This window comes from Podarcis tiliguerta (genome assembly GCF_965153285.1).
Source record: "Podarcis tiliguerta genome assembly, chromosome: 8".
NCBI lineage: Eukaryota > Metazoa > Chordata > Lepidosauria > Squamata > Lacertidae > Podarcis > Podarcis tiliguerta.
This window is the reverse complement of record NC_139541.1, coordinates 19040349-19110305: the sequence shown is the minus strand read 5'-3', so window position 1 is coordinate 19110305 and position 69957 is coordinate 19040349. Positions and strand designations below refer to the sequence as shown.

The 69957-nt window shown below is 47.0% G+C and overlaps 3 protein-coding genes across 10 annotated transcripts in view; 2 read left to right on the top strand and 1 right to left on the bottom strand.

Annotated features, from left to right (window-relative positions):
- The window catches only part of LOC310683804 (uncharacterized protein), an 18338-nt gene extending 9024 nt beyond the window's left edge, over positions 1–9314 (bottom strand). The window contains exons 1-3 of the mRNA XM_083454193.1: positions 9184–9314; positions 7970–8090; positions 6476–6629 (exon numbers count right to left, since the gene is read on the bottom strand). Of these exons, the coding sequence (XP_083310319.1) occupies positions 6476–6629; positions 7970–8090; positions 9184–9203 (295 nt within the window). The 5' untranslated portion in view covers positions 9204–9314. The remainder of the gene's footprint in view (positions 1–6475; positions 6630–7969; positions 8091–9183) is intronic.
- On the top strand, positions 9153–35757 carry SLC35E2B (solute carrier family 35 member E2B). 3 transcript variants are annotated; one of them, XM_083454133.1, is made up of 9 exons: positions 9153–9289; positions 21280–21798; positions 23389–23524; positions 24467–24594; positions 25318–25438; positions 26749–26802; positions 28850–28922; positions 29767–29912; positions 31438–35757. In XM_083454133.1, the coding sequence occupies exons 2-9, from the start codon at positions 21459–21461 to the stop codon at positions 31685–31687; spliced, it is 1248 nt and encodes a 415-aa protein (XP_083310259.1). In that variant the 5' UTR covers positions 9153–9289; positions 21280–21458; the 3' UTR covers positions 31688–35757. The 3 variants fall into 3 exon arrangements, with proteins under 3 accessions (XP_083310259.1, XP_083310258.1, XP_083310260.1); XM_083454132.1 differs by lacking the exon at positions 9153–9289 and adding an exon at positions 12069–12192; XM_083454134.1 differs by lacking the exon at positions 9153–9289 and adding an exon at positions 18094–18188.
- Positions 35758–37181: 1424 nt separating this feature from the next.
- LOC310683646 (cyclin-dependent kinase 11B) lies at positions 37182–69322 on the top strand. 6 transcript variants are annotated; one of them, XM_083453881.1, is made up of 20 exons: positions 37182–37308; positions 41776–41903; positions 44140–44255; positions 45160–45284; positions 46525–46663; positions 49404–49540; positions 53373–53489; positions 54573–54668; positions 54785–54943; positions 56484–56549; positions 57761–57930; positions 59242–59332; positions 59457–59578; positions 61106–61211; positions 61339–61460; positions 62422–62529; positions 63485–63601; positions 64588–64736; positions 66277–66466; positions 68774–69322. In XM_083453881.1, exons 2-20 carry the CDS (start codon positions 41793–41795, stop codon positions 68864–68866), a joined length of 2334 nt encoding a protein of 777 aa, XP_083310007.1. In that variant the 5' UTR covers positions 37182–37308; positions 41776–41792; the 3' UTR covers positions 68867–69322. The 6 variants fall into 6 exon arrangements, with proteins under 6 accessions (XP_083310007.1, XP_083310006.1, XP_083310011.1 ...); XM_083453880.1 differs by having other exon boundaries at positions 57755–57930; XM_083453885.1 differs by lacking the exon at positions 46525–46663 and having other exon boundaries at positions 57755–57930.
- Positions 69323–69957: the final 635 nt, after the last annotated feature.

The following is a 69957-nucleotide window of genomic DNA, read 5'->3' as shown; positions in this document are numbered from 1 at the left end:
GTCGGGGAAAGAGACAAATCCCGCCATCAGCCGTCTGCGCAGGGGAGAAAAAGGAGCCTTCCAAGCTGAAAGGGGAAGCTGAAGGTTGACGTCAACCTAGAAGGCATTTCTTCATTTTTTAAAAATATATATATTTAGAGTTAGGTTAGATTGATGAGGCTTTTTTATCTCCAGGGTAGAGGAAACATCCATTAATTGGCTCACCTGTCCTCCCAACAACTATCTTGTGGAGTAAGGAGCTGTTCCCTGGCTCTGAAGGCAGGGAGTGGAGGCTGAGCAAAAGGGAGGTAATCTCAAAAGCCTGCAGTCCTCATGAGTGATTTACAACTTTTTAATGTGTTTTTAAAAGCTAGCACTATCTTGAAAGAGGCACTGGGTTGTATTCAACTAAGTTATACTGGCAGCAGACCCTCTCTGTCTTCCTCTTTCCAGGGTAGAAGTTTCCTTAGGAGCCACTGACTGCTGCAACCCCAAATATCTCCAGAGAACCCTAGAAAAATTAAAGGTGTGGTTTTTCTAGGTGGGGAGTGGGCAGGAACGAACAGGAGACAACAGTAATGGTTCTGGATCGTGTCATTCATGTCGAGACATTTCTGTGTCCAAATCTGATGACAAATGGGATCCTATCAATTGGGATTCTGTCGAGACGCATCTGCCCGGCAGTTGCAGACACAGAGGGAGGAAAGCGAGATGTTTTTGTGCAGGAATATTTCTGAGCAAGGCGAACCCTGGGCCCTCCAAATGCTAAAGGTGGAGTGAGGGGGATTGGCTGACTTATCTGTCTCTTTTTTTCTTTTCCACAATGAGTAGGGAGCAGTCGAGCTTGCTATGCGGCAAGGGATTTTGAGGGTGGCAGAGTAGGAGGCAAACATATCTGACTTGGCAAACTGGGAAAGGACCAGCCCAGTGGGGGACCTTAGGCTCAGGTCCCAGGTTCTGTAGGGATGGGTAGACTCCCTGCCTGGGACCCTGAACAGCCACTGCCAGCCAGTGTGGGCAATACTGAGATAGAAGGACCAAGTTGGTTATCACCCAATTCCATATAGCACAGCGCAGGGAAATGCTTGATTGGCTTAGCAGCAATTATTTTAATATATATAAACTGGGTGCAGTCCTCTCTCGCTTTAATTGTTGGCCACCCAGATTCTGTGCGAAGAAGAGTTGCTGATATTTCTGATGGTAGAGAGCATAGCTTTCGGAGGGGGTGAATATTTTGCAGTTTCCATAACTTTAATGAAGTTTGAATCAGAGCCCTAGACTCCATAGAGCATTTGAGTAACCAAATATCATTAGGGCAGGTTCAATCGGCAGCCCTCCCTTATTGTAACAGAACTTCATCAACGCCCTAGCCGTTTCTTGTGCTTTGACTTTCAATGCCTCCATATGACACTTCCAAGAGAGGGTTTCACTAAAGAGTAAATCCAGGTATCTAAATAAGAGGGCTTGTTCTATAGCTTGGTGATTTAAACACCATTTATACCTAGGACTGTGTTTGCAAAAAAATCATCATCTTGGTCTTATCCTGTTTACAGTATGTGCAGAAAACCTGCAAGAGATTTTTGAGGCCCATTCGGGAAAATGAGAAGAGCACTAACCAAGATTCCTTGTTCTTATTAACTGCAGATACCCTCTCTATATATCAAGCTCTTATCTCTCCATTTTTGGAGATAATTGTTCAAGGAGGGGGGTGGGGAATGAGACCTAGTTGGTTGATAAGAACAAGAAATGTTTACCTTCTATGGCCACAGCCAAAATTAAATCAGTCCTAATCTAATTATTGCTTATAACAAATCTCTTGAAATGTAATTAACATTCAGCCTGGGTAGCATCAAGAGCCAACATTATGGTTATTTATGATTTTACAGTACCTATGACGGCAATTGCCTGCTCTTAGGGTGGAGCTATACTCCGCCCATATTGTTAGCATTTTATTTTTTGAGGTGATCTATGCTATCTACTGTCCCAGTCAGACTTCTAGACGCATAGCAAATACACGGGGTCTTAGAAAAAGCTCAAAAAGGTCATCACTGAACTTAAGTTTACTCAGAATTTCAATGTCTTGGGTTTTTAAGAGGTTTTCTCTCTCTTTAGGACCACATTTCTGGTTCTCACGATTGCACAGTTGTGCTCCAAAACTGCTGCTGAACCACATTGCTTTTGCGATCCTCAGGATCAGCTAAACCAGAAATTAATTTTTATCCTTACTTTTGTCAGTCAAAAATTCACTGTGCAAGGTAGCGTGCCATGGAAACTGTACAAAATGGGAGGAAAATTGTGCCGATGTTACTTTACTGCCTTCACTGTTCTCGGTTCGGGAAGCCAGCATTTCTCGGCAGAGAACATGCAGAATTGTTGTTGGAGCACAAATGGCCTCGGCCGCCGGTCGTGCCTTATGTTTGTATCTTCCTTTCTCCAAGTTCTCAGGGTCCTCTTCATTACCTACTGCACAATCGTTGCAACTGGACTGAACCCAACGCCTTTTGCATTCAAAGCAGGTATTCCACTTTTGTGTTGCAACAGAGGTGTGAGGAACCTCAGGGCCTGGCAGCCAAATGTGGCCCCCGAGGACTCTTTGCCTGGCCCTTATAACTGTCCCCAGGCCACATCACTAACCAACCTGCTATGCACCCTGCCTGTGTGCTTTGGCCCCACTGGAAAGTGCGACTGAACTGTGATAAGGTACCCTGCATGCCTGGAGATGTGTGTGTAGCCCACTGCCCCAAGTCATACCCAATGCTCTGCCCACTTTTCGCTCTGGCCCCACCTGCCACTGGCATCTGGCCCCCGGGAGGCTCCCCATAAGGGAATGTGGCCCTTGGGCTGGAAGAAGTGTTCTAACCCTGTGCCACTGTCTCTCTTTTTTTAAAAGAAAAATGGGGGTAGTGGTGTCCTAGGCTGGGCCATCAATATTATATCCAATGGACATGTTTATATGGGGAATTCCACCACGAGCTATTGGAGGATACAAATATAACCATTTAAATTTGTAATAATAATAATTATTATTATTATTATCAATGGGCCCTGCCAGGCTCGTTCTTCTCTGCCCTGCTAAAATCTCTGCCAATACTAAACAGCACCTGATGTTTTTGACCAATCAGAACCTCAGAACCTGCCGGCATTCATATTCCAACTGCCAAACATCTCAGGAGGACAGCACCTATGAAATATGCACTTTGTCAAGGGCCCCGTGGCAGATTCATGGTTTGATTAGAGAACATGAGGCAAGTAGCAGGATGTTCACGAGGGAGGAAAGGGGAAAGGGAGGTAGCAGACCTGTTGGCAGGGGAAAGGGGGAGTGTCAGTAGTGTTGTGCAGCTCCCTGCTTGCATCACAAGGTGGTTCTTGGCTCAAAGGGGCCCATGAGGCGCAGTGGTACAAAGCACGGGCGGGCAGCTTTGGGCTCTCCTCATGTTGCTGAGCAACAGCTCCCTGCAGCCCCCAACTAGTGTGGCCAACAAGCAGAGATGGTGGGAGTTGTTGTTCAGCAACATCTAGAGAGCCAAAGGTTCCTCACATCTGGTACAGAGACAGGAAAAGGCCCTAGATCAGTGGTTACCAAACTTTTTGGACCAAGGGGCACATTTTGGATTTTGAGAGAGGGATGCCAGTCACAAAATGGCTGCCATGGGGGGTGGGGAGGTGGCATAACACAAAATTAGAAAGTCCACTATACAGTGGTACCTCAGGTTACATACGCTTCAGGTTACATACGCTTTGGGTTACATACGCTTCAGGTTACAGACTCCGCTAACCCAGAAATAGTGCTTCAGGTTAAGAACTTTGCTTCAGGATGAAGACAGAAATCGTGCTCTGGTGGCGCGGCAGCAGCAGGAGGCCCCATTAGCTAAAGTGGTGCTTCAGGTTAAGAACAATTTCAGGTTAAGAACGGACCTCCAGAATGAACTAAGTACTTAACCCGAGGTACCACTGTAATAACTCCCATGGGTTCCACCAACTGGGGGCCTGCGATAAAATGTTGCAGTGTGATGTGCTTCTGTCCCAGTGCTCCATTCCCCCTCCCAGTTTTCTTTTTACCCCTGCCCACTGAGCATACACAATCCACAGTGGGTTGTTTGGGGTTTCTTTCTCCTTTTTTAAAAAAAATAAATAAATGCCCAGCTACATAACAAACTTGAATGTCACCTTTTGATTTCTATGGGCAGGTTTCACCTCTGTCTGGGGTGGGGGTGGGGGTATTAAAAAGAGCTTCACGGTGCGAACCAGGAAGCGACCTTTTCAGATGCCGAGTTGGTTCTCTCTAGCCTTTTTATATCTATGCGTCTGCTTTTGCAGCCGCCATGCCCCATTCCGCTTGGTTGTCGGTTTTTCTCTTCTCTGTCGGTTGGCATTCTGTAGCCGTTCAATACTCACTGGACAATTATGGGGGGGTTTCTGTGCCTTGGGGCATTTTTTTATTTTTAAAAAAAGTAGTCCTGCAAACCACCAAGTTATCCTGAGCCTGCTGATATGTATGGTTTGTGTGGTTTGGGCTTTGTATGTGCAAGCATGCACAACCATGTCCAAACTCAAAATGGAATGGTTATCTACTAGGGTTTTAAAGTTTGACAGCTGGATTTGGACGTAGCAAGCGGGAGGGGGGCAGGAATCCTAACCAGATTCCTATCAAGGAAATGGCCGGGCTAGAGGCGCCACCTACAGTCTGTATGTAGTATTGCCCACAGTTCCAGGACAATGGAGGTCAGAAAACAGAAAAGGTCCAAAGTCCTGGGAGATTATGCTTGGGTGGAGACTCAAAGGGCACCAATGGTTATTTTCTTAGGCCTTAGTTTTTCACCTGCAGAAAGGGAATGATCTCTGCCATGGCACTGATGTGAAAAGGAAACGATATAACAGTTGCAGGAATGCAAAAGGAGCATAGAGAGCTGTCTTATACTGAATCAGACCCTTGGTCCATTTAGCTCATTATTGTCTACACTGACTGGCAGCAACTCTCCAGGGTTTCTGGCAGGGAGTTACCAGAGATTGAACCTAGGACCTCCTGCATGCAAAGCAGGTGTTCTACAGCTCTTTCCTGTGGGATTAACAGTTAATAAGGAGGATTAATAGCATCTGGGAGAGATTAAAGTAGCTTGTCGCATTCTGCTCCATGCACACCTGGAGTCTGCTTTGCTCTATAATGCCATTTGTTGAATAAATTATCTCCACAGTTGAAGGAGTCAGGAAGTTATTTATTTATTAGATTTATATGCCACTTTACCCACCAAGGAGCTCAAGGTGGTGCACATGGTTCTCCCCATTTTATCCTCACAACAACCCTGTGAGGTAGGTTAGGCTGAGAGGCACTGAGTGCGGAGTCGAACCCTGTTCTCCCAGGTCACAGTCCAACACTCTCAGTTGGTGGCTCAGGCAACAGCAGGAGGGAGCTACTTCCCTTCTGCCTTGTTTGCCAGCTTCTGGTATGTATCTGGTTAGCTATTGGATTTTCCTCTAGAGGGGTCTTTGCCCTGATCCAGCAGCTCTCTTTTTTAATAGATTATATTTATTGTATATGTTCCTATATAAGTTATTGGCTCCCATGCCTTATACAGGACAAAGCAACCAGCCTCCGTTTGTTGAGAGTGGGGCAAAGCCTCCCTCCCGCCCTCTCACTTGTCTAGGGGTCAGAACTGAGTGGGCTTAGCCCCCCACAAGCTAAGATTCTACCAAATGTACCTCTTGACCAATGGTGGCTGGTAGGGTGAAAAGCAGGGCTGGCCAACAGTAAGGTAAAGGGACCCTTGACCATTAGGCCCAGTCATGACCGACTCTGGGGTTGCGGCGCTCATCTCGCTTTATTGGCCGAGGGAGCCGGCATACAGCTTCCGGGTCATGTAGCCAGCGAGACTAAGCCGCTGCTGGTGAACCAGAGCAGCGCACGGTAACACCGTTTACCTTCCCGCCGGAGCGGTACCTATTTATCTACTTGCACATTAACATGCTTTCGAACTGCTAGGTTGGCAGGAGCAGGGATTTGAACCGCCGACCTTCTGATCGGCAAGTCCTAGGCTCTGTGGTTTAACCCACAGTGCCACCCACGCCAAAGCCAATGACAGGCAGAACTGGTTAATTCTAATTTGGCCCTAATCCACCTCCCTGCTCAGTTCCACAAGGTTAATACTAAGACTTAGGAGGAGGAAGCTGACAGCCCAAGCCACCAGCTGGAGTGGTTCTAAGAAGACAGGCAAATGGGGGCTGGCTGAAGGCAGCTCCATTCACCTCAATGGACCAGACCTCCACTACTCTTGACCTATAAACATGCTGCCATTTGTTATATGGTTAGATTGCAGAGGGTGTCAGGCAGGCACAACCTCCACTAAGAAGGATCATGTGTGTGTATGTGTTTGTGTGCTTCCATGTACAGACACATTTCCTCTCCTACCCCTCACCTGAGGCCTCTGCAAAATATAGCCCTTCTTCCCACCCATCAAAAACATAAAACGGGCATTTTGCTGTAGAGTCCCCTCTTCCTTACCGACGCCGATCAGCTGAATGAGAGAGACAGTGAAGTCTTCGTCCTTCTGCTGAACGAGGTTCTCTATGGTTAATCCGATGACGCTCAACAGGGAGAGGATGGTGACGCAGAAATAGATCTTGACCGGAGAGGACAACTCCGACCAAGGTTTGATCTGCAATCAGAAAGGCATGTAAATGTTCTCTAAGCAGCTTTGCAACTAGGTAAAAAAACCACATGGTTTCATAGCAGCTCTGCAAAATAATCCAGTGTTGTTTTGGCAGGGTGTGTTCTTTCAAACTCCCTGCTCACATGTAGCAGGCAGGGACCTTCCCTGTATTGTTTCCTGTGCCTGAGTAAAACTTATTTGTTTAGGCAAGGCTACCCAGGCAGGTAATTTTAACAGGTATATCTATTTTCAAACTGCTTGTTTTCTTTATAGCTTGTTAAATGTTATGTCAACTGGTTTTTAAGGGTTACTTTTATCAATATTTTTAAATGATCTATTATGCCAATTACAGTGGACACCCAGTTGCGAACGTGATCCATGTGGGAGGCACGTTTGCAACCCGCAGCGTTTGCAACCCGCAACGCTGCATCTGCGCACACGTGGGTCGCGATTCAACACTCCTGCGCATGCGCTGAAACCTGGAAGTAACCCGTTCCGGTGCTTCTGGGTTCAGTGCAGTGCACAATCCAAAAACGCGCAACCTGAAGCGTCTGTAACCCGAGGTATGACTGTAAGTGGTATATAATTTTTGTTAAATAAATAAAAGTTGGGAGTTGGGGAATGGGTGAGATGGTAGTTATTGACAAAGTGGTGCCCCTGTTTTTATTCATTCATTCATTTAATCTATCTATCTATCTATATCAGGGGTCAGCAACCTAAGGCCTATGGGCAACATAGCAGCCCATGGGAGTCGTTTTACTGACCCACAAGCCGCCAGTTCAGCAAGTTCCCACGTGCTGCACTAAACTGCAGCGCCGGAAATCGCGTCTGCACAGACGCAGGCACCGGAAATCATGGGAGCGCGCGCTCACACACACCCGCAATCCAGCCCACGAAGGGGGCTCAGCGGCAGTGAACTGGCCCAGGCAAGGTAAGCCTTGCTGACCCCTGATCTATATCATGCCCTTCCTCCTGAAGGAGCTCAGGGCAGCAAACCCATCAAGCAAACTTCATAGTGCTTTTCACCAATAGGCTCTGTTTTCAGGCTTTCAGAATAATCAAGGTTTCCTGAATGATGTACATTTATGTATGTCAGGTTTCCCACCTATGCATTAGTTATCTAAATGAAGCTTTTTTAGAGAAGAGGTTTGACAGGTCCTCACCCCCAAGTGACTTTTTAAAAAATAGCCACATGGAAAACAGAGAAAGGAGGTGGGGTAGAAGCAGGAGATAAAAACCAAAGAGGGATATGTCATTACTGAAACAAACGCAGAAGGCCAGGTGTAGCTCTAAGCATGTTAAATGCAACTGAAACTAACAAGAAATCAATTGGTTCAGATACTTACAGGGCCACATGGGGTAGGGATGAGGTCTTGATGTCTTGGAGTTAGATTTGGCACCACAGAGGTTAAAACTTCATTTGGCAGGGGAGGATCTTGTGTCTCCTCCGAAGGGAAAAGGAGGACCCTGGAGGGAGAGAACAACGAAAGGATGTCTGGAGGTGAAGCTAAGTGGAAGTGTTGTGTATAGATGTGAGAAGGTTTTTGGGTTCACTGGGTAGCCTCTGAAAAACCATGGCTCCTGCCCAGCCAGTCTTTTACTGAGCTGATTTCAGTTTGAACTTCCTGATCCAACTTTTTGAATTGGAGACCTCGTGGGCATGGGGGGGGGGGAATCCCCATCAAGATGCCCTTGCTGTTAGCTAGCATAACAAGCATACTTGTGGACACCACAGGCTGTTGTGCGAGAACAGAGGCAGCTCGTTTCGTGAGACATGGCTGCAAGAACATGCATGCTTTCCCACTGCATGGAAATCTGGACCACAATGACATGCTCAAGGATGTCACGATCTCTTCCCCTATCCTGTCCGCACTTCTAAATTTCAACTGAAAGCTAAGCTTCTTTTGCTGCTGAAGTAGAAGCAACCAGGGTGGAACCTTCCCCATGTCATAGTGTGGTGTAATGGTTAGAGTGTTGGATTAGGACCTGGGATAGCAGGGTTGAAAGTGAAGCCACAACATATGACTTTGACCGGTGACAATCTCTCTTGCCTAAGCTACCTCACTGGGTTGTTGTGAAGATAAAATGGAGGGAAGCATGCATGCCTCCATGAGCGCCTTCTAATACTAAATATAATTATTACTTTTATTGCCTTTATTCATTGCATCTATTTATTTATTTATACAATTGGTCATCTTTTTTAAAAAAAACCAAGGTAACTGAATGCATCTGTATAAATTTAATAAGAAATAAATACGCCTTCAAAACAAATTCAGAATATTTGAAGGGCTTTTTTCTTTTCTTTTTTAGAAAAAGCATCTCACAATTCAAAGTTTGGTGGTGGTGGTGTGAAATGTGACGTCAACGGTCGCGGTGAGGTCGCGACGTGACGCGGCGCCGACGTCACAGCGCCTGCAACACTTCAACCACTTTAATGCGGGCCAGAAGGAGAACTCTCAGGTCCAGACTGGTAGCTCCACCCTCGCACCCAACCGCCGCCCTTCCCCGCCCCCCTCGCGCTCGCTACGAGTCCCCGCGAGGCGCAGGCGGCGGCAACTACCTCGTGTCGGGAGGCTCCATGGCGACAGAGTCAGTTACATGGCCCGACGGGGAAGCGAGTGGGCGCCAGCTCCGCTTCCAGGCCTCAGGCGCCTTTTCGGGAGCGGGTAAGCCATAGAGACACTTGGCCGAAGTCCTAGACCGGCAAAACTTCCGGTAAAAACAGGAAGTGTATGCTCCCCTTCCGTAGCTCTTCGCTGTCGCTTCCTATGTAGAGACTTCGTGTTGAGAGTTCAAAGGAGGAGAGCCCGTAGAGATATAAAATTTTAGAGTGACGCATAACGAAAGCACAACTTGGACTTCTGGGGGTGGGGGAAGCAGAAACTTGTTTTTTTAAAAAAATAAAAAGCCCCCTTTCACTTTTAAAAAGTTTTATTGTAGTGGGGTTTAAAAAAAAGAAGAAGTTGCCGTTTTGATCATCGCTTCGTATGGATGAAGAGGTGCCTGGTGTGATGCAAACCCTCCACTTTTGACTGGAAAGTTGATTTGTTGTTGTTTAGTCGTGTCCAACTCTTCGTGACCCCATGGACCAGAGCACGCCAGGCACTCCTGTCTTCCACTGCCTCCCGCAGTTTGGTCAAACTCATGTTGATAGCTTCGAGAACACTATCCAACCATCTCGTGCTCTGTTGTCCTCTTCTCCTTGTGCCTTCCATCTTTCCCAACATCAGGGTCTTTTCCAGGGAGTCTTCTCTTCTCATAGAATCATAGAGTTGGAAGAGACCACGAGTCCAACCCCCTGCCAAGCAGGAAACACCATCAGAGCACTCCTGACATATGGTTGTCAAGCCTCTGCTTAAAGACCTCCAAAGAAGAAGACTCCACCACACTCCTTGGCAGCAAATTCCACTGTCGAACAGCTCTTACTGTCAGGAAGTTCTTCCTAACGTTTAGGTGGAATCTTCTTTCTTGTAGTTTGGATCCATTGCTCCGTGTCCGCTTCTCTGGAGCAGCAGAAAACAACCTTTCTCCCTCCTCCATATGACATCCCTTCATATATTTGAACATGGCTATCATATCACCCCTTAACCTCCTCTTCTCCAGGCTAAACATGCCCAGCTCCCTTAGCCGTTCCTCATAAGGCATCGTTTCCAGGCCTTTGACCATTTTGGTTGCCCTCCTCTGGACACGTTCCAGTTTGTCAGTGTCCTTCTTGAACTGTGGTGCCCAGAACTGGACACAGTACTCCAGGTGAGGTCTGACCCGAGCAGAATACAGTGGCACTATTACTTCCCTTGATCTAGATGCTATACTCCTATTGATGCAGCCCAGAATTGCATTGGCTTTTTTAGCTGCCGCGTCACACTGTTGGCTCATGTCAAGTTTGTGGTCAACCAAGACTCCTAGATCCTTTTCACATGTACTGCTCTCAAGCCAGGTGTCATGAGGTGGCCAAAGTACTGGAGCCTCAGCTTCAGAATCTGTCCTTCCAGTGAACACTCAGGGCTGATTTTCTTCAGAAGGGATAGGTTTGATCTTCTTGCAGTCCATGGGACTCTCAAGAGTTTCCTCCAGCACCATAATTCAAAAGCATCAGTTCTTCCGCGATCAACCTTCTTTATGGTCCAGCTCTCACTTCCATACATCGCTACTGGGAAAACCATAGTTTTAACAAAAAAAGTGGATTTACAGAGATACGAAGTTTACAGTGATGCACGCTGGGTTACAGCCAGTATTAACCCTACTCAGAGTAGAATAATAGAAGGCTCCTTTTGTTTTATTCCAGACCCATTGGAATAAATGGACATCAGCCCCATTCAACCCCTACTTCATTTGCCTGTAGCCCTCCAAATGTCATTGCACTACAACTCCTATCAATCCTGACCATTGACCATGTTGTCTAGAGCTGAACCATTCTGAGAGGCGAGCCAGTTTCCTCAGCCCTGGTTTGCAGAAAAAACAACAACTTTAGGCTGGAAGTGCACATAGGAACTGAGCGGGCGGGGGGGGGGGTGTCTGTGCAGACACTCATGCATTTAAGTTACACCTTCCTCCTGGAAACGAATTTGTTTAGGCTGCTCTGTGAGGGATAAACTACAGTTCCTAGCATTCTTGTGGAATGGGGGCATAGCTGTCAACTTTCAGATTTGAAAATAAGGGATCAGCAGCCTCAAAAATAAGGGATCAGAATCCTCACTTGTCCCGGGGACAGTCCACGGGATATCTAACAATCCAGGATAGCAGTGAGAAGCAGTGGGAAACGGCGCTGAAATAAGGGGATTTACCACAAAAAATGGGGAGTTGACAGCTATGGATGGGGGTCCTTTACATATATTGTGTATGCCACAACATTCACACATCTTCCCCCTCATTCCTGATTCCTGGGTTGGAGTAAAGAAAGTGGGGGACTTCCTCAAGTAGACTAGAAACTTGGATTTTCTCATAAACGGGGACATATTTTGTTTGCTTGCTTGTTGGAAATATTTCCGCTTCATGGCGGCGAAAGAAAGAAAGAAGGAGAAAAAAAACATTTCCTCCCTCCCCGAAGGTGAGGGTGTGTGACCTGAGTCGTCTCTAGAAACTTACAACTGTTATATCGCTAGCCCCTTCTTGTATTAACTAACGCTTGCTAGTTATCTTTGGCTGCAAAATCTCTCACGACAGCAACCTGGAAAAGAAATGCTGGGAAATTCGTCGCGCTCTGCACGTGCCTAGAGGCACAGTCACCTTGCGGTGTCAGGTTTGGGGCCGAGCAAAGGAGCCTGGTCCTAAGTGCCAGTCGCTCTCCGTCACCTTGAGAATTAAAGTATTCATCGCATTCATAGAATCTCAGAGTTGTTAAGGGATCGCGAGGGTCATCTAGTCCAACCCACTGCAATCCAGGAATCTTTTGCCCGACGTGGGGCTCGAACCCGGAAGCTTGATATCTTCCTCACTCCCCACAACACCTTGCTCCGCCCGATCAGAGGAGGAGCCCTTTGCAGACCAGGCGGGGCTTCTCCATCCGCGGAGGCAGCCGTGATCATGGCTGCGGAAGGGGAAGGCAGGACTTGTCCGGGACCGCAGGCAGGTGGGTGTGTCGGGGGCAAGCATTGTGCGATTGCAGTGCAATGGCGGGGGTAATTCCCTCCCCACCCCCCAAAATTTGGGAAGTTGCTGGAGACGTTTGCAAAGCTTAGCGCCGCCACATACATCCACCCCCACCCCCCGCGCCGCAAGGGCTGCGCTGCAGGGATTGCAATATATTGTTTTGTGTGTTCAGCACAGCAACGCTGTGTTTGTGTTTGTGTGTGTCTCTTTGAATGGTTAGTTCTGCCGCGGCGTCTTGCAGTTGTTAATTTTGGGGCGGGGAGATGCCTGGATGGTTTTTGAATTATTGCCAGGGCTCAGGAGCTCTGAATGTAGTGGTCAAACTATTGAAGTGGGTACGGGTGGGTGTATTTCTCATCGGCTGAACCAGGGATCACCAGCCCGCCCACGCACCCCCTTCCAAGGGTAAGGGGGGGGTAGATACAGTTGAAATAAAGGCTGGCAGTGGTGGTATTGTAGTGGTGGTCTTTGAATTAACCCTGGAACTGAATCAGAAATTAGCGCCTTAAAGTAAGGCTGCATGCGCACAGAATAGGGTTAACACACAGTTTTTCCCCTCCCAAAGAATCCCAGGAACTGTAAGTTGTTAAGAGCTCTGTGAGGGGTAAACTACACTCCCCAGGAATCTTGCAGAGTGTGCTTTAAAAAGTTAGGTGGGTATGCAGCCTAAAGGATTAATTGTGCCATGAACTCTTTTGCACTTCACCAGATCATGTAGAGGTGTCTCTGTACCTGTATCCACACTGTGTGTGTGTGTGTTTGTGTGTATGTAATAGCACGCTGATGTTGTGGTGTAGTGGTTAGTGTGTCAGACTAGGATCTGGGTAACCAGGGTTCAAATCTCCCCCACTTAGCCGTGAGGATCACTGGGTGAGCTTGGGCTACCTACTGCCTCTCAGCCTGACCTGCCTCACAGGGTTATTGTGGGGATTACGTGAGGAGGGGGAAACCATGGACTCCACCTTGAGTTCATTGGGGACAAAGGTGGGATATAAATGCAGTAATATAGATGCACAGGTGGGTGTGTAGAAAAATGTGAATGGCAGGTTTCAGCAGGAAAGAAGCACAAACAATAAGCCCCTGACCATTCAGCTGAAGCTGAAATGGATGAGGAGAAAGCACAGCCACCATTCCAGGACAGCAATAATTTGTGACTGCCACCCTAGCTTTGCCTTTCAAGTGGGACAGGAAACCAGTGTCTCCATTCAGGCCTCAACTAATAGAATCAAACCTCTTGATCCATTGTCATTTCACCCTGGTGTCTTCTTTTACAGTTCCTCTGGTCAAATAGGCTTCTGGTGTCAGAGCTGTGGCTGCTTATTCTTTTACATAGAGACAGACCCATTTGTCCTGGGGAGGCAGGCATTGTTAACAGTAGACATATCACATTGATAAAGAGAAATCCAGGAAGACCAGAACCCGCAACTGCGTCAGTTAAGCTTGGCAAACAATTATCAGGTGCTCGGCCTCTTTTGTCCCGTGCTCATTTGGCTCCACTGTTTTCATTTGACTCCATTGATTGGCGGGGGACTCAGGCCTTGAGCTCAAATGGGACCCTCCAGGCATCTCTGTCTAGGCCTAAAAACTCTCCCCAGGCCACAACTCTGACCGTGCCTCTTGCGTTTCTGAATGGAGGCTGGAGGGGGAGGTGTGCGGGCGTGCACAAACTAGTCTTCTACAAAAGGTATAATTTTATTTGCTTCTTCACCTATTTTGTCTCTGGCCCTGCCCAGCACTGGCATGTGGCCCTTGGAAGATTGCCCAGTAGAGAAGGTGGCCCTCAAGCTAAGAAAGGTTCCCTATCGCTGTTTTACAATAATCATTCTCTGTTACTTAGGTGTATTTAAATTACAGCTATGGCTTGAATCCCAATGCATCTGATTCAATAAGACTCTAGTCCAAAGAAGACACGTGCCATAATAGAATTGGTTAGTCTTAAACATGTCATGAGACTCTTGGTGGTGTTTGCTGGAAGAAGTCTAAGACAGTTGCTTTTCTTGCATTTCAAGAGCTTCATTTGACCTGGATTAGACCCGAGAGCTTTTTCCAGGGTCAGTATTGCCTCTGTGTGTGATTAGGTACAGAATGATATTTATTACTGTCAGGTAGGTTAGGCCATGATAGGGTGCATAGTTGAAGATCATCAAAGAGCTTTGTCACTGAGTGTGAACCCTGATCTTTCAAGTCTAAATCTGACACTTTCTGCATTTTACATGTTCCTCTTCTTCTTCTTTGGCGATCACTCGTAGCTAAGTAAGACTGTCTTCCATGAACACGGTTTTAACAGTGAGTCTGTAAGTGACTGTGGAGGCCAATTCTGGATCCACACATCCTTCCACAGTGGGTACATAGGTTTCCGGGCAGGAGTTAATCATGGTGAGGGTTTCCTCTTAGCACATTTTCCCCTTTCGTCCTGAGTTTGAGCGTCTTCAAATCCCATGGCACCTTTGGTAAAGGCTGTTCTCCAATTGAAGCACTTGCAGGCTAGTGTTTCCCAGTTGTCAGTGTTTATAATACATTTTTTTTAGATTTGCCTTGATAGAGTCTTTGTACCTCTTTTGTTGACCACCAGCATTACGCTTTCCATTTTAAAGTTTGGAATAGAGTTGTTGCTTGGGAAGACGATAATCGGGCATCTGAACAACATGACCAATCCAACGAAGTTGATGTTGAAGAATCATTGCTTTGACACTGGTGATATTTGCTTCTTCCAGTGCACTGGTATTAATTCGCCTGTCTTCCCAAGTGATATGTAAAATTTTTGGGAGACACCAAAAATGAAGCCGCTGGGATAGATCATCAGGGGGTTTGGGCTGGGTGTTCATCAGTATGCAGATGACACCCAGCTCTACCTCTCCTTTAAATCAGAACCAGTGAAGGTGGTGAAAGTCCTGTGTGAGTGCCTGGAGGCGGTTGGAGAATGGATAGCAGCTAACAGATTGAGGTTGAATCCTGACAAGACAGAAGTACTGTTTTGCGGGGACATGGGGTGGGCAGGTGTGGGGGATTCCCTGGTCCTGAATGGGGTAACTGTGCCCTCGAAGGACCAGGTGCGCAGCCTGAGAGTCATTTTGGACTCACAGCTGTCCACAGCTCCACCTGGTACGCAGGCTAAGACCTCACCTGCCCGCAGACTGTCTCGCCAGAGTGCTGCATGCTCTAGTTATCTCCCACTTGGACTACTGCAATGCGCTCTATGTGGGGCTACTTTTGAAGGTGACCCAGAAACTGCAATTAATCCAGAATGCGGCAGCTAGACTGGTGACTGGGAGTGGCCGCCGGGACCACATAACACCAGTTCTGAGAGATCTGCATTGGCTCCCAGTACGTTTCCAAGCACAATTCAAAGTCTTGGTGCTGACCTTTAAAGCCCTAAACGGCCTCGGTCCTGTATACCTGAAGGAGCGTCTCCACCCCCATCGTTCAGCCCGGACACTGAGATCCAGCGCCGAGAGCCTTCTGGCGGTTCCCTCATTGCAAGAAGTGAGGTTACAGGGAACCAGACAGAGGGCCTTCTCGGTAGTGGCGCCCACCCTGTGGAACACCTTCCCTTCAGATGTGAAGGAAATAAGCAGCTATCCTATCTTTAAAAGACATCTGAAGGCAGCCCTGTTCATGGAAGTTTTTAATATTTAATGCTATACTGTTTTTAACACTTGATTGGGAGTCACCCAGAGTGGCTAGGGAAACTCAGCCAGATGGGCGGGGTATAAATAATAAATTATTATATATTATTATTATTATTATTGGTTGGCAGTGTCCGGGCTGTGTGTGTGTGCAGGGGCACAGGGCGGGGGGGGGGGCCGAGGACACTGGCCCAGTTCTCGCCAGTGACGCCACAGTGAGAACTGGACAGAGCAAAGCAGGGCCACTCTGTGCCTCCTGCCTGCCTACACGGGGTGGGGTGGGGAGCCCGGCTGGCCAATGTGGCCCTTGGCGGGTAGAAAGGAGCAGCATGCCGGGCTATGCTGGGGTCACCTGCACGGGGGTGCCTGGTTCATGCCCCCTCAAAAATTGTGTGTCTGGAGCTATGCCCTGACTCTGAGAATTGTGTAAGTTGAAACTGTCCCATTAGGAAAGAAAAAAAGGCAAAATAGCCTTTGCATATGGCAGGTCTGTTTAGAAATCGTGACTAACTGAATGCTGATAGACTTGCCTTTACCATCATGACTTTATCTAATCTTCCTCATTACTTAGTAAGCACCCTGTTGGATTAGGTTAAAGTCCCATCTAGCCAAGTGTCCCGTTTCCAACAGAGGCCTGTTGAAACAGGGCATGAGAGCTACGTAGCTCCCTTGTGGTTCTATGCATGTACATGGAGGTTCTACTTAGCTAACCGTTGCTAAATGCTATTTATTGATTTATAGCATGTGTGTCCCATCCTGTATCCAAAGGGTCTCTCAAAGTGGCTTTCAAAAATGACTGTCTCTGCCCCCAGGTTACAATATAAAGGGCGGGGGCGGGGGCGCTCGCACTCGCAGCTCTCTGCCCCTACCTGGCTCACTCACTCTCTCTGCAGTGCTGGCTGTGCGAATCCGATCCTAGCCGCCGGGTCGCCGCCCACTGTGGAGGGGAGGGTGCCAGGCGTGCGGTGCAGTGCGGTGCGGAGAGAGAGTGAGGGACTATCTGGGGGAGGGACAGTGCAGCGGGGAGGGGGGCGCAAATTACTTGCCTTGCCCCAGGTTAGGGGGCGCAAATTACTTGCCTTGCCCCGGGTGCTGACAACCCATGCTACGCCACTGATAAAGAGATTTGAAGCACAAGGGGGAAATGAGTGGGAAATGGAACATCTTAAAAGTTACATATCTTAGCATTACAGTTGATATCAGTGGCAGTTCTGGCCGTCTTGTTCTTGATGAAAAGAAAACTCTTCTCTGAAGCACTCTTCTTCTTCTTCCCGCCTCATCCACAAAACCCCAGCACCTGCCTCACAGTTCTTCATTCAGAACTAGGATAGACCTAGCCTCTGCATATTTGTCAAATCTTCTAAGTTATTTGAACTAGTGGCACCATTGAAATCAGTGGGACAAATGATTCATGACTTACCTTCAATTGATTTCGCTAAACACTAAGTTCAACTACCTTAGTCACTCTGGACCCAACCCTATTCTTTGTTAAACTTGAGGAGGCTCCTTGCACATTGAAATGGTAGACGATAAAACATATCCCGCAAAATTAGGTGAAGTAGAAAGCACATCCCCCCCCCAAGAAATCACGCAAACCAGCAAGAGCTGTCAGCACAAAAAGCTATTGCGCATTTAATGTATGAATTGCTTCCCATGGGACACCCTGAAGCAATTTACAATTTAATCAATTGTTATCCCCCACATTTCATTTATTTCTTACTACTTTATTACATTTTATACCCCACCATTTCTCCAAGGAGCTCAAAGAGGGAAGCATGGTCCTCTCCCCCCTTGTGAGGTAGGTTTGGCTCAGATTTGGCGGCTTGTCGCCTGAGGTCACGCCATTAACATCACAGCCCAGCAGGGGTAGGGGTGGATTTGAACTCGGGTCTTCCCAGTCCACCGCCCTAACCACTGTGCCACACTGCCCACTGCACAGCAGGATCACATCACACTCACTTTGTGGGGTGGAGAGCCCTTTAACAGAACTTTCAAATATTTTTCTGTGTGTGTGGTTCTCTCTGACCCTCCTCCATCTCTATTCCAGGGTAAATAGTTCGAAATGTTATGAGTGTCTTTTTGCCGCTGTAGTGACCACAAAGTATTGTTTTCGACCTCGTTGTTTTTGAAAATGCAGACATACATTCTGGCAGAGAGTGAGATTGGGGGCTGAGAAAGAATTTCCAAAATACGTGGCATATAATCACTGGCTTGTTCTGTGTTCTTTCCTTCCCCCACATCTGTCTCGATGCCAACTTAATAGCTCAGCCAACTGGTTAAAGTTCTTATGGCAGCCGTCTTCCCTGTTCCATTTTCCATCTTCTTGCAAAATTGCTGAGGAGGTTAGAGGGTAAATATTTCATTACCTCTTGATTTATTTGTCTAGAAGCCAGTTTTAGTCAACCCGCCGTGGTTTTGTTGAGCTGGCGCTTGGAACGAGATCTGTGCAACAGCTTTAAAATGTTGTTGTGGGTTTCTCCAAGAGGCTTCGAATCCCCAAGAGGCCCTGCATTCCAAAAATACGCTCCCCTGCCAACTACCTTCAGGATTTGAACCGTAATATTTTATTTGGGTGTGTGTAAGCAGCTGAAGAAATAAATCTTAGGCTGTAATTCTATACATGTTTAACTGGCATGAAGCCCCATTGTACTTTTTAAGTATATTTGCACAGTGTCATGCTGATACTGTGATTTAAACACACTGCCCAATTTGCGTATGATCACCTTAGGACCATTAATTTCAGTGGGTCTACTCTTGAGTAAAACTTATAGAGCTTTAGCCCAGTCTGTTCAAACAGCTGTGAAGCGTTACTTGGAATTTTTGTAAACATTTCTAAGAATGACAACTCAGCAGCAAATACTTCCATTGTGTGCATTTTAATGTGTGGTTTTTTTAGGGGGGAGGAACTGAAAATCAACACAGATTTAGCAGAGTATTTTAAGATAATCTATATTGTATTTGAACAGAGAGTTGCGTGCATTTTTAATAGAATTGATGACTGTGTATTTCACAGGGATAGTAGCTAGGAAATCATTTTCAGCTTTGAAAGTGCCCAGTTGGGCTGGTGGTATACTTATTTCTTATGCCGCTGTGAGCCCAAGGTTGAAATCCCCACTCAGCCCTTAAGCTCATTGGGTGACCTTGGGTCAGTCACTTTCTTAGCCTAACCCAACTCACAGGGTTGTTCTGAGGATAAGATGAGGAGGGAGGATTACTTACCTGTGATTCCTGCATTGCAGGGGGTTGGACTAGATGGGCCTTGGGGGTCCCTTCCAACAACTTTGTCTATATACAATTGATTTTGTTCCTGTAGGATCACAGATGGTGGCATTGCATTGTTATAGAACAGCCAGGGTTGGAAACTGAGAGATAAAAACTAGGAGCTAAATGGCACCTTAAACGTATGTTATGGGCACCGCAATGGAGTGTCTAGGCATGCTTTCTTATAACAAGAATACAAAGCTGAAAATGAATGAACTGCAGCTAAAATCTTATGTTCATTTCTCACATGGTCTAGTCCTCATCTGATCTGCAAAAAAAGCCATACTCCCCGTGCTCGCCTCCCTAATATTCTTATGATGGTCCCTTCTTCAGTCTTCAGAGAGTGGCTGGAAGTGGGGAGGCAGAAAAAGGCCCTCCTTTTCTTCCAGCAGTGGCAGATTTAATCTGAATCTGAAATCTTAGGCTCAGTGCTGCGCCCAGAGCTCAGAAACTGCTCGTGTTAATGAAATTCCCTGTCGCAAAATGCACCTAGAAGGATGGAGTTTTGAACGCTGAGAACAGCTTTTCCTCATCTTGGTGGTTTCCAAAATGTTGGGCTGTGTTCCCTGTCAATTCTCAGCCAGCGAAGTCAATGCAGTAGTCAGGGATGATGTGAATTATTAACACGGGAAGCTCCTTTATACGAAGTCGGATCATTGGTCCATCTAGCTCCAGATTGTCACCACAGACTGGCAGTGTTTCTCCAGGGTTTCAGACAGGGAGACATGGCCAGCCCTACGCTGGAGACACTAGGGATCGAAGCTGCAAAGCAGATTCCCTGTACCAGTGGTTCCCAATTAGCTAAGTACTGAGGACCCCCTGTTTTTAAAAAGTCATGAACCACCTACTTTTGAATTTTTTGATATCTCTATAGTAGTTTTTGTTATGTGTATGGTGCCACAGACCCCCTGAATGAGATGTTTCTGGGGTCCACAGGCCACCAATTGGGAACCTTCCTCTATTCCACTGATCCTTCCTGAAAACATCAGGCTGACACAGATGTTATTATTTGTTACTATTTATTGCATTTATATCTCACCTTACATGATGGCATACATGGTTCTCCTCCCTCTGTGTTTAATCCTCACAACAACCTTGTGAGGTAGGTTAGGCCAAAAGGCCCTGGCTGGCCCAAGGGCACCCAGTGAGCAGTGTTCAAAATTAGCAGGGCACCAGGTACATTTTGCACCTAAAGATTCTCCGTTTGTGAGCACCTCAAAAAGTCTGGGTGGCATTTTTTTGCGCCCGGCTGACACTCAAGGATTGCTGAAACGGATGTGCTTTGAAGCCTCGAAGTCTATGTTAAAGATAGGCAATATGTTAAGGAATAAAAATAATAATAAATTGTCTAGTAACACCTTATAGACCAACTAAGTTTGTATCTGAAGAAGTGTGCATGCACACAAATGCTTATACCAGAACAAACTTCGCTGGTCTATAAGGTGCTACTAGACAATTTTATTTATTTATTTATTTTTATTTCAGCTGTGTCAGACCACCACGGCTACCTACCTGAATCTCGAATATGTTAAGGAGTTTAACAATAAAGAGTAGAGTGTTTTGAAAACTGAAGTATGGTACCAATATTTTTATTGTAAACACCAAAATAAACATGTATTAACAGTTTCTGCTAAAAATGTGATATTAACAATGTGTCACTTAAGTGAGTTGCATATTAATTCATGCTTACCAAAATAATAAATAAAAAGTGTTGCTGACCCCAGCCCCCAGTGGTGACTAGACATCCTGTTTTGGCGCCCACAACCCAGGCCCCGAAGCCATTTGGCTCCTAACTTTTCTATCCCAGTTTCTAACACTGCCACTGAGCTTCATGGCTTAGTGGGAGATTTGAACCCTGGTCTCCCAGGTCCTAGCGTGACACTCTAACCAGTATACAACACTGACTGTGGACTAGTATTTCTTATTTATTTATTCAGTTTTATAGACCGCCCTTTATGAAAAGATCCCAGTACAACTATAAGAACACATTTTATGGAGCACAGTAAAATAATAATAATAATAATAATAATAATAATAATAATGACTAGACTAGCTTCTGAAATCATAATCCCTAGGAAATGTGAAATCAAATTTCACAAACCTTTTAGGGGAGGGGTGTTTCTTTAAAAAAATTTTTTTAATTGATTTTTAAAAATATATATATATATTTTTTAATGCAGGGAATGGAAGTGTACTCTGGAAAGAGCACTTGAAGTTCCCTGTGAGCAAGAACAACTTTGGAGGATAGCCTGTGTGGACTGCTGGAGGCGCTGAACCTTTCTCCCCACTTAAGCAGAGCTTCGCATTTGGCCGATGTTCTCTGGGCCCAGACAACCAGCTGTTGTTTTGGGGCCTCAAGATGGCCTCCCTCGCAAGCGTCCAGAATTTGGAGAATGCTGACGGTGTCGCCGCCGCTTCTTCTCTCCTGGAGGAGAAGCCCAAAAGCAAAGGGTTTTTCCAGCTCGGCTCCTTCTTCCATTCCCGGAACGAGAAGTACGTCATCGCCAGGAGCGAAAGCGTCCCAGAGGAGAACGTTTTGAAGATCACCATCACTGAAACCACTGTCATTGAGTCGGACCTGGGCATCTGGAACTCCCATGCACTCATCTACCTCACCTTGTGGTTTTTCTTCAGCTTTTGCACACTTTTTCTTAACAAGTACATCCTTTCGCTGCTGGAAGGGGAGCCGAGCATGCTGGGTAACTACTTCTTCTTTCAGGGGGTCAAACCAGACGACCTTTTGGGTTCCTTCCAGCTCTACAATGCAGGCGCCTCTCAACTTAACTCAGGGGTTACATTCCAGGGATAGGGCACAAAGCCACAACCACATATAGTCAAAACACTTTAGGTCCCATGGCAGGTGGGATTGCTAAACTCTTTTTTCTCAGATGCCCACCCTGTCTCTCCCCCCCCCCTTTTATTATAATATTTGTCCAGCTGAATGCACCCAAGTTAAATGCATGTAAGTTGCGAGCTACCTCTTCTACGATCCTATGGCTCTGTGAAAATGGTCTAAGGAACCTTTGGCCTGCCAGATGTTGCCAAGCTACAGCTCCCATCATCCTGAGGGTTGCAGTTCAGCAACATCTGGAGGGCAAAAAATTCCCCACACCTTGTATACACAGTTTTGGTCAGGGTGGGGAAGCTCCAGATCTTGCCACACTACAACTCCCATCATCCCTGACTGTTGGCCATGCCGACTGGGGCTGAGGGACTCCTTCAGCATCTGTGGGGACACCAGTTCCCCATCCCTGGTGTACAAAATGGGTTGGATCTAGACAAAGTTATTAACTTTTTACTCCCTTTGAAACCAACGGGCCTGGAGTTAGAGCAGGCCTGCTCACTTGATGTCCATGGTACTACTACAGCCTGACTTAACATCAGTGGCGTAGCGTGGGGGGTGCAGGGGGGGCCGGCCGCACCGGCCGCAACATCTGCGGGGGGCGCGCTCGCACTCGCAGCTCTCTGCCCCTACCTGGCTCACTCACTCTCTCTCACTGCAGTGCTGGCTGTGCGAATCCGATCCGAGCCGCCGGGTCACCGCCCACTGTGGAGGGGAGGGTGCCAGGCATGTGGTGCGGTGCGGAGAGAGAGCGAGGGACTATCTGGGGGAGGGACAGTGCAGCGGCGGGGGGGCGCAAATTACTTGCCTTGCCCCGGGTGCTGACAACCCACACTACGCCACTGCTTAACATAGTTTGGAGCAAACCTTTATGCATTTGTTTGTGTGTGTTGTTGTTCTTTTAAGTGCCAAGCTGACGGTTGCAACCAGTATACATGGTTTATTTGTGTGTGTTTGAGTAACAGTGGGATATATATCTTGAGTTGTATCCAGACAACAGCCCATCTGCACTATATATTTAAAGCAGCATTTAAACATTCATGGCCTCCCCCAGAGAATCCTGGGAGCTGTAGTGTGTTAAGGGTGCTGAGAGACATTGAAGAGGCCCCAGTTCCCCTCACAGGGCTACAATTCCCAGAATTCCCTGGGAAGAAGCCTTGATGATTAAACCGCTCTAGGAACTGAAGCTCTGTGAGCCTCCCCCAGCCCTACATGGAGATGTCTGGGATTGAATGTGGGGCCTTTTGCACGAGAAGTAGATGCTGTGCCACTGAGCCCTCCCCACCAAAACAGTAAGATGAGACCCAGGGTCTATGGGGTGTTTGAATGTTCAAGCCCCATATTTATCATAGAGCGTAACCAAGCCTTCCATGCAGGTTTTTTGAATGGGAGGGAGAGCAACAGGGGGAGGTAAGGATCTGTCTCATTCTGGCTCTGATCATCCCAGGCGCCGTTCAGATGCTGTCTACCACTTTCATCGGCTGTGTCAAAATGTTCGTCCCTTGCTGCCTCTACCAACACAAGACCCGCGTCTCATACCCTCCCAACTTCCTCATGATCATGTTGTTTGTCGGGCTGATGAGGTAAGAAGTGGCTAGAAATCTTTCTAAGGCAGGGATGGGGAAACCACCTTTCCTTTTCCCAGTGTCTAAAAAGGAGGTGGTATCTTTCATCAGTAATAAAAAATGCAATAATCAAAAGGTCACACATACTCTTTTAGCTCAGATCTTGTATCTGGGCCTCTGTTTCAACGCAAGGGAGAATGTCCACCTGAGCAGCAAGAATGGGGATTTTGTTGTTGTTGTTTTTAATCCGAAAGGCCATATTCACTTATGGGCAACATTCTGAGGGCCCCATGCTAGGGGTGGATGCGGCCAGAGGTTTTTTTTAAAAAGTGGCCAGGGCAACACATGCAAATTTTTACCTTTCCCCACTAAGCTAGCTTCCATACACACACACACACACACACACACACACACACTATCCTCCATCCAGGCAACAAAAAAGGCATTATGAAATAAGAGAGTTCAAAGACATAATCTGGCCAGGCAAAAATGCTTGAAGAGAGTTCTGAGGGCCAGATAGAGAGGACTGGAGGGCCACATTTGGCCTGCAAGACTGAGGTTGCTGACCCCTAAGGAGAGGTGTGCTTGTCATTTATTTATTTGTTCATGTATATATATATATATATATATATATATATATATATATATATGAGAATTAATGTGGCTACTTTATCTCTCGCATTGGAATGAACAGATTCGAGTCTGCTTCACTTTTGCATGTGTTCATTTGTCAGTCTGTGAATTTCTTTTTAAAATTGCATGAGAATCCATACTTCAATCCCTATTTAAATATGTCATTCTGAATATATTTTCTCAAAAATTTGCCTTTCTAAAGATACATTTCCTTCTGAAAGTGTGCATATCTAAACATGTTGTAAGCAGCTGAGAATGGGTGTTTTGCTTTTATAAACACACAGACAGAAACTAAACTAAACTTTGTTACTCCTCTTCTCTTTTCAGGTTTGCAACTGTGGTCTTGGGCCTTGTCAGTCTGAAGAACGTAGCTGTCTCCTTTGCTGAGACAGTGAAAAGCTCCGCCCCCATTTTTACTGTCATCATGTCCCGAATGATTTTAGGAGAGTACACAGGTAAGTCTTGCTGACACTTAGGCCGCATCTACACTATCCATTTAAAGCTGTATCACGTCACTTTAAACAGTAATGGCTTCCTCCAAAGCATCCTGGGAACTCTGTTAAGGGTGCTGAGAGGTGTTAAGACATAGCTGTCAACGTTTCCCCTTTTTAAAGGGAAATTCCCTTATTCCAAATAGGATTCCTCACAAGAAAAGGGAAAAGTTGACAGCTATGTGTTAAGAGCCCCCATTCCCCTCATACAGCTACAACTCCCAGAGTTCCCTGGGAGCAGGGAATTGTCTGTTACACCACTCTGGAAATGGTAGCTCTTGCGAAGCCCCTTGCATGGTGCTAGGCGAGAAAGGCTCACCTGCTGTCTTTGGGATATGCCCACCTGTCAAACTTTGCCCAGGTGGAACCAGCAGGGGACAAGGGGAGGTAAGGCTCCAGACCACCAGCCAAATCCACTTGCAAGCCTGGCCGTTGGGGCGGCAAATCCTACGTGTGAAGAAGGGCTCCCTTCTGTTTGTCCTGATCTGTCCATCCTAAATCTCAACAGGTCAGCCCAATCTCTGGTCCCTGAGCTTACATAACCATGACCCAACTGCTAAGCAGCTTTGGAAATACTGCTTTTAAAAATGCCGTGGTTTTTTTTTAACCTGCTTTTGTTTGGATCTGTTTTTCCCCTCTTTGTCTCCTTCCCCCTCCCTCTCTGATCCACCCCTTCCCCCTACAAAGGATTGCTCGTAAACCTGTCTCTTCTCCCCGTCATGGGAGGGCTCGCTTTGTGCACTGCGACGGAGCTGAGCTTCAACGTCCTAGGCTTCTCGGCAGCTTTGTCTACAAACATCATGGACTGGTAAGTACCGTATTTTCCCATGTATAACACGTCCCCATATATAAGACAACCCCTATTTTTTAGGACCACAAAAAATAATAATTGGGGGTGGGGGGGATTGCCCAAATCGCCACTGCCAATCTCCTGCTGGCTGCTGCCACCAATCGCTCGTCCCCCCTCTGCTATCTGTGTATAAGATGACCCGCAATTATGACCTGTTACTTCTAAGGAAAAAATATAGTCTTATACATGGGAAAATATGGTATATTGGAGACTGCAGACAGAAGTGTGTGGGATGAGTGTGTGTGTATACAAGAAAGAGAGAGAGACAGACAGGCAGACCGAGAGAGAGATATAGACAGTGTTTCCTGTGGCTGTTAATGTGCATATGTCCGTGTGTGTGTAGTAGATATAGATATGAATCACAGGTGTTTTATATGAGTTATAGGGGCTGGACCAGAGGACCTTTTAGGTCCCTTTCAACTCCTAACAGTTCTATAATTCCATTAATTCTGTTCATTGTATGCAGGCATCCCCCCCACTTACACGATGGGAGTTATGTTCCAGGCCCCCGCGGTGCTGGAAAATGGAATTGTGTAAAGTGGGGAGCACCCCACTTGAACAGGGAGAGTACATGGGGAGGAGAGAGAGAGAGACCCACCTTGGAAATTGCTTGCGGCTGCTGCCCGGCCTGTACCGAACCTGCCTGCCTCCCCGAAGGCAGCCAGCGCACACAGCAGCTGCAGCTGGCCACAGAGGGGGAGGGCCCGGAAAGGTGCCCAGCAAAACTGGTGCCAGGATGCACCTGCATGGCAGAGGCAGAGAAAAGGTCCCCCCCCCCCCCGTGCCGCTGGTTGATCAAAGGCTGCCCTCCCTCACTCCAGCAGCAGCCCCGAGTGACTTCCGGGCAGGAGCCCCGAGCAAGGGAAGGCCCATTTATTCATTTAGTTATTTATTTCACGGCATGTGAAATAGTTGTGCGTGAGTGGGGTGTGCGTGAGTGGAGGGGGGTGCACCTGTAATGTATTTCTTTTTCTGTTCCTAAATTTATTTATCTCCTTACTGCATTTATATCCCTACCTTCCCACAAAGGGGCTCAATGTGGCTTACATTGTTTTCCTTGCAACAGCCCTGTGAGGTAGGTTAGGCTGAGAATTAGCGGCAGGCCTCAGGCCACCCTGAGTTGTGCAACTTGGTCAGAGACCTTTGTGTAGCAGCAAGTCTAATAAATGATAATAATCATTCCACGCACACACACATATATTCCTGTACGCACACACAAACCATGTTCCTTCTCATAAACAAACGTGCGGTTTCCTCCCCCCTTGCAGCTTGCAGAACGTTTTCTCCAAAAAACTGCTCAGCGGAGACAAGTATCGCTTCTCGTAAGTACCTGTCGTATTTCAGAAACCAAAAACCCCTCCGCATTGATGAACCGTTGACGAGTCCTTCTTGTTTTGCCAGCTCCCTCAGAGGACAGCAGCCAGTTTAGGAGGGCTCTCAGAGCCGTCCTAAATCCATCTCTTTCTTCACAGAGGTCTTGGCGAGTTCCTTGGCTCCTAGCATGTGAGAGGGCTGGGACTCTTCTCGCCGTTTGGGTTACTGCGAGGGTTTTCCATGTGATGCCCTGCAGGTGTCGTTGGACTCCAACTCTCATCAGCCCAAGCCAGCACATATTATTGAGGATTAGACAAAATCAGGGAGGAGAAGGCTATCCGTGGTTGCTAATAATAATAATACAAATAAAATTTTATTTATATCCCGCCCTCCCCAGCTGAAGCCGGGCTCAGAGCAGCTAACAACAAGAAAAGTAACACAGCATTCTAAAATCAATTCATTCTAAAATCAATTCATTCTAAAATCAATTCAAATCAAATTAATGGCAACCATTGGGCTAGAGTTCTGTGAGGATTGCCAAAGGAGGGGGTCAGGCTGTGCCTTGGCCAAAGGCCTGGGGGAACAGCTCTGTCTTGCAGGCTATGCGGAAAGATTTCAAGTCCCGCAGGGCCCTAGTCTCTTGTGACAGAGCGTTCCACCAGATCAACAATGACTCTGTTCTGCTTTCACTTTCAAATCCCTCTGAATCGGCTGGGAATCACTAGTGGCGAGAGTTGCTCTTGTGCTTAGTTCCTGCCATTGGGTTTCCTCAGAGGCATCTGGTTGGCCACTGTTAGAACAGAATGCTGGACCAGATGGGCCACTTGGCCTGACACAGCAGCTTCTTCCCCCCTCTTCATCTCTCACGCTTTTGACCAACATCTGTGTTTTCTCTGGACTGGGCTGCCTGTTACAGGACAAAGGGCCTTTTGGTTCTCCGCCCAGGGCTACTCAAGCTTCCCCTGACCTCTGATTTACTGGACGTGATCAGATAAGCATGCAAAGCAGGCTGTAGCTGCCCTCTGAAAGAAGCTTGATTGTTCCTTTGTTGAATTTTGTTTCATTTTGCAGGATTTGTCTTTAAAAGAATTAAGCAGGTCTCTAAGCCCGGGGTGTGGAATTTCTAGCCCATGACCTAAACGGGGCCTAGTAAGGGTCCACGTTTGGCACCCAAGGCTATTTCCCCTAAGCGTGTCCACCTGACATCATATATGGGGCAAGGAGAGAAAAATCTGGATTGGCTGCGCAACTGCTTTCCATGTGGGAAGTTTGGTCACTTATTCAATCCCTCCGAAAGCAGACTCCAAAGCCATCACGTTTTCAGAGTGATTGACAATCTATTTCCTCTCATAGAGCTGAAATTCCCAGAGTGTCTCCAGGGAACTCTGGGAACTGTACCACTTTTAACAGCAATGGCTTTCCCTGAAGAATCCTGGGAGCTGCATTTTGTTAAGGGGTGCTGAGAGTTGTTAGGAGGACCCTGTTCCCCTCCCAGAGCAACAATTCCCAGAATTCCCTGGGAAGTCCCACTCTGGAAATTGGGGGGGGGGGGGAATAGGAGTATCCTAACAACTCTCTGCACCCATAAAAATTACAGCTCCCTGGATTCTTTGGGGGAAGCCGTGACTGTTAAATTGGCATGATGCTACTGTAAATGCGTAGTGCAGCTGGAGCGTTTTGTATGTGTTGATGCCCAGCATAAGGCATGCGCCTTCCATGCATTTAAAGCACATTCCCCACCCCCTCAAAAAGTATCCTGGGAACTGTAGTTTATTAATATGGAACTACAATTCCCAGCACCTTTAACTAACCTCACTTCACGCTTTAAAAGTATGATGGGTAAGGAACCGTACATATGGACCACTCCTATGGGCAACCCTCCATCGCTCTGTCACAGCCGGTTTTGTTTTGTTTTTAAAGATCATCTCCAGTTTCAGCCGTGTATTGAGTTTGGGTGTCTCCCGTTTCGTCCTTCTGACTGTTATTTCCATTGCAGCCCATGCAAAATGCTAATATCACTTGATTAATTCTCCCCAACCAACACCACTTCCATAGCGCTCCTGAGCTTCAGTTCTACACCAGTGCAGCCGCGGTGATCATGCTGATTCCAGCTTGGATCTTTTTCATGGTGAGATTTTTTGTGCATTCTTCCCCCTCCAACCCCGCTATAAACTAAGAGTCCTGGTCTATTTTCAAAGCACCCAAATTCAAATCTTGCCTCTGTTACGAAGCAGGGTCCCCCGGCCTTTACTTGCCTCCTCCAGATCAGCAGTATGGGAAGAAGAATGCCAGCTTGTATCAGGCTGTTGTGGGGATTATACTGACATGCTGATCGCCATAAAGCAAGGATGGGGAGGGAACCTGTGGACTCTGACTTCTAGCAATGAAGGGCCAGAGTTTAGTGACAGAGCATTGGCTTGGCATGCAGAAGGTGCCAGGTTCAATCCCTGGCCTCTCCAAGTAGGGCTGGGTGAGATCCATGTCTGAAATCCTGGAGAGCTGCTGCCAGTCAGTGTAGACAGCACTGAGCTAGATGGACTAATGGTCTGACTCCATACAAGGCAGCTTTGTGTGTGTTCATATGAAACCTTATAGGCGGTGTATTTTGTCTGCATCCATCAGCAGGCCACAATTTTTCTGCCTGCTGTTCAAAAAGGAAACTGTCTTTGAAACATCCCTTTAAGAAATCTGTCCCTAGGAGAATTATACAGGAAGCAACTTCACATAATGGAAACCATCTAAATCTGAATAATGTAAGAAAAACGCACATGAGTGTCCAGAATCTGAAAACCTGGAGAGCTGCTGCCAACCAGAGTCAATAATACTGAGCTTAGGTGATCAATGCTCTTACTCAGTACAAGGCAGCTTCCTGTGTTTCCTTACCTTTCAGCGATCCCTTTTCTGTGCATTTTAATGAAGCCTCACTGCCTCTCATCTATCTTCCTCTTTCTTTTCCTTTCCTTTCTTCTTAGGACGTGCCAGTAATCGGGAGAAGCGGGAAGAGCTTCCAGTACAACCAGGATGTCGTTGTGCTGCTTCTGATAGACGGAGTGCTGTTTCATCTCCAAAGTGTTACAGCCTATGCCTTGATGGGGAAGATTTCCCCTGTGACTTTCAGGTTAAGAATCCCCCTTGCATTTTGTCTTGGGTTTTTTTTTGAAAAAAAGATTTGTGTGCATATATTTAAACAATGGATTTCCTTGCCTTTTTGACCAGAGATTGGTCTCTTATGGAGCCTTACACCAGGTGACCACTGGCAGTAGGTTGAGATCTACCGCCTGGTAGGAGGGTGTGGAGGGTGGCCTTTTCAGTGGTGGCTCCCCATCTGTGGAATGCTTGCCCCAGGGAGACCCGCCTGGAGCTATCCTTGTCTATCTGCAGATGCCAGACTAAGGTCTTTGGTTAATTAACACAGTCTCCCATAGTGGAGTTCGTATTTTCGTGGAGTGGGTAGGACTTTGCAACTGGATGAGTGTTTTATGGGTTTTGAAAGTTTTAAAAGTTTTCTGGTTCTAATTTGCATTAATTTGGTTGTAGTTTATCTTGTCAAGTTGCTTTGGCGTTTGTCTTCAGCATAAAGTGACTGATGAATGTTGTTAATACCAACAGCAAATAATAATAGGTTGCTGGATAATTTGCAGTACATGGGCAAAGGTTTCCTTATTTACCTGCTGTTTTAACAAGCAAGAAAGACAGCGTAGTGGGGTGCAAGATCTGCCAACGTGGTGCCCGTGGGCACAATCATGCTGATTAGCCCTTCCCTATATTGGAAGCTGATGTTTAACAATGGCCATGGAGCAGAAGAGCCAGAGCTAAAACTCCTGAATGCAAACATTTAATTTGGCCCTTGTGGGGGACAGGGGGGAGGCATAGCTCAGTGGTAGAGCATCTGCTTTGGAAGCAGAAGGTCTCCAGTTCAATTCCCCATCGCATCTCTAGGTGGGTCTCGCATTGCATACAACCCCATGAGTCTCCCCAGAACATAATGTAGGCCCCACTATACCACTTTAAACGGTCATGGCTTCCCCCAAAGGATCCTGGGAGCTGTAGTTTGCAAAGGGTGCTGCAAGTTGTTAGGAGAGCCCTATTCTCCTCACAGAACTACACAGAGTATCCTGGGAAGGAGGACTGATTAATAAACCACGTTGGGTCATGCACCTTTGTGAGGGCAAAGAAAGCCATAAATGGCTGTAAACTGCTGGGTCTGGCCGATAAAACTCAGGAGCCAGGAGGAGATAAGAGTCCCATGATTTATTACTTTACATGCAATAGGTTCAGCAGGTAATCCACAGAAATCTGAACGCCATCCTGGGAGGCCATTTATAAATTTCTTGCACAAAGGATTCCAATTTCTTCCAATCATATGCATAGAAACATTTCCCATTACATCATCATTTTCTTCAAGTTATAGGCTATCAATTTGTGGGACTCCCGGGGCCGCCCCTCAAGGAGAAGGGGGTCTATTAACAGCTCTTCGCACCTACAGTTCCGGGATTATTTGGTGGGGAAAGGCCTGACTGTTGAAAGCAATGTGATGGATGCAGCCCTACAGTTCTCTGTCTCACCCAGTCCGTTGACGTGCTCTGGGAGCCTAGCTGTTTTTCTGACCTTGTTTCTCACTCCACCTTCCTCTCCGTTTCCAGCGTTGCCAGCACGGTGAAGCACGCCCTGTCCATCTGGCTGAGCATCATTGTGTTTGGCAACAAGATCACCAGCCTCTCGGCCATCGGGACTGTCCTGGTGACGATTGGGGTTCTGCTCTATAACAAGGCCAAGCAGCACCAGCAAGAGACCATTCAGAGCCTGGCAGCAGCCTCTCCTCCCCAGGCATCCCAGAGCTTGAACGAAGACACCGAACCACTGATTCCCAAGGACTTGAAACCCTACGAATGAGGCCACCCTCTGTCCCTCTGCCACAACTTTGCTGCAGAGAAGCATGGGGTGTTTTTATTGGGGGTGGGGTGTCAAGTATACAGTCCCAGCGATTAACGGGGCTGTGGGCACTTGCTGGGGGCAAGGCCTTTTTTCCGCGGTTGAGAAAAATGAGTTGCACGTCAACATACACAGAGAGAGAGAGAGCTCTTTGAGAAGCGGATGTATAGAATGGAAATGTATGGACTTTTGACTCTGTCTAAAGAGCTTGCAAAATGTCAGGCGGTTGCTCGGGGCCCAGCCTCCACCAAAGCAATGTGAAATACAGCAAGTTTCCCCATCGTCGGCACAGCACGGCCGACCCATCTCATCCGTTGCAGGGACTTGAGCTGAAACGTCTGCGTTTCGAAAAGACTACGAAGCAACGGTCAGTTGGGATAGGGGAAGGTCAGCCACCACTTCAGCCCAAAAGCCCAAGACGGTCAAGAGCGTTGTTTTCTGGAGATTCAAAACCAGCAAAAGGTGGAGCGGTTTGGGGCTGCGGAGATTCTTAACCACTAGCATGTTGCGTGACAGATGTGCACCCCATCATCCCCAAGCCCCAAACACACAATGGACTGAAAAGGGGGGATACCACTGTCTCTCACTTTCTCTTATTGGCAAACCCTCCAGAGACCTTTCAGCCAAAAAAGAGATGATATCATCAGTTCTGATAGCAATCCTCCACACACACACAATTTTGGTAGCCATCTTCTTTTACACACACACACACACCCCAAGTTTAATTTCTAGGTGCCTTCTGAAATGTACATTATTAAAAGCATGGCTGGGAAATACTTTGCACTAGAGGTCAGGGAGGTGAGCAGCTTTGAACGTCTTATCTCACCCCACCTTCAGTTTTGAGACTGTTTAGGTAGGCAATAAATAATGGACTCTTGGGAAATGTGGGGGTACCAGCTTGATACACATAGCAAAGCTTGCTTCTGAGAATTTTGAATTGGGAACCAAAGGAGGGAGAAGCAGGGTCCCTATTTTTTAAAACGGAAGAAAGAAAAATAAGGAAAAAATGGCAGAGGTGTTCCTACCTTCTCATGAGGTTTCAGGTTAGTTCACAAGGTTGTAACAGTGGGGGGGGGGGTGACACTGGGGTTTTCCGGTTCTGTCCTGGGTAAATGGCTAAGTTAGCAACTAGCACGGCCAGAAGTTTGCATTGAGAAGGAAGCAGAGGCAGGTGGGTTGTAGCCCCTGCTTGCCCTACTTAGAGGAGACCCACCAAAGTTAATAAGCAGGACTCGCTTATTTCACTGGGTCTTCTCTGAGTAGAGCTAAAGTTGGATGCAGCCCATAGGAGCAAAGGAAGCTGATTCATACTGTGTCGGCTCAGTGTTGTCTGCACTGACCGGCAGCAACTCCAGTGTTTCAGACAGGACTGTTCCCAGCTTTACCTGGAGATTCCAGGGGTTGAACCTTAGGCATGCAAAGCAGATGCTGTCACACCTGAGCTGCATCCTTCCAGGTAGAAGGTGACAGGACAGACTCTCTGCCTGCAAACTCACAAATAGACAGCAGCAAGCCAGCATAGACCAGTGGTCTAAGACTTGGCATGATTTTGAGTAGGTTTGCATGAAATTTTGTACACTGCCTTGCAAGGACAATTGCACCCTAAAAGGCATTTTATAAGTTATATACAGTGCCATCCTAATGGTGTCTACTCAGAAGTAAGCCTTCCTTAATTCAGTGGGGCTTCTTCCCAGGTAGGCACGGTATAGGACTACAGCCTGTAAGAATGAATTAAAATAGGTCTTTGCTATCTATGTTTTGTGCTGGATAGAACGGGAAAGAGGGAGAGTGCCCATAAGCTAAGACCTCCCCGCCCCTCAGAGATGTGGTTGGAAATGGCAGGGTAAACAGGCTTAACTTTAGGGTTGCACTGCCCAATACTGTTTAGTATTGTGTTACATTTCAGCAGGGACACCTGCCCTTTTCCAAAAAAAGCAAAAAGAAAAGCTGTGTGTCATGGACCACAAGAACACCAGCCACGTTGCTACAGGCTGGTCTATCTGGCCGTGTTGCCCCACCAACCTCAGCCGGCCGCCACCTGCCTGCCTTCTTACAGCAAGACCAGGAGGTGGTAGTGGTTGTGATTCTCAGTGTTTCCTCTGGAGACAAAATTAGAATTGGATGGCTCTGGCTGCCATTGGCTCTGGCGCCACCTACTGTTGGGCTCCCTGCTTTCTGCCCTTCCAGACACTACTGGTAAAATTTTACACAAGTCTGCCAATCACCAGCTAGTTTAACATCACCATCCTATGCATGCCTACTAAGAAATAAGCCTCGCTGAGTTATTCAGGGCTTACTCCCAGGTATGTGTGTATAGGATTGCTGCCAAAGTGAAACACAACCATAGCCGTGAAGATAAGCATTTTGTCCATTACAGCTCTTAGACCTGCGTATCACAGTAGGTGCCACTTTAGGGGGTGTTCACTCCCACGTGTAAGAGAAATAGGAGTACCTCTTTCAAGCTGACATATTTTTGTGTGTTATCAGTATTTTATGCTGTAGTTGTGTGTGTTTTTAATTAGCCATGTGATGAACGGGGGAACTTTTTTTAAAAAAAACTTAATCAGAAAGCTTTTCGTCGGGTAAGCAAATCAATTAACTGATACTAAACATTTAACAACTGAATGTTTGGTCGAGGAGTTGCCAACTTTTTCAGGCCTGTCTGTGCCACTGCCTCCAGTCACCTTCTCCCCACTCCCCAGTTCAGCCCTGCCCTCAAGGGCCAGAAATAGAGAACATGTGTATTTGCATAGTTTGTTTTTTTCCTGAGGGCTCTGTGTAAAAGTCAGATCCGGTAGTAGAGCCTTGAAAAGAGTTGAAAGAGGAAGTGGGAAAGAGCGCCTCTCTATCAACATCCTCCTTCAACTCTATGTATATTTCAAACTGGGGGGAGGGAAGGTAACCACCCTCACCAGCTTGTGACAGAGGAGACAGCGAGGGGCTCAGAGGCTTTTTGAGCACCAGAAGACCTCAAGAGCCCTATGATCCCTGCAGGTGTCATGTTGGCAACTGGTGGTTTAATCACTAAGCATTCCAGCACGAATCCTTATAAACAGCATGTCTGTGTTTCAGCATTGCATGGGCTTTGCAATAAGAATGGCCTCAAATGGTCAGGTTCAGGATGGCTGTACTAATCTATAAGATACCTCATCCCACGAGCCCTGCCTCAGCCTCTGGGCTGCCCAGAAAGAGGCATAGCCTAGCTACAGACAAAACTGGTTTAGCCACAGATTCCTCCCCTAGCAATCATGGGAAAGGTAGTTCCAAGAAACAAATTACTAAGAGAATCAACATAATTCTTGGCCCTCTTGTCAAGCTACAATTTCCAAGTCTACCAGGGAAACAGTAACAGTTAAGCCCCTCATGGCCATCAAACCAATTTATGTCTGTGGTGTGGAACAGTGCTTTCCCACTAAGTCCCTAGTTGATGGTGGACTGCAATTCTCACTGTCCCTGACTGCTGCCGCAGTTGGCCAGGAACGATGGGAGTTGTAGTCCAGCAGCATCTGGGGACCTAAGATAGTCCGTGTTTGACGGTGTTTTAATCAAAGATGATGTTTCTGGGAAATGCCTGCAATTTAGAGAAATAGTTCACATTTGTTATCCAGAAAATGACAATATGTTTTTTTCCTGCGGAAACTTGAACACACAATCTCTCATGGGTGCTTTTTTTTTTTTTTTTGCGACGGGGCCAAACTTGAAGTATATTAGGATACCAATATGAAAATAAAAGTGTATGCAATACATAATTGAGTATGTTCACTCTTCCAGTATTGACTTAATGTGGAACGTCCACCCGCTTTATAAACCTGCTTTCAAGCACAACCGATTTAATGTAACTGTGACATCTGCTTAAAGTCTCCAAATGGACCGATCCTGTGGATGAGCTTTTGCTCCCTGCGTAAGAGGCAAAAATACAAGCTGCAATGTTGTTGTTTTTAAAGGAAAGAAACCTGTAACTGTACATAATCCTGTTTTTGTTCACTGTATCTTCTAAGAATTCTCCTTTGGTAAATAAAAACAAAACCATGTTTTGCTCTCTGTTTAATTATCCTGTCTACATGAGTTGAGGGAAAGAGCAGGGCTGGGGTGGTGAGGGTGGCGGGAGGCCAAATGTGGGGAACCCTCTCTCCACAAAGGGGGTGGGAGGATTTGGTGGGTGCCCCTCAATCCTCACCCCCCTGATATGTCTCAATTTTGCCCAAACCAAAGGTGTCAACTTTAGCCCAGGTTCAGTTCCCCCAGCATCTCCAGGTAGGGCTTGGAGAGAGACATGTCTGAAATCCTGGAGAGCTGCAGGCTGTCAGTGTAAGACAATGCTGAGCTATATTCTCTGGGAGAATTGAACGAGAGAGCAAAACAAACTCTTGAGCTGCCAATAAGCATAGGATGGCATCCAACTTAAAAATGGGAGCAAGCCACATGTACACACAGAGAGAACCTGAATTTGAAATACCTGCAGGCCTTTTTTCTTCCCAGCCATAATTAAATGCAAATAAAAGGGGAAGAAACGGAGGCAGTGAGAGATTTTACTTTCTTGGGCTCCATGATCACTGCAGATGGTGACAGCAGTCACGAAATTAAAAGACGCCTGCTCCTTGGGAGAAAGGCGATGGCAAACCTAGACAGCATCTTAAAAAAGCAGAGACATCACCTTGCCAACAAAGGTCCATATAGTTAAAGCGATGGTTTTCGCAGTAGTGATGTATGGAAGTGAGAGCTGGACCATAAAGAAGGCTGATTGCCAGAGAATTGATGCTTTTCAATTATGGTGCTGGAGGAGATTCTTGAGAGTCCCATGGACTGCAAGAAGATCAAACGCATCCATTCTTGAGGAAATCAGCCCTGAGTGCTCACTGGAAGGACAAATCCTGAAGCTGAGGCTCCAATACTTTGACCACCTCATGAGAAGAGAAGACTCCCTGGAAAAGACCCTGATGTTGGGAAAGATGGAGGGCACAAGGAGAAGGGGATGACAGATGGCTGGATAGTGTTCTCGAAGCTCCCAGCATGAGTTTGACCAAACTGCGGGAGGCAGTGGAAGACAGGAGTGCCTGGCGTGCTCTGGTCCATGGAGTCACGAAGGGTCGGACACGACTAAACGACTGAACAACAACAATACTATTTTATCCATTGATTTTCGTGGGCAGTTCTCCCTTAATTCCACAGCTCGGGTGGTTTTATTTGGAGTGGGGAGCCATAAAAAAAACAACACCCTGGAAGTTAGGGAGCCTTTATAAGTCCACACTTTATGCATCTCTATAAAAATTGTGAATTGATGTCCACAAGAAAACGCTTGATTTCCGTCTTGGAGCTGGGAGGCTTAGTGGACCCAGAAGTACGTTACCCCTTCATAGGTCTATTCGAAAGTCTACGGGCTTCCGGCTGACGTTCTGCGAACGTCCACAAGCGGACGGGCCTCTCCCTTTAACTGTCCCCGGGCCGGGCCGGAAACTTCCCCCTTTCCGGTGACGTAATGGACCCGCGCCGGAAGAAATGCGTGCGCCACGCGTCGCGCTTCCGGGCACTGCATCCCCGGCAAGTGAGTCGTGGAGGCGGTGGCGGTAGGGGCGACAGGGAAGGTAAGGGAGGGTCGAAGGCGGGGAGGCTGCGGCTGCGGTGGGCCGCCTTCCCTTCCCCGCTCCCCCGGGGCCGGGGGCCGGGTTTCAGAGGGGAGGGAAGCGGGGTTTCCTGTGGCGGGGAAGGTGGGCCGTGGTCGGGCGGCCTGCCTTGCCGGGGTGGCGTGTTGTGGGGCTAGGCCTCCCTTGCAGCGGGTGGCGGTGAGGCGTCCTCTCGAGCTCTCCTTATTTTACTAGGATTTGGAGATTTTCATCTTGGCTTCCCCCCAAGACGCTCGGAACTTCCTTCTCTGTCCAACCCCGTCCCACTTCATTCAAGTTCTGTTCACTTCATTCAAGTCCGGAGCCCCCGTTAGGGCTCTTGGCTGAGCGGGTGTTTTATTTATATACCGTTATTTATTTATTTATTAAATTTATGTACCGCCCCTTCGCCAAGGGTCAAATTGCGGTTTACAAGGTAAAAACGTGAAAGGGCATAGCCACAATGACAAAACCAAACAATAACATCCACCCCAATTCGAGCTTTTCCTCTTCCTGGTCCTGCCCTGTGCCCTCACTACAAATACAATGCTGTATGGGTTTTTGGGTTTTTTGTGTGTGCGTAAGGCTGCAAAATTCAAAGGCTAGCTTGTGGACTGTGAGCTTTTTCTTTTAAGGAACTTTTGATGGTGTGGTTTGTTCATGGTCGCTGCACCTGCTGAAATTACTAGCTCTAGTACAGCTGCGCAGGGGCCATGCCTTCTGAATACCTTTAGCAATGGTGCATTTGGGGCAAACTGCTTGTGGAGGCTGTTGCCCACCAGTCGATGATATATGGGGAGGAAACAGCTTGAAGGAGTGGGGGCTGCGTGCGTCACGTTCCAAAAGCCCCAGGTTTAAACCTTTGTCCTTGCTATTATAAGATGTGTTGGAATCCTTTGGTCCTACAGATGTTGTTGAACTACAAAACCCATCTTCCCTGGCCATTGGCTGTGTTTTCTTGGGCTGATGTGAGATGTAGTTCAGCAATGCCTGCAGGGCCAAAAGTTACCGGTGTCTCAGTTTAAATAATTAGGTAGCAGGTGATGGGAGAAACCTCTCTCTTCCTGAGAGGCTAGAGAGCTGTTCAAAGGAGACAATAGCTGAGCTAGGAGAATCAGGTGACTGATGTGCTCCAAGGCAGCTTTCAATGACCCTATTAATAAATGAATGCTGTAGTTACATTATACTAGCAGCCTTGTACCCAGCGTTGCTTGGAAATTATATACAGTCATAGAATCATAGAGTTGGAAGAGACCACAAGGGTCATCGAGTCCAACCCCCTGCCAAGCAGGAAACACCATCAGAGCACTCCTGACATATGGTTGTCAAGCCTCTGCTTAAAGACCTCCAAAGAAGGAGACTCCACCACACTCCTTGGCAGCAAATTCCACTGTCGAACAGCTCTTACTGTCAGGAAGTTCTTCCTAATGTTTAGGTGGAATCTTCTTTCTTGTAGTTTGTATCCATTGCTCCGTGTCCGCTTCTCTGGAGCAGCAGAAAACAACCTTTCTCCCTCCTCTATGTGACATCCTTTTATATATTTGAACATGGCTATCATATCACCCCTTAACCTCCTCTTCTCCAGGCTAAACATGCCCAGCTCCCTTAGCCGATCCTCATAAGGCATTGTTTCCAGGCCTTTGACCATTTTGGTTGCCCTCCTCTGTACACGTTCTAGTTTGTCAGTGTCCTTCTTGAACTGTGGTGCCCAGAACTGGACACAGTACTCCAGGTGAGGTCTGACCAGAGCAGAATACAGTGGCACTATAACTTCCCTTGATCTAGATGCTATACTCCTATTGATGCAGCCCAGAATTGCATTGGCTTTTTTAGCTGCCGCGTCACACTGTTGGCTCATGTCAAGTTTGTGGTCAACCAAGACTCCTAGATCCTTTTCACATGTACTGCTCTCAAGCCAGGTGTCACCCATCTTGTATTTGTGCCTCTCATTTTTTTTGCCCAAGTGCAATACTTTACATTTCTCCCTGTTAAAATTCATCTTGTTTGTTTTGGCCCAGTTCTCTAATCTGTCAAGGTCGTTTTGAAGTGTGATCCTGTCTTCTGGGGTGTTAGCCACCCCTCCCAGTTTGGTGTCATCTGCAAATTTGATCAGGATGCCCTTGAGTCCATCATCCAAGTCGTTGATAAAGATGTTGAATAAGACCGGGCCCAAGACAGAACCCTGTGGCACCCCACTAGTCACTCTTCTCCAGGATGAAGAGGAACCATTGATGAGCACCCTTTGGGTCCGGTCAGTCAGCCAGTTACAAATCCACTGAGTGGTAGCATAGTCAAGACCGCATTTTACCAGCTTCTTTACAAGAATATCATGGGGCACCTTGTCAAATGCCTTGCTGAAATCAAGGTAGACTACATCCACTGCGTTCCCTTCATCTACCAGGCTTGTAATTCTGTCAAAAAATGAGATCAGGTTAGTCTGACATGACTTATTTTTCAGAAATCCATGCTGACTATTGGTGATCACAGCATTCCTTTCTAGGTGCTCACAGATTGTTTGCTTAATGATCTGCTCCAGAATCTTCCCTGGTATTGATGTTAGACTGACTGGGCGGTAATTATTTGGGTCCTCTCTTTTCCCCTTTTTGAAAATAGGGACAACATTTGCCCTCCTCCAGTCTGCCGGGACTTCGCCTGTTCTCCAGGAATTCTCAAAGATGACTGCCAGTGGTTCTGAGATCACATCTGCCAGTTCTTTTAATACTCTTGGATGCAGTTCATCTGGCCCTGGAGACTTGAATACATCTAAACTAGCCAAGTATTCTTGTACTATCTCCTTAGTTATTCTGGGCTGTGTTTCCTCTGCTGAATCATTTCCTCCAAATTCTTCAGGTCGGGCATTGTTTTCTTTATCGGAGAAGACTGAGGCAAAGAAGGCATTGAGGAGTTCAGCCCTTTCTGTGTCCCCTGTTTGCATTTCACCATCTTCTCCTCTGAGTGATACCTCGTCATACCTCGGGTTAAATATGCTTCGAGTTGAGAGCGTTCGAGTTGCACTCCTCGGCAACCCGGAAGTAACGGAGCGCGTTACTTCTGGGTTTCGCCGCTTGCACATGTGCGGACGCTCAAAATAACGTCACGTGCATGCGCAGAAGCAGCGAAAAGCGACACGTGCGTGCCTGCGCAGACATGCCATCGCTAGTTACATTTACCTCTAGATGCGAACAGGGCTTCGGAACGGATCCCGTTCATATCTAGAGGTACCACTGTATAAACAACCCAAAACCAGTACATTGTTGAAACCAGTCATTAAAATCAGTGCAGCTTCGAATGGTTCAGTCCACCATTTGAGTTCAAATGGCCTTGTATCCAAACATAGACCAAAAACTTGCTCTTTGAGCTCTTTCAAAAGTTTTGTTGCTCTATCTTAGGAAGTGTCCAAATGCATAGGCAGCAGACGAGCAACTTTCTGAAATATACAGTAGATGTTTTTCATGATGCCAACCCAGCTAGCAAACTGGCCAGTTTGTTTTGGGATAATTATAGTTTCCAAGTGCTTTTCAGAGGTGGCTGCAGGCAGAGTACCTTAACGGTAGTTTGGGGGACAGGAGGCGGGCAGGTGTGGAGAATTCCCTGGTCCTGAATGGGGAAACTGTGCCCCTGAAGGACCAGGTGTGGAGCCTGGGAGTCATTTTGGACTCACAGCTGTCTATGGAGGCACAGGTCAAATCTGTGTCCAGAGCAGCTGTTTACCAGCTCCATCTGGTACGTAGGCTGAGACCCTATCCGCCTGCGGACTGTCCTGCCAGAGTGGTGCATGCTCTGGTTATCTCCCGCTTGGACTACTGCAATGCGCTCTACGTGGGGCTACCTTTGAAGGTGACCCGGAAACTACAATTAATCCAGAATGCGGCAGCTAGACTGGTGACTGGGAGCGGCCGCCGAGACCATATAACACCGGTCTTGAAAGACCTACATTGGCTCCCAGTACGTTTCTGAGCACAATTCAAAGTGTTGGTGCTGACCTTTAAAGCCCTAAACGGCCTCGGTCCAGTATACCTGAAGGAGCGTCTCCACCCCCATTGTTCTGCCCGGACACTGAGGTCCAGCACCGAGGGCCTTCTGGTGGTTCCCTCACTGCGAGAGGCCAAGTTACAGGGAACCAGGGAGAGGGCCTTCTCGGTAGTGGCGCCCACCCTGTGGAACGCCCTCCCATCAGATGTCAAAGCGATAAACAACTACCTGACATTCAGAAGACATCTTAAGGCAGCCCTGTTCAGGGAAGTTTTTAATGTGTGATTTTAGTGTATTTTTGGTTTCTGTGGAAGCCGCCCAGAGTGGCTGGGGAAACCCAGCCAGATGGGCGGGGTACAAATAATAAATTATTATTATTATTATTATTATTATTACTCTCGGCGTTATTAAAATGTGGTCAGCCGGGTCCATGATAGGGTAGCAGCAGCCTCATTTGTTGGTTGTCTTTTCTTTCAGTGCCTTTTTAAACACAAATGGGTGATGAAAAGGAATCTTGGAAAGTGAAAACGTTAGATGAAATTCTTCAGGAGAAGAAACGTCGCAAAGAGCAAGAGGAGAAAGCAGACATAAAGCGCCTCAAAAATGTAAGCTGCCCTTCTAGAGCCAGTGCCTATAAGGGACATGAGTATGTTTTCTTTTCCCTCATTTTCTTCCCCCTCTCTCTCATTAGAACAAAGCTTCTTCTGGTATTCTCAGGCAGCAGTCCTGTGCACGCCTGCTTGAAGTAACTGAGACTTGCTCCCAAGTTCACACACATAGGATTGCATGTCTGGTGAAAGTCCTTTGTGCTAGTCGAGTACCACTCTCATGGTGACATTGTGCAGTTTAGAAAACTACCCAAACTTTGCTCCCCCACCTCTAATTAAAGAGAAAGCATTCTATAGGTTGTTATAACCTGCTCCGGGACCTGCTGGTGAAGGGCAGGTAATAACCGTAATCTCCCGGGGGGGGGGGGCAGGTTTCCTCCTAAATATTATTTTGCTTATTTTAATGTTATTATTTAATTTCTATACTGCCTAATAAATTAAAAAGATATCTAAGCAGGGTACAGAAAACTGAAGCAACAACAGGCAACTTAAACCATTACAACAATACACAGCTGCATATAAAAATGTTACAATGATATAAAATTACTAATGTATCTATACTTATACATCAGTTCATTTTCCTCCTGCCACACCCTCCGGGTTCTCACCCAGGGTCCAAACAAACACTCAGCTCAACCATAAAAGTATCATAAGAAGAAGAGTTCCTGCAAACAGCAGACATTGCCCTAGTCTCTTGCTCTAGACTTGCTTTTTATGGGCAGGCCCAAGGGGGATGATACTTCCTCAGGCTGCCCGCAGCTGTGTCCCATTTAGCTGCACTCTCCACACCCAGTTCCAGGTACAGCAGGTTTGTACTTTTGCAAACCTCAGTGTTGTTGTTTATTACCGTATTTTTCGCCCTATAGGGCGCACTGGCCCATAGGGCACACCTCGTTTTTTGGGGGGGAAATAAATAAAAAATATATATTCCCCCCCCCCCCCAGCCACGGGGCTGGGGTGGGGGAAGCCCGAGCTTCCCCTGACCCCAGCCCCCAGAACAGGCTGCTACCCGCAAGCCTTCATTTTTGGAGAGGAAAAAGTGCGTCCTATAGGGCGAAAAATACGGTACATTTGTATACCGCCCTTCATCACAAGATATTAGGGCGGTTCACAGAACCAAACTGTCTTGCCAAAGGCAAGGTGGTTCTTTTAAAATGAGATTCAGAAGCAATACAAAATACACAAGTGAGTAAGAAGCCCTCAAGAAGCAGCAATGCGACTCCCCCAGGTAGCCTTAGTTTGCGTGGCCCTGCAGCCGATCAGTCCATGCACGAGCTTCAAAGAAACTCTGCCCAAATTGTCCAATTCTGTGTGGCTTCCAAGACTGACTACGTGCAGATCATCCATTAGTCACCCTCTCCCAATGCCTTACTTTCTCAAAACAATGTCCAACATCGAAGAAGGTACTCAGCGCTATCCTCCACAGCTGATTAAGGCAGCTGTTGGGGGGGGGCTTCACCTCCTCCCAACGTTCTCAGGACATTAAAGACTGTTCTCGCACCATCGAAAAACTTAACAAGAGCGAGGGAGTGGGAAGGAACAGAGGCAGGGAGGGTAACCATGTGAAATCACTACTCGATTCATTTTTGTCTTCTGGATGCATTTCCCATATGCAAACACAGGATAAAAACACAGTGTTCTGCCTAACCTGGCAAATTTGTTGCAAAGGAACTTCCACATTCACTTACCACCCCCGACATCATACTCATTAGCTTATTCACAAACGTGCACATGCAGCAGCCAATTAACTCTTGCTTCCAGAAAGAAAGTGAATTGGATTGGAGGGTTCAAAACAGTTGTCTGCAGCAGCAGCATGACACTACCCAGGTTGTAAATAAAAACCTGTTGGATTATGGTGGCATCCTACTTATGTGCACTGGTCCCCAGAGGTGAAAGAGTGCTTGCATGATCTTCTTTCCCCACTATACTTTGGTTCTACCCATTTGTCCAAAGTTCCCTGGAATATTTGTATGAAACATTCCATCATCAAAAGCACATCAAGTAGCATCCTGTGATTCCCTCTCCCCCCCCCCCCCGCCGCCTTTGAAGTGAATATAGTACACAAATAGGTTTCCCCCTTTTAAATGTCTGTGTTCTTTCCAATAGTACAACAAGCTCTCTGCCTCTGCTATGATCGGGTAACAAAGTTTGGGGGGGTGGTAAAACTACGAATAATCTTTCACTGTGCACAATTTCCGAAAGCCAAAATGTGTGTTTCCCCCTATCGTCGTAGTCTGATGATCGGGACTCGAAGCGAGATTCCCTTGAAGAGGGAGAGCTGAGAGATCACCGCATGGAGATAACTATCCGGAATTCGCCTTACAGGAGGGAAGACTCTATGGAAGACCGGTAGGAAAGCCGCTAGCAGAGGGAGGGTTATACCCTCTCTCTCACACACACGGTTTAATTACAATTACTCACACTTACCATATGATAGGAATGTGTATGGCGGTCTGGAACCCTTCCAGATATTCTTGGGCTGCAACCCCTATCATCCTTGAACACTAGGCCTGATGGAGGCTAGCAATATCTGGAGGGCCACAGATTCCTTTTCCCTGCGTTGAAAGAAGGCAGATTTGTGATGGTGGTGGTGGCTGGGAGCAAGTGATGGTCTAGCTTAGGGATGGGGAGCTTGTGACCCTTCCAGATGTTGGACTGCAACTCTCACCATCCCTGACCATTGGCCATTCTGGCTGGGACCGATGGGAGTTAGAGTTCAGCAACATCCAGAGACTTCTGGTCTACAGAGATGTGGCCGTTACGATGGGCTGCACCTGAATTAGTAGGCTGGCAGGTTCTAGTTCCAGCTTCCCTTCGCAGCTGGCTTTGCTTCATTGGCAGTCTTCCCTGTCATCGTCTTTGGGACCATCACCTCTGCCTTCCACGATTGCTATACTGTTGCATTGCGCTATACTTCATTTCTCATTTTTAAGCAGCTGTGTTTTACTAAGCACTGTGCACAGATTAAAAGTCTTTGCTCTGCAGCTTACAGGAGGAAAACAAGGTGGGGAGGGTTAAAATAAGCAACCTTGGGCATGTACTTTTAAAGTGACATAGTGATGACCAGCTTGAGTAGAAGCGATTCAAGGGAGGGAAGAAGCCAATGAGCAGCTGGTTTCAGTTGCCACTGTCCCATCTCTCAGGCTGCTGTTGCCAGTGACTCCTGATAGACGACAGTAAATGAATGAACTCTTGTTCTGCATACACACGATCCCTTTCCCATTCTCCCTCCCCCCATTGTTGTGGACTTCAGGGGAGAAGAGGACGACTCCCTGGCAATCAAACCCCCCCAGCAAATGTCACGGAAGGAGAGGGCACACCACAGAAAAGACGAGAAGAGGAAAGAGAAGCGGCGTCATCGCAGTCACTCGGCAGAAGGTACTCAGGTCCCTTCTTAGCATTTCCTCCTCAGTGTCTCCTGACCTCTGGCGTCCTTGGAAGAGGGTTGGTGTCTGGAACCCATCACACAATGATGAGTTCAGTTAAGGCAGCCTTATATGTACGCCCACAAAGTTTAGTAGCCAGCAGGCTCCCCTCCCGCCCGCTTAGAGCGCAGCTAGCTAACTTACAGTTCGATATTCTGATCTGGCCTTCAAGAATTATTTTTGCTGGCCCTTTAAGAACTCAGCAATTTTTACTGGCAGTGGTAAGGGAAGTTCTTCAGCCATTGGCTCAATTGCTCATCAGGTGACCGCTCCTACTTTTGACCACACCCCATTATGTTGCGCTAACCAATGAGCTGTAAATGGTGGACCTTCTCATATTAGAGGCTAATAGCCTCTGTTTCCATCTCCGCCTTTCAGGGAGCATGGAAATGCAGAGGATTCTTAACAGGGTAGTTTTAAAAAGCTGTGGCTTCTACTGAGCCATTCATTTTCTCTCTGCATTTCCATGCAGGTTGTAGAGGAAGAGACTTTCCTCCCTATGCAACTAGCCTGGGAACCAAGTGGAGGGGCTGATGCACTCTATTCCTCCTTCCCCAGAGCACTCATTCATCTGCATGGAATCCCTGGTTGCCTATGGCAAGCCGTTGAATATATGAGCTGACCCTCCCCATGTAAGGTTGTCTGCTGAGACACCCCCAGCATACTTCAGGGTGTAAGCTCAGTCCATGTGGGGCACTGGGTCTTTCGGGCCTCACCATTGCTGTATGTCGACTGAGAACACACCTTGGGTCTATCAGTTGTCTGCTGGCCACCTGGTACCTTCTGGTTGCTGGCATCCATGAGGAGAATGCTGGACCATGTGCATCAATAAGCTTCTTACGTTCTCAGGTGAGAGCTCGGAGCCAGGGTAGCTTTTACCCTGTGTCAGTAGAGTAATATTGTTAATAGTGCCAGCTGCAAAGGCACAAGGAAGGGAGAAGTTCCAGCGTTCATGGAAGTCAGCTTTAATTTTTAAAAGCCCTTTAACCTGATGGCTAATCTTAGCCATGGTGGATTGTGGTTTTGTTTTGTTTTGTTTTAGCAGAGTCCCAAGAGAAATGATTCTTTCATAATCTGTGTTTCCCTCTCCTTCTCTTTTTCATCTGGTTCCTTTGCTCGTTTTACGACTTCCGAATGCTGTTTGGGAGGGGGGGTAACGGTTTGGCCTTTTTTTTTTGTATCTCTATTATTAGGGAAGCATGCTAGGGTGAAAGAGAAGGAGCGCGAGCATGAACGTAGGAAAAGGCACCGCGAAGAGCAGGATAAGGCCCGCCGTGAATGGGAGAGGCAGAAAAGGAGGGAATTGGCTAGGGAGCATTCCCGGAGAGAGAGGTAAATCCCCCCCTGGCCCCGGAGCCCCAAATCCAGCATTTCCTCCCCAGAACCAACTTCGTAGGGACATTGTGCAATCAGTCTAACAGCTGTACATCTGCTCCTTTGATTCTGTGCTTATGTCACCTGCCACTAAATAGCTGTCTGGGGGCCGTGATCACAAGAACTTCAGAGATGTGGCAATTTGCTTAACCGTGTAAATCAAGCACTTAACTGGTTTAACCGTGTAAGCGAAGGTATGGGCTATTGGAATGTGGTATTATTTCCATGATGCCGCATAGGCAGCAGTTCCAAAAAAAGCTACAGACTGTGCTGTTGACTTAAGAATTTAGTTTCCTGGGACTACCTTTTTCTTGTAATGCAAACATAGGATCACTGTGATGAGTGGTTTTTTAAAAAAGTGGGTGGACAGTGCTTGGTAACATTGCAGAAACTAGAGATGCAGTGGAATAATGGTTTGATGCAGCTCCCAGTTGTTGATTTGGAGTCATGGAGAGCGCCACAGAAAAGCTGAACTAGACCATGGAAGCAAACTTATTGGTTTGGCTGAGGGCAAAATGCACACTTCTACTTTTTGAGAATGCATTGGCTCTGCTGTATTACTGTAATGAATCAAAAAGAAGATGCAGGACCACAGGTTAGCTACTCCTGACTTAACAGGACACGGACAAAGCCTAACGGCCCCCCAGGCTCACACCCTCTCTCCTCCTCTGTGGCTGGGAGGATGAGTTTGAAAGCTTTCACACCCACTTGTAGTTCAGCACAGTTGGTCTTGTCATTTGAGCATGGAACTGTGGTTGACAGTGACTGTGGTTGATTTAAAAACAAGCCACCATCAAACCATGGTTTCTGAAGCTGGCTTGTTAAAAGGAGTCATACTTAACGCAAACCACAGTTCCTGGTGTGGGTGGCATGGCAAGTTGCACTTAACCAAAAGCACAAGCTGACAGAGTCCTCCCAGCTGCATAGTGGGAGGAGAGCAGGGAGCTCGTAACCTCTTAGCTGCTGTGAGAGGGAGGGGAAAGGGTTGGGGGGCATGTTGGGGGGGGGTAACAGCTAGGCATCAAATCATACTCTGTGTGATCTCTGAACATAGCTTTTAATTGATTGAGAAACCTAATAAGTTGAGGTTACGCAAGTTCGGCCTTCATCAGAAGCCATGGTTTGGGCATCTAACTGAGTGTGCCTGTTGAGCGATGGGTGGAGCTGGGGTTAGGAGTTGCTCCTTGTGCAGAAATCTAGCTAAAGAAAGACACCCATGGAGGAGTCCTGTAGCCCTATGGATGCAATTGATATGTGAGCTTGGTGAGAAATGTACAGTAGTGATTTGAACCAACATTCAGAAAACCACCTTTAATATGAGGGATATTACAACTTAAGAAATGGACCGTGCATTTCACACAGCTTAATCCTGCATATCTGATTCACCCCAGTGGGCACCAGATAAGTACATAGGAACACAAAAGCTGTCTTAGCACCTGTTCAGACTGTTTGTCTGTCTTGCCTAATATTGCCCGCTTGGATGGTGGGGAACCTTTGTCTGTCCAGCTGCTGTTGGACTCCAACTCCCATCAGCCCCTGCCAGCATGGCCAATGGACAGGGAAGGTGTGAGTTGGAGTCCAGCAGCATCTAGACAGAGCGCCTCCCCATTCCTGGTCTGCTACGACTGGCAGATGTTCTCCATGATCTTGGACAAAGAGAGGTCCTTCCCATCCGCTGCTACCTACTGTTTAACTGGGAATACCTGGAATTGAACTGGGGGCCTTCTGCATCTAAAGCAGGTCCTCTGCCACCAAGGTCTGTGATCCCTCCCCATCAAAATTCTCCAGCGTGGAGGCCTCAAGTCTCCTACCAGCCCATAAAGCAATGTTACAATGCCTTCCCCTTAAGAGAGAACATTTGGGCACTAGATCAAGCGCATGGTTAAGAAATTGTGGGCTGTATCCAGGGTCTGCCCTGCTCCAAGCAGATCCATTGAAATCAGTCCACGTGGCTGACTTGGGCCACTTAATTTCAGTGCATCTGAGTAGGGCTAATACTGGATTCAGCTATGTGTTACAGGGATGGAGAACATCTGCCCTCTCTTATCTTCCCCTCGGGACTCTTCCACAGGCCACCGCCTCTCCTTAAGTGTTTGGGTTTTTTTGCCTGGCCAGAATGTGCCCTTGAATTCTGATAATGCCTCTGGCTTTCCTGGAACGCAGGGATAAAGAGTGTAATGTAGAAACTCACTTGCTGAAGGAAGGGGAAATTCACACCTATTGCTCTGCCTGCTTTTGCCTCTGGCTCCACCCACCACAGGCATGTGGCCCCCAGAATGTTGCCGAGAATGGAAATCGGCCCTCAGACTGAGAAAGGTTCCCCACTGCAGTTGTACTACATCCATGGTACTGTTGCCAGAACCATGAGCCAGAGGCGATGTTGGTAGTCACTGTCCTCCCAGGAGGGGTCTCTCTTTCGTATTTGAGGAGGGTCCACAGCAGGGTAGGTGGGTGGGCAGTCAATAAATATCTTAACATCCTGATTTGTGTTGGTGCTGACTTGGCTAAGCAAAACCTCTCTTGATAAGGGAGATTCGGCCTTTGCGCAGATGCCAGAAGCTACGCTCTTAAAATAAACATTGCTAACCTTTCTAGAGGGAATGCAGCGAAAGAGACCATATAATTCAAAATTGTTAATTAAAACAAACAAAAACCAATTCGATAAAATAACACGGGCGCCTGATGAAACCCTTCGTAGGGACCGCCTGGAGCAGCTTGAGCGGAAGAGGGAGCGAGAGAGGAAAATGAGAGAGCAGCAGAAAGAGCAGCGGGAGATCAAGGAACGGGAGAGGCGAGCGGAGGAGAGGCGTAAAGAACGGGAGGCCAGACGAGAGAGTAAGTAGCTCAGAGGCGGGGGCGGAACGGGGCGAGGGAAGCCTTATTTCCTTGCGGGTACGGATCGTGTGTTTATTTCGTCTATGACGTTTATGCCCTGAAAACCTTTGACACAGACGTGCTCCTGGATGTCGGGCAAAGGAGGCTGTCTTACGCCGCATCAGATTCTTAGGACATCAAGCTCAGTACTGCCTCTTAATTGACTTTCCATTGGCACCAGCTCTCCGGGGTTCCAGGAAACTCCACCTGGACACGATGGGGGATCAAACCTGGGATCTTCTAATACAAAACGGATGCTCTGCCGCTGAACAGCATCCCTTCTCCTAAGACCTAGGAACATAGGAAGCTGTGTTCTCTTGAGTCAGACCATCGGTCCAGCTCGCTCAGTATTATCTACACCACTGTTTCCCAAACTTTGGTCTCCAGCTGTTTTTGGACCTCAACTCCCATCCTCTCTACCCAGCAGGACCAGTGGTCAGGAATGATGGGAATTGTAGTTCAAAACCAGCTGGAGACCTGAGTTTGGAAACCCTGGTCTACCCTGACTGGCAGCAGCTCTCCAGGGTTTCAGGTATGAATCTCTCCCAGCCCTACCTGGAGATGCTGGGGTGTTGAAACTGCTCTGCCACCGAGCTACGCTTTCCCTAAAAATAAAAGCAGGGTTCCAGTCCTCATGTTTCTGAATAAAGAGCCAATTTAAATAGGAGCATAGTAAGCTTCCTTGTACTAAGTGCATCTAACTCAGTGGTTTCTGCACTGACTTGCAGGGGTCTCCAGGGTTTCAGACGCAAGTCGTTTTTTCCAGCCTTGCCTGCAGAAACCAGGGTTGGACCTGGGACCGTCTGTAAGCACAGCGTGTGCTGTAGCTCAACATTGTGTTTTTGTCTCAGGGCACAGAAGGGCATGGGCTTTGATTCTGGCTGCCGAATTGCCGCTTTCCAGGAATCTCCGCTTTCTCGTTTTAAAAGAGAAAAAGAGTTTATAGCCTTCACTGCTGCCAAGATAGGCTTGGAAGTGTTTGGGCAGAACATGGGAGCTCAAGGCATTGCCAAAAACAGCTTCACTGTGGTTGGATGCAGAAGCGCTGTGCTCTGTAGATGCTCCTGTGGTTATCGGAAGCAGGAGAGCAAAATAACCCCCAAGCATGGCTGCTCCTTTGCTGGTTATGCAGTGGCCTTACGATAAGCAGAAGGGTTGCGGTGGTGGAGGTTCCTTTTCCTGGTGCTCAAACTACTGGGCATGCTTAACCTTTTTTTGTTAGCCCCCCGGGTACTCTGTATTTTGTAGAAAGCTTGGGGACAGGGAGTGATTAGCTAAAATTGGGGTGGGGCGGAATTGGAATATAGTGGTACCTCGGGTTACATACGCTTCAGGTTACAGACTCCGCTAGCCCAGAAATAGTGCTTCAGGTTAAGAACTTTGCTTCAGGATAAGAACAGAAATCGGGCTCCGGCGGTGTGGCGGCAGCAGGAGGCCCCATTAGCTAAAGTGGTGCTTCAGGTTAAGAACAGTTTCAGGTTAAGAACGGACCTCCGGAACAAATTAAGTACCTAACCCGAGGTACCACTGTAGAGTGTTTGGATTGCATTAAGTCCTCCCTTCTCTACCCTCCACAATAATTTGCATTTTTTTAAATCCTCCACATTTAAATTTCCAAATGGGTATTCAAAATATGTAAAACTCTCCCATCCCACCCCACCCCCAGTGTCATTTCCTGTTCCACATAGTCTCTTAAAGTTAGCTGGTGTATTGTTGCTGTGTCTCAGTGCTAGCTTCTGCTGTGATTTTGGGTGTGACACATGGGGAAACAGAGGTATTGGGGTCTAAATGGACCCTAACATGGTGTGAACTCATATTTAGCAACCTAATAACAACTCAAAGTTAATCTTTTTTATTATTATTAAAAAGCACCACACATCTGTATATCTGCTATATATTTTTGGGAGGTTGTTCGTTCACTGTGCATTTGCATCACTTTTAAGGTATCATAGCCAAATTTTTGCATGATGGTTCCTGAGATCAAGGAGCAGGTTATTGTCTGTGTGTGGCTACACAAAATGGAGGCCATTTTGATTCAAGATTGGGCACTGAACCTTTCAGTACCACTACTTTTAACCATGGATTTGAAAACTACCATGGGTTTTTTTGTTGTTCCTTAGAATCCTGGGAAACTCGGGGCCGTGTGTATGCGCTTATCTGTCTGTGTATATATTTTATTGCAAATATATCTGAAAGAAAAAGGAAATAAATGTCAGATCACATTAACAATCATGCATCAATCTTACTTAAAAAACCACATATATAAATGCAATGAGTCTGGATGTTGAAACAGATATCCAGACAGGATTGATGATTGTATACATTAAAATGAAGATAGGTAAGTAAGATCTCCAGACTGTTGAGTAATGGATGGTGAATGTTTATCCTTCCAACTGTGACATACTAGTCTTTGTCCCACCACCACCCTCTTAATCTTCTGGAAATACTGAGTTTGAGGGAAACGGGCAAAGGGTAAGAGACCTGTGATTTGTGAGACCTCATAGGTCCCCAGGAAGTCACTATCCTCTCTTGTTTCCAAAGTACAGGTTGTCAGTGCCACTGATTATGTAGCAAAAATGGTGCTGTCGGTGCAGGAGAGGGAGGCATCTGCAGGCTAGGGAGAACCCCAAGGTTTGCAAGTGGATATATCTTCTTATATGTATAAAAACGTAAGTCTGTCATCACGCTGTCATCATAGCAACCAGTAGGCTATGTCAATAGCGTGACAACAGAATAGCAGGCAGGTGAACGAGCAAGCAGCATGGGCCGCAGGTGGCCTAGGAGAGCTGTTTCATGGGGGGGGGGCCTGCAGTTTGGACAATGAGAACTGAGCATTCTTGGTGGGCATGGAATGCTGGCTGACCGGGGGTGGAAAACGGAATGTGAGATGAAATGGAGTGGCTGAAATACTGAACAGCACCATCCCACATTTGCGACATGATATTGCGAGTTCCACATAGGAAGCTGGCTTATACTGACTCAGATCATTAGTCCATCTAGCTCAGTATTGTCTGCACTGACTGGCAGTGGCTCTCCAGAATTTCAGAGAGGGCCTCTGTCCCACCCCTAACCTGGAGATAGTGGGGTTTGAACATGGCACCTTCTGCACTCAAAACAGGTGAAGTCCTGAACTTTGGTCGCACCGTCTGATTTTGACTTCTGGCTTCACCCGGATTTGTTAGCAAGGAGGTTATCTAGGTAGCTGTCTTACACTGAGTTAGAACTTTGGTTCATCTACCTCAGTACTGTCTACCCTAACTGGCAGCAGCACCAGGATTTCTGTCCATCTCTACCTGGAGATGCCAAGGGTTGAACATGGGACCTTCTGCGTGCAAAGCAAATATTCTGCCACTTAGCCACAGCTCATCCTTGTGTAGACTCTGGATACCTTCCATGTCTAGCTATTTCCTGGCATCCACCCTCCCCACATCAAGTCGTATATAGATTTCTGAAATAGTTGTTCCCTGCTATCATAAATAATTGATTCTGGGTACCTATTTTTTATGTTTAATTGGAGTCGTCGTAAGAGTCTTCTGATTGATTTTAAAGCTGCGTCTTAGTCTGTCTGACCCTAATAGCCCATCACTGAGGTGTGTTTTCAAACTTAAGGATGGTTGAACCTTAATTAAACGTTGCTCCTTATTCGAATGTGCCAGTGTAGTACTGGTAGGCAGGGAAGGAATTCTCATTTCGCTAGAGCTGCAAAGTTTGCATGAAGCAAATTGCCATGGCGTAAGAACGGAGATTTCAGTCCAGGACTCACCAACAGATTTTTTTTTCTTGTGTTGACCAGTTTCAGCACACCACAGGACGGTGAGAGAAGACTACAACGAGAAAGTAAGGATCTGGAGCCGCAGCCCGCTACGACAACAGAGAGAAAAGCTTGAACAAGGAGAAATCCGAAAGCCAGGTAACTTTTAAAGGCATAAATGTGTCTTCCTTGCGCCAGGGAGGAATCCACCGAGCTAGCCGAAAGTATACGGCATTTTAAAATTATTTCTACTTAGTTATTATCCACCTTTCAACCTAAAGTCCCAGGGTGGCTTACAAGAATTAAAGCACAACATTAAAAATGTTTTTGTTTTCAAAAAACAAATTTGCAATCATAAAAATAAGGTGGATCCTAAGAACATGCACCTCAGGTGTCAAAAGCCAGGGTAAAGAGGTGAGTGTTCAGCATCCTCCGGAAGCTGCATATTGAAGGGGCCAAACACACCTCTGAGGAGGGAGTTCTACAATTTGGGGACCGTAGGAAAGTTTCCTCTCCATGTATATCATTTGAGCTCAGTGATTCAGTTTACTTGGCTTTTGTTTAGTAAACAAAACACAAGGATGCCATGTTAAAATTATTTCCAAGTGTTTTCGTGTGGCTTAAAGTTAACAAACTGAAATACTGCATTAAAAAGAGAGAGAGAGAGAGAGAGAGGTACCTCGGGTTAAGTACTTAATTCGTTCCGGAGGTCCATTCTTAACCTGAAACTGTTCTTAACCTGAAGCACCACCTTAGCTAATGGGGCCTCCTGCTGCCGCTGTGCTGACACCGCACGATTTCTGTTCTCATCCTGAAGCAAAGTTCTTAACCCGAGGTAATATTTCTGGGTTAGCAGAGTCTGTAACCTGAAGCGTATGTAACCTGAAGTGTATGTAACCCGAGGTACCACTGTAGATAGATAGATGGATAGATAGATAGATCATCCTTCCAGGGCAACTCAGTGCATGTTGACTTGGTTGGCCCACTTGGTGGCAGACATTTTCCTTGCATTCTTCAGACCAGGGAGAGGGAGGGGAGATGTTGGCCCTTTGTTTGTTGCTGGGGCTGATGGGAATTGGAGTCCAACGGCTTTCGGATGGTCATGGGGTTCCTCACCCCTGCTTTAGATTTTTAAGGCAGAAAAAGCCCTGCAATATTGTACAAGTAGAATCCATTAGTACTTTTGAGAATTGGGATTTCTCAACCCTGTTCCCAATTTTTTAAATTAAAAATAAAAAACAGTGAAAGAAGAAAAGCCAGAAGAGAGAGACCCCCTTTCTGATCTACAGGACATCAGTGACAGCGAAAGAAAAACCAGCTCAGCAGAAACATCCTCAGGTAACCACTGGGGTGTAAGAAATTTAGGGGTTCTTTAATGAGCCAATAGCAGTTAGCTTGAGAGTTGAGGTTGGGTTTTTTTTGCATTTTTTCATCTTTGTGTTTGCTTTCTTCAGGGGAATCTGGATCTGGTTCGGAGGAGGAAGAGGAGGAGGAGGAGGAAGAAGAGGAGGAGGAGTCCAGCAGTGAAGAGTCAGAAGAAGAGGAAGAGGAGGAGGAAGAGGAGGAGGAGGAGACAGGAAGCAACTCTGAAGAAGTGACAGAGCAGTCAGCTGGTAAGTGTCTCTCACGTACACACAAACACACAGCAGCATTCGTGTTTCTACTGTGGTCTCTTTGGAAGAGTGAAGTGTGTGTGCGCTTTTACACACTTTCTGCCTCTCAGGGTTGGGGGAGCTGAGCAGAGGGGGTGGCTGTTGGAAAGACGCCCGGGAATGGCTGCCAACTTCCCAAGTCTCTCCGGTGGTTCTCCCTGGCTGTAAATCTCCCTCAGTCCAGAGAGACCGGTAATAGGTGACCCTCCTCTCCCAAAAAGAGCACACCAGTCTTCTGGCATATCATAGCAGAAGAAAGACTCAATCATAGTTCTAAAACTACTTTATTTACAGTCTACATACAGAGACTCCATCAGTACGTCTGTGCTCTCTGAACACCAGTACAGAAACTGCGACAGAAGTGAAACTAACTTCCAAAAGTACTCAGGAAGAGATAATACAGACTTTCTTTCTCACACTCTCTCAGACACTCCCATGCTGTATACAATCATATTACCACCCACTGGTACAGCTGGAGCAGCTCGGATTGATAAAAAGCCTAACAGTGGCACCCACAGCACTGACGCAAAGACCCAGTTGTGCCCATGGGTCTAAAAACGTTGCCCACTCATGAAGCCAGTCTTTTGCAGCCCTACCTAAAGATGCCATTGTTTGAATCTGGGACCTTTTCCATGCTGTACCGCTGCTGTATCACTGAGCCACGGTCCCATTTTAGTAGTGTGATTTCTTTTTAACCATTGGAACCAGAAGAAGGCCATAGTTCAGTGGCAGAGCATCTTCTCTGCATGTGTAAGTCCCCAGGTTCAATCCCTGGCGTCCCCAGACAGGGCTGGGAATGTTCCCTGTGTGAAACCATAAAGAGGCGCAGCAGAAACGTCCTTAATTGAACTTGGCATCAGCCTCTGCTCTAGAGGTTGCAGGATCTGGAGCTGAGCTTCAAAGGAAACTTATGGAAGACTATGGTCCTTGAGATAGGTAAAGGTAGAGGGACCCCTGACCATTAGGTCCAGTCGTGACCGACTCTGGGGTTGCGGCGCTCATCTCTCTTTATTGGCCGAGGGAGCCGGCGTACAGCTTCCGGGTCATGTGGCCAGCAGGACTAAGCCGCTTCTGGCGAACCAGAGCAGCGCATGGAAACGCTGTTTACCTTCCCACCGGAGCGGTACCTATTTATCTACTTGCACTTTGACGTGCTTTCGAACTGCTAGGTTGGCAGGAGCTGGGACCGAGCAACGGGAGCTCACCCCGTCGCGGGGATTCGAACTGCTGACCTTCTGATGGGCAAGGCCTAAGCTCTGTGGTCTAACCCGCAGCGCCACCCGCGTCCCCTATGGTCCTTGAGATAAGTCAGGTCTAAAGTTGTTAAGGGTTTTATAGGCTGATGCTGCCACCAGCTCTTAAAAGTGCCTAAAAATTACAGAGCACCGTACAGTGATTAAAGGACCAACAAGATGATCCCCTGCCTGCAGAGGTATGAAAGCAATCAAGTTCAGTTTTCTTCCTAGCCTGTCTCATTCTTTCTCCTTTTTTTGCCTTGCAGAAGAGGTGAGCGAAGACGAAATGAGCGAAGAAGAAGAGCGGGAGAACGGAGACCACCTCCCAGTGGGTAAGAAGACAAATGGAGAAATGTGGCTCTATGTAATCTCTCTCTCTCCTTGTGCTTGTTGCATGACCTTGGTGATCCCCTGATGGTTTGGAGTTGCCTCCTAAAAATACGGTTTGCGTACTAAGGGTTCCCCCCACCCACCCCAGGCTGGTTCTCATGTTTGCAATTCTAAAGCAAGTATAGGGAACCTCAAATGCGGCCCCCAGTCCTCTCTGTCCCTTGAGACTCTTGCCAGGTTGCACCCTTCCCCACGCAACACCTTTTTAAAATTAACTTTGCTGCATTAAATGTACATTCTGCAGCTGGCCTCCTTTCTGGTGTTTCATTTTGTAATCTTTAAGGTAATATTTTAGTTTCCTGTTAAATTAACTTGCTTTTGAATGTGTACTGTGAGGTGTCTTACTTGCGTGGGTATAGAAATCTCTGGCTTTTGCATGACTTGAATGTATCTGTGATTCTTGCATTCCAGAGGTTTTGGACTAGGTGAGCCTTGTGCTCCCTTGCAGCCCTACAGTTCTATGATTCCAGTGTAGTCTACTGTACAAAGGCAAGAGTCACAACTGTTGCTCTGCCCATTTTTTATTTAACTCGGGCTTCAAGCTGAAAAAACAGTTCTGCGCTCCTGAACTGGAGCTTCCTCCTCCCTGACAGATACAAATATTTGGCAGCCGCTGAACATAGATCCTGGCCTGATTTGAGTGCAGGTTCTTGAAGGGTAAAAAGGCGGAGAAGCTTTACACAGTATATAATTTGACTTGTGGACCTTGCTGCCGCAAGACATGGTTAACAGGTGGATTCAGGAAGGATAGGTCTATCGAATAGCCATGGGAACCGTGTCTAATGTTTGTTCTACTTGCAGTAGGTTCATTGATTTCAGTGAATCTACAACTCAGAAATAATCCATCATATTGAAATGAAGCCTCCACACGAGTGGTTCTCAACCTGTGGGTCCCCAGATGTTGTTGGACTACAACTCCCATCATCCCTGACCACTGGCCATGCTGGCTAGGAATGATGGAAGTTGTAGTACAACAACATCTCAGGACCCACAGATTGAGAAGCACTGCTCCACACTCGGAGGTAGTTTGTCTCCGAGTGCTGGAGGCAAGGACAGGACGTTTCCTTCGCACCCTCCTTTTGAACTTCAGGGGGAGAGGATCCCCCAACATCCGCTTCCTGCCACGATTTGATTCTTACGTTTGAAGTTGCAGAGTCAAGGTTTGACCGGGATTCCGTGGGGAGCGAAGGAGAGGAAGAAGACGCTGGCGAGGGGACCCCGCAATCCAACACGATGACGGAGGGCGATTACCTTCCTGACTCACCTGTGTCATCACCTGTGGAGCTGAAGCAAGAGTTGCCCAAGTATCTACCTGCCCTTCAGGTTAGGGGGCCGCCATAGATCTCTGACCTTCCTGGGGAGGGGCCAGGCCAAGCCAGTGGTGTCTTTTGCTGACCTCTGAATGAACAGAGACTCCATGTACCCACCTGTCACAATGGCCCACTGGGATTGGGTGATCTAAGGGTCTGGCCTACTGGCTGGAATTGAAAAATGCAGCCATTCCGCTCCTTCCCAGGCCCTGCTACCAGTGTGCTACCCAGGTCTAAGCCATGGTTCTTCTTAACATTACTTCCAAACCTGGGCTCATGGTTTCTCTTGCCCCAGACATGCCATAGGCAAGGTTTGTGCTTGGTTTGCTGCATGTGGTTTGTCTGGGAAAGAAGCAGTGTACAGTGGTACCTCTGGTTACGTACTTAATTTGTTCTGGAGGTCTGTTCTTAACCTTAAACTGTTCTTAACCTGAGACACCACTTTAGCCAATGGGGCCTCCTGCTGCCGCCGCGCCACCGGAGCAGTTTCTGTTCTCATTCTGAAGCAAAGTTCTTAACCCGAGGTACTATTTCTGGGTTAGCAGAGTCTGTAACCTGAAGCGTATGTAACCCGAGGTACCACTGAAAGCCTGGTTCAGATGTGACCCTAAGCAAAACCATAGCTTCGCTCTGGGTAGTGCAGCAGCAGCAGCAGGACCAGAGGGGAGGAGAACAGCACTCACATTTTTTGCTAAGTTTATCTGCATACGTTCTCATTCACACTAAACCATGGTTTGGCTTGGCATTGGATGCAAACTGGGTCTGCGAGAGCCTCAAAACAATACTCCACACCACAAATATATAGAGACCCAAACATGTCCATATAGTTTCTATATTATAATAATACAAATTAAAATGACAAAATCCCACATGACCAAAAAAAACCCACTCACCCCATCCTGCGACTATGGATCACATGTAATTAACTTGTTTCAATTATGAGTCTTTCTCAAGCTCCTGCATACTCCTGCTATCAAATATTATTTCCTTGGAGTTGGGTTTTTAAAAAAAATCAGATTTCAGCTCAAACCAGAGATGAGCACAGCTCCACTCAGGATAGTTGTATAATAAATGGCCCTGGCTCTTGCACTGTGGTTTGAATAGAGCTTGAATTGGCTCTCTCCACCCCCCACACCCCATTTCTTTCTTTTTTAAAGTTTCTAGTCCCTACGAATGTGAAAAATAGGATTGGAATCACAGGACCTAAGAGGGGTTGTCTTGTGGCCCTGCGTAATTCCTTGCCCCTCCACCCGACTTCTAGAAGCAGAGTAATTTGAAACTTAAGAGAAATTGTGTACATATGCAACTTTTATTCTCTCTCTAGGGCTGTCGTAGCGTTGAGGAATTTCAGTGCTTAAACCGGATCGAGGAGGGAACATACGGAGTGGTGTACAGAGCAAAAGACAAAAAAACAGGTTTGTTGTTTCTTCAGCAATGGCACCGCTTAGAGACTATAGTAACGAAGCGGTACATAAATGGTCAAAATAAGTAGGTAAGTTAATAGTAATAATAATATTACTAATAATAAATACTTTCCAGATGAGATTGTGGCGCTGAAGCGGCTGAAGATGGAGAAGGAGAAAGAAGGTTTCCCCATTACTTCTCTAAGGGAGATCAACACCATCTTGAAAGCCCAGCACCCAAATATCGTCACTGTCAGGGTAAGGCCACTAGCACTTGATCGCTTGTTGATGTGTTAACTGGACGCCTTGTAATTGTCCGGGGTTACAGTGGCGTAGCGTGGGTTGTCAGCACCCGGGGCAAGGCAAGTAATTTGCGCCCCCTAACCCGTGGATTTGCGCCCCCTAACCCTAACCCCCAGACGTTGCGCCCGGTGCGGCCGGCCCCCCCTGCACCCCCCACGCTACGCCACTGCAGGGTTATATTCTGTGGCTTCCCCCTTGTTCCAACAGAGCTGCAGCATACATACCATCCTTGCGTGGAAGCCTATATATGTAGCTCCGTATCACTTAAGCCTCTTTCCCCCTCCACCCGCAAGGCAAGGGGACATTGCCTTTTATGAAAACACCATAAGAGGGTGGTGGATCAGGCCACTGGCACCTCTAGTACAGCATCCTGTTCTCACAATAGCCAGCTAGATGCCGGAATGGGAAGCTTCCAAGCAGAGGCTGGATAGATGGCCCATTGGCGTGAGCCAGCAAGGTGCTTCTTATGTTCTTAATTTAGCACTACATAGCTGGGATACATGGCTGATTTGTTTTTGAGACCTGAAAGAAAAGCAGGGCCTGAGCACGTGAGCGCTTTCCCGCTTCCTGTGGCTTCCAGGAACCTGGTATTCAGAAATATTACTGCCTCCAGCCATGGAAGCAGAGCATAAGCCAATATGGCTAGTAGCCGTTTCTAGCCCTTTCCTCCATGCATGTGTCTAATAATATTTTAAAGCCATCCGAGGTGGTGGCCCTGCCTCATGCGGCAGTGAATACCATAGTATTTACTAGGCGCTGTGTGAAGAAGTGCTTTCTTTTATCTGTGCTGAATCTTCCAACATTCAACTTCACTGGATAAGTTCTAGAAAGAAAGAAAAAAACATTTCTATCTAGCCTTTCTCTATCTAACCTTGTGTTTAAGCACTTGGCTGCAGAGGCATCGCTAGGGCATTTAAAGCATGGTCCGTTTCCTCTCCTAAGTGTTTCTGGGTAGGTAATGAATTCAGGAGATAAGTAAATTGGAGTGTGTATCCTAGGCTACTGGCTAGGGAAGGGATTTGGAGAAATTTTATCTCAAAGTGACCTTATCTAGAGGTCATTCAAAGGGTACTGAATGGGAGAAATGGAACTGGGTTTATTTGGCGCAGGATACATTGGGAAATTTGGGGGTAATTTGGAGTGATCTGGGGTGAGGAGCAAATTTATTCAGGGTGGCTTGGATGGGAAACTAGTTGGCTGGCCTCCAGTGACATTTTGATTAAAAAGAGTCCACACCTGTTAACATATTACATGTTAGCATATGTTAATTTGTATCTGTGTGCTGATACCCCAGATCTTCCCAAGTATCTGGTTATGTCTCGGCTTGGCTGGTAGTCATAGTCTGCAAGGAATCCCATACACTTGAGTGAGATGTAAGTAAGTGCAAAGAATGAAGGAAGGAAATTATGAATTAAACCCTGCAGTCATCCAGTGGTATCTGTGGCCTTTAGGATCACTGGCGCGTCTCATTTCTGTTTCCAGGAAATTGTCGTCGGCAGCAACATGGACAAGATATATATTGTAATGAATTACGTGGAGCACGATCTCAAGAGCCTCATGGAAACGATGAAACAGCCATTCTTGCCAGGTTTGTGGCGTTTCTCGAATTCTAAACAGACTTGAAATAAACTTAAGCTTACCAGGATGACAAAGGCACAGGTGGGTCTTGACTTCTTTCACCACCTCTTTAGGAACTCTGCTGTTGTTTATTTCAGGGGAAGTGAAAACCTTGATGATTCAACTGTTGCGAGGGGTCAAGCATCTTCACGATAACTGGATTCTTCATCGAGACTTGAAAACCTCCAACCTGCTATTGAGCCACGCTGGCATCTTAAAAGTAAGAGCCAACTTTCCGAAGCTGTTGCAAGCAGTCAGATGTGTTCATGGCAGGCTCTCTGCAGAGTACATTTTGACCCATCCGGGGTTGTTGTTGTTTTTCCAAATGCAACGTAAAATGATACGCTATTTATTGCATTTATTTATTAAGCTGTATGCCCTTCGTTTCTTTAAAACATTCACGGTGATTGTCCAAAGCTGCGAGAGAACCCAACCACTACCAGTGGGGTCTGGCTTCATTTGGTGACACTGCAGAATTTTAGAGTTGATAGGGTATTTAGAGGTTTATCCAGCACACTCCCTGCTCCTAATAGGTATCTTGCCACTACAGCATCCCTGGCAATAGGTTGTCCAGCCTCTACTTGAACAACCCTCACCTTCAAAGAGCTGGCAAAATAGGGGCCTCTGATATTTCAGCAGAAAGAGTACAGTGGTGTCTCGGGTTACATACGCTTCAAGTTACAGACGCTTCAGGTTACAGACTCCACTAGCCCAGAAATAGTACCTCAGGTTAAGAACTTTGCTTCAGGATGAGAACAGAAATCGTGCTCTGGTGGCGCGGCAGCAGTGGGAGGCCCCATTAGCTAAAGTGGTGCTTCAGGTTAAGAACAGTTTCAGGTTAAGAACGGACCTCCGGAACGAATTAAGTACTTAACATGAGGTACCACTGTATTTCACAATACTGGTTCCACCAATGTAAAAGCCCACCTCTCTATTACCAGACAGAGTGAGTGGACTTGCCGGGAGGCAATCTTTATGAGATCCTCTTCTCAGACAGTTTGAGGGCTTTAAAGGCTTAGAAACGAGCGCCTTGCTCAAACAGAAGCCAGGACAGTGATACAAAAAGTTCGTGGCTTTCTAGGGGAATCAAGCTGACTGCTGCCGAAAACCATATATAGAATTTAGCTTGTGGTCCCATTTGTCCAGGCAGTTCTTACACTATTCCATTTCTTTCTCACCAGGTTGGAGACTTTGGGCTGGCCCGAGAGTACGGATCGCCTCTGAAGCCGTATACCCCCGTCGTCGTGACATTGTGGTACAGGGCGCCTGAGCTGCTACTTGGAGCCAAGGTTTGTGACTGATAGCCTTTCCTGCCTGGGAGTTTCCAAAGGCAGCTATTTTTCATCATTCCCATTTTAACATTTATTGTGGCCGAATGTACCGTGCAGCTGACAAGCGGCACTCGCTTGGCTGGTTTTCCTTATTAAGTTGAGTGACCTCAAAGTTTTATAAACGTCTATAATATTCACCCTTGGCCATCTTTTCCCTGTATTTTAAAACAAAGCACAAATCTGGGACGTTTGCATCTCCCTTCCCTCAAGATGATGAACCCACCCATATATTGGGGTGCGGTGGGGGGGGGGGAATAAGTGGAGAAAATGGACGCTGCTAGACTCAAGTGCCAAATGATAACCTGCCATCGTGACTTACCGTATTTTTTGCTCTATAAGACACACATTTTCCCCTCCAAAAATTAAGGGGAAATGTGTGTGCGTCTTATGGAGCGAATGCAGGCTACTTGGCTTCAGCGATAGCAACGCGAAGCCTCCAAAGCGCAGCTCCCGCCGCTCTCTGGAGGCTTCACGTTGCTTTTGCTGAAGCCTGGAGAGTGAGAGGGGTTAGGAGCTCCCGCTGCGCTCCGGAGGCTTCTGGTTGCCTTCACTGAAGAGTAAGTGCCCCTTCAGCTAAGCGGGAGGAGAAATGGAACAGAGTGGGGGAGAATTTTTTTTTTTCCTTGTTCTCCCCCTCTAAAACAAGGTGCATCCTATGGTCGGGTGTGTCCTATAGAGCGAAAAATACAGTACCTTTTCAACCTCATCCACTCAGCAGCACAGTTTTGGAATTGTTGCCGTGGACTCTTCGCTCCCCATGCTGCAAAACAAAAACAAAAAACCCTTCCTTGTTCCAGAAATCTTCGCATGCCTCCTTACCACACCATACTGATCTGCCTTGACCAAGGCAGCCATGCTTGGCGGCCCACAAAATTAAGGAACTAACTTAATTTCTTATTCTCCTGCCTTCCAGGAATATTCCACAGCCGTCGACATGTGGTCCGTGGGTTGCATATTCGGAGAGCTGTTAACCCAGAAGCCGCTGTTTCCAGGGAAGTCGGATATTGACCAAATTAACAAAGTTTTCAAGGTAAAGCTTCACACAAACACACACACTGCCACTCATTATATATTTGCATAATGCCAAACTAAACAAAACAAAACAGGTGCTAGCTTTCTCTTTTCTGCTGCAAAGATCCCCTAAAGAGATGTTGTTAATTCCCTGTTTTTCACTTGATGATATTCCGGCCCCCAGTGGGTCAAAAAATAAGATGCTTGCTTTTCGATCCAATGTTCTTCCTTTGTTGCTAAGCAACTAGCTTGGCAGGCTATCAGTGTCTTGCTCTCCACCTGACATGGTCTGGATGGCACAGACATCCATTTAGTGACACACTAGGGAGCTGTAGGCAACTAGAAATTCCTTGTGGGCGAGCAAACCCTTCTAGTGGGCCCCCTCCTCCCCCTTTGTTCATGTACTAATTGCAGAAGAAGGAAACTCTTTTTCTTTCTCCAACCTGCATAGAAATGCAGTGAGTCTTAATTTTTTTACTAGCTGAGCAGTGGCTTTTGGTACCCCATGGTAGATAGTTTTAGGGTGTAAGGCAAGGAGCCCTAACAGTATTGTAGGGCTGGAGCCAATGACAACTCACTCGAGTTTTGTCCTCACCCTCCATCCTGCTGAGTTCTACAAAGGCCATACTGACTCAGAAGAGGAGGAGGAGGAAGCTGACAGACCATGCCTTCCTCTGGACTGGTTGTATGTTTTAAGGTAGGGACTGGCTGAGGTCAGATTGGATTTTCAGTAACAGAAGGCCAAGTCACTAGCAACAGACGCATACCAAAAGCCGCAAAAGTTCCTAACAATATATCGCCCAAATGGGATGATACTTCCTGGTTTTTCAAAACTTTTGTCCTCATTTTGTCTACGATCCTTATTCCATTATCTTGATCTCCACTATTTTTGTCCACAGACGATCCTCGCTAGTATCATACTGACTGGGGCAAGGGGAGAAGGGGGGTTGAGCCATTTTAAGCCAGCTTCCTTACATGGTTTTTCATAATTCTTCTTTCTGGAAGGATCTGGGAACCCCCAGTGAGAAAATCTGGCCTGGGTATAACGAGCTGCCGGCAGTGAAGAAGATGACGTTCACGGAATATCCTTACAACAACCTCCGCAAGCGGTTTGGGGCACTCCTCTCAGACCAGGGATTTGATCTCATGAATAAGTAAGTCCATAAGAATATCAAAAACGTAAGATGAGCCCTGCTGGATCGGACCAAAGCCCCATCTAGTCCAGCATCCTGTTCTCATAGTGGCCAGCCCAGCACAGGAGGAGGTAGAGCATAGCCTTCATGACTAGCCGTCCTCCATCAAATCCCCTTTTAAAGCTGTCCAAGGAGAGAACCATGAATTAGAACATTAGAAGAGGTCTTTTGGATCAGGCCCATCCGGTCCACTTTCCCCATTTGTAATTCCCAGCAGCTGGTATTCAGCTCCTTCCAAGAGTAAACTGCTTTGAGGTTTTACAGTGGTACCTTGGGTTACAGACGCTTCAGGTTACAGACTCCACTAACCCAGAAATAGTACCTCGGGTTAAGAACTTTTATTCAGGGTGAGAACAGAAATCGTGCGGCGGCAGCGGGAGGCCCCATTAGCTAAAGTGGTGCTTCAGGTTAAGAACGGACCTCCGGAATGAATTAAGTTCTTAACCCGAGGTACCACTGTATTACAATCATGCTGTGAAATATACTGTATAATTTGGAAAGTTGTTTGTCTGTCGGTTCTCTGCATTCAGACACTCCTGAAGTTATGGCCACCCACTTTGGCGTGATGGTTCCCAAGATGTAGGAGTGGGTTTCAATCTCTGTTCTAATACTGTTGGACACCATTCTGAGTCAAGATGGTGGACTGAACCTTTTCAAACGGCACTGATTTAGACACCTGTAGATACGCCGCCACCCGCTTTGGCACAATGGTCCCTGAGATGAAGGGCTGGGTTTTGATCTATGTATGTTTGGATACTATTGGGTGCCATGTTGAATCAAGATGGCGGCCTGACTGGTTGTAACCAAATTTGGCAGGAGACCAGCAAATCGCATTATATCCGTTAATGAATCTCAGTGCGGTTTCTTTGTTTATTAGAATTCCTGAGCAATGCTGCGTACTTTCTGCTAGTTAATGAATAAATAAATAGGCAGCACAGAGAGAACACAGTGATCATGGCTAGTAGCCACTGATAATAGCCTTATCCTCTATGAATAGCACCACATTCAAGAGGCAGATGCAACCCAGCGTTGCAGGGAAAATTGAGCCGCTTGGGTAAGGTTCTGACCCTAACCCACCCGACCTTGAGGCACATTGTGATTGCTACACACACACACACACACCCCAGATGCCATGCCATAGCGATTCTTCCCGGTGGGGAGTGAAGTGGTGTATGAAATTGTGCTAAGTGAACAATTTGCAAAAAAATCTTCTTTGGCGGCATCCGACTTCATGCTCACCCGCGTTTTTCTGCCCGAAGCTGCCTGCTACTTTTTTCCAGCACAGCGAGCAAATCGTCAGACATGAGAATTTGAAGTCCTGGGCCCCTGCTTTGTTTTGTTTCTAAAAGGGCTTTCAGTGAGCTCTCTTCCAGATAAAATAGAGGCAGCTTGGCATTGCAGGGTGGCTGCAGTTCATACTTGCCCACTCTGGCTCACCTCTCCTTCTGAAATTCATTTTCTTCGTCATTCCCATCAGCTCATTGTGGTAACCCTTTTCCAGGTTCCTGACGTACTACCCAGGCAGAAGGATCACCGCTGAAGACGGCTTGAAGCACGAGTATTTCCAGGAGACGCCGCTGCCCATTGAGCCGTCCATGTTTCCGACGTGGCCAGCAAAAAGTGAACAGCAGCGAGTGAAACGTGGGACGAGTCCACGGCCGCCAGAGGGGGGCTTAGGATACAGTCAGCTGGTAAGTTTCCTTGTAGTCGGCGAAGCTCTGTGTAAAAATTCACCATCCTAAAAAGGCCTGTGTTTTAAAAGAGAACAGGTTTCTGGACCTTATTGAAATTTTCAAAAAGGAAATCCCAAGGTGGAAGATGGTACACTTTAAGTCTATAATGCTTCCAACATAACTCCCCCTTTATTTGTAAAGGTAAAGGTAAAGGGACCCCTGACCATTAGGTCCAGTCGTGGCTGTCTCTGGGGTTGTGGCGCTCATCTCGCTTTATTGGCTGAGGGAGCCGGCGTACAGCTTCCGGGTCATGTGGCCAGCATGACTAAGCCGCTTCTGGCGAACCAGAGCAGTGCACGGAAACGCCATTTACCTTCCTGCCAGAGCGGTACCTATTTATCTACTTGCACTTTGACGTGCTTTCGAACTGCTAGGTTGGCAGGAGCAGGGACTGAGCAACGGGAGCTCACCCCGTCGCGGGGATTTGAACTGCCAACCTTCTGATCGGCAAGTCCTAGGTTAAACCACAGAGTCACCCACGTCCCCTTTATCTGTACGTTATGTCAATTTTATGTTCTCATTCTTTGACCAAGATGACGTAACCAGGTGAAGAAGCTCTGGGTGTGCTTGGTTTCCTTTTTCTTTTTAAAGAGGAGGAAGTCACAGTCTTCCTTCTCTGGGCTGTACCAGGGGGGAAGAACAGTTTTGAACGCTCGTCTTGCGTCCTTCCAAGCAAGAGCAGAACCAGGTGCTCCTAAGCCAGGAAGGAGAGGTGGAACACAGCTTTCCTGGAACCAACTTCGCCCTTTTCAAAATCACCATGTGCAACCTCTTTCTACAAATTATGCAGACCATCCTTGCCCCAATGTGATGCCCTCCAGATATTTGGACTTACAGCAGGACCAGTGGCCAGGCATGATGGGACTTGTACTCCCAACAACAGCTGGATACCCACGTTCGAGAAACACTGGTCTACACTGACAGCAGTTTTCAGAGGGTTCAGGCATGGGGCATTCATTGCCCTACTAGGAGATGCCAGCTGGGATTGAACCAGGAACCTTCTGCGTACAGGGTAGATTCTCTGCGACTGAGCTATCGCCCTTCTCCAGCAACGCTGTTAACAGGAAGAAGGGCCTGTTACATAGCTCAGTGACAGAGCACTCCTCTTGGCGTATAGAAAAAAACCCTGTTTCAATCAGTCCTAAGGATCAGAGATAGCAAGCCGCCTCCTTCATCTCTCCTTCAGAGATGGCTGGCAGCAGTTAAAAACTCAGTGCTATGCCCACTGCTAGTGCTCACATTGCAACCACTATCTCAGGGGTCAGCAAACTTTTTCAGCAGGGGACCAGTCCACTGTCCCTCAGACCTTGTGGGGGGGTCGGACTATATTGGGGGGGGGGACGAATTCCCATGCCCCACAAATAACCCAGAGATGCATTTTAAATAAATGCACACATTCTACTTGTGTAAAAACACCAGGCAGACCCCACAAATAACCCAGAGATGCATTTTAAATGAAAGGACACATTCTACTCATGTAAAAACACCAGGCAGGCCCCACAACCAACCCAGAGATGCATTTTAAATAAAAGGACACATTCTACTCATGTAAAAACACCAGGCAGACCCCACAAATAACCCAGAGATGCATTTTAAATAAAAGGGCACATTCTACTCAGGTAAAAACACGCTGATTCCCGCATTTAAAAGGTGATTGGGCCGAATCTGACTCCCAGGCCTTAGTTTACCTACCCATGCACTATTCAGTCTATCTTGCCCCCCCCCCCCCCCCAGTCTCAGACAGTGGCTGCATTTGGCTTGGTAGGTTTGCAACCGGCGCAGGCCTTATCTGCCAGCAGGTGGCACTGTTGCTTTGTGGAAGGCTTAAAGACTATATGTGAGATAGAGCCTTTTGGATCAGACCAAAAGGCCTCTCTAGTCCATCATCTTCTTCCTCACCATGGCCTGTGGGAAGTCCACAAGCAGGGCCTGAGAACAGTTGCCCTTTTCCCACAGACTGGTACACAGTTGCAAACCTGCGTGTGCCTATAACCATCGCAGCTTGCTAGCTGTTGCATGAGCTCCCCTCTTCGACTCATAAGCCTCATTTCCTTCTCAGCTCATCTTAAACTGGCAGCTATTGGTACATCTTGTGGGAGTGAGTTCCATAAGCTCACTACGCACTGTGTGACGAAGTCCTTCCTTTTGTCTGTCTTGAAATATCCCACCATTCAGAAGGCCTGGCATTCTTAGAATCTCCTTACCTGCAGCCGACTGTTGGCTAGTGAAACATCTTAAGTTCGCATATCCGTTTTGTCATTCTAGGGTGACGACGACCTGAAGGACACCGGCTTCCATCTTACGACCACAAACCAAGGGGCATCAGCCGCGGGACCAGGCTTCAGTTTGAAGTTCTAAAGCGTAAGGCGGAGCAGTGCAGGAAGGAGACGGGGAGAAGCCAGAAGGGAAGCGAACACTTTGCTTTTCTGCTGAAGCAGTTGGCAAGCGTGTCGACAAGCGCTCACCGTGCAAATCCACTCCTCTCGGGGGGAGGGGTGTGTGTTTGTTTTTTGCAGGATGTCACCTGCATATGTGAAAAACGTTCTTCCTGGATCTGGCACAAAAAGTCACTGCGATTCCATTTCAAGGATTGGAATTAATCTGAATAGCCAAGGACTCTTTTTTTGCAAAAAGAAGAAAAGAAAAGGCAAAACAAGAAAACAAAATCCCAACGAACTTGAATGGTACAGTTTTGGAAATGATTCTTTTTTTCTTTTCTCTTGTTTGTATTTAAATCTTCTACTCTGGATGGGATTTTTGTTTTTGTTTTTGCTTGTACATTTGTAGAATAAAGAAATACAATTTTTAATTGTTTACCCCGTGTAAAGGAAACTCTTCTTCACTAGTGCCAGACTCGGAAACAGGAAATGATTTGCACAGAGGCTACGCAGATCTTCACCCCTCCTTCTTTTTCACCATTATCAGACCTTTTTTTCTTTTTCGCGCTGCTGTAGTTTTCCTCAGTTTCACTTCTGGAAATCGAATTACATTTCCAGCAGGGGAATAATTTGGCCAGCTTGCATTTTGAATGTGTACATTTTCCTCGGACGTTTTGTGGTGCAATGCTGAGTGGAATGTCAAAATGTTTAAGGGGAAGCATGTATCAGTCCAATGATTGATGGCAGATGCCTGCTAAGTTACTCTGGAGGTTGCTAACCCACCAAAGTCTGAGTGCTTTTATTTCTCTCTCTTGCCTCCCTGTCTTCCATCCACTATTCCCCTCAAGCGCAGAAGGGCAGGGCTGCCAGGGAAGCACCTTGGATGCTCACCTTGAAATTGCGCAAAGTGCAATGACCTTTGATTGCTCAGGACTGTTCTGTTGCACAAGCTTGTTGCAAACAGAACAACATCGAGAGACAGCTGAGCAGAGGACATTCGGAGTCTTTGAGTTCTGACTCTGACCAGCAGCCTCAGCCTGCCGGTTACTTTTTATTGCTAATCCACAGAAA

Excerpts from the sequence above, each read along its gene's own strand:
- SLC35E2B (XM_083454133.1), top strand. The coding sequence starts at position 21,459 with ATGGCCTCCCTCGCAAGCGTCCAGAATTTGGAGAATGCTGACGGTGTC. Across the intron at positions 24,595-25,317 it reads GATTTTAGGAGAGTACACAG|GATTGCTCGTAAACCTGTCT; the intron begins GTAAGTCTTGCT and ends CCCCCTACAAAG. Across the intron at positions 26,803-28,849 it reads GGAGACAAGTATCGCTTCTC|CGCTCCTGAGCTTCAGTTCT; the intron begins GTAAGTACCTGT and ends CCACTTCCATAG.
- LOC310683646 (XM_083453880.1), top strand. The coding sequence starts at position 41,793 with ATGGGTGATGAAAAGGAATCTTGGAAAGTGAAAACGTTAGATGAAATT. Across the intron at positions 59,579-61,105 it reads CAAATATCGTCACTGTCAGG|GAAATTGTCGTCGGCAGCAA; the intron begins GTAAGGCCACTA and ends TTCTGTTTCCAG. Across the intron at positions 63,602-64,587 it reads AAATTAACAAAGTTTTCAAG|GATCTGGGAACCCCCAGTGA; the intron begins GTAAAGCTTCAC and ends TCTTTCTGGAAG.